Here is a 72,089-nt window from a genome sequence, read left to right on the forward strand (position 1 = left end):
TGAGGCCAGGAAAGGGGGGACTCTACCCCCGACGATGTCGGAGGCGACGATATCGTTAATTTTGAAGAGGGATAAAGATCCGTTGCAGTGCGGCTCCTATAGACTCATTTCATTGTTGAACGTGGACGCCAAATTGTTGGCAAAGGTACTGGCATCGAGGATAGAGGACTGTGTCCCGGGGGTGGTGCACGAAGACCAGACAGGGTTCGTAAAAGGGAGACAACTGAATGTTAACGTGCGACGACTATTAGGGGTGATAATGATGCCCCCAGTGGAGGGGGAGGCAGAGATAGTGGCGGCAATGGACGCAGAGAAGGCATTTGATAGGGTGGAGTGGGAGTATTTATGGGAAGTGTTAAGGAGGTTTGGGTTTGGGAACGGGTTTATTAGCTGGGTTAGACTTCTTTATGGGGCTCCAACGGCAAGCGTAGTTACAGGTCGACATAGATCGGAGTATTTCCGACTATATAGGGGAACAAGACAGGGATGCCCGCTGTCTCCATTGTTGTTCGCGTTGGCAATTGAACCTCTGGCCATGGCGTTGAGAGACTCCAGGAAATGGAGAGGGGTGATTAGAGGGGGAGAAGAACACCGAGTCTCGTTATATGCGGATGACCTATTGTTATACGTGTCGGACCCAGCGGGGGGAATGATAGAGGTTATGCGAATTTTGAGGGGGTTCGGGGATTTCTCGGGGTATAGGCTAAACATGGGGAAGAGTGAATTATTTGTGATACATCCAGGGGACCAGAGTAGAGAGATAGAAGGCTTGCCTCTAAGGAAAGTGGAAAGAAACTTCCGATACCTGGGGATTCAGATCGCTAGGAGCTGGGGAACATTGCACAGACTTAATCTGACACGGTTGGTAGAACAAATGGAGGAGGACTTCAAGAGGTGGGACATGCAGCCTCTATCGCTGGCGGGCAGGGTGCAAGCAATTAAGATGATGGTCCTCCCGAGGTTCTTATTTGTATTTCAATGTCTCCCTATACTAATCACTAAGACCTTTTTTAATAAAATAGACAGGAGCATCACGAGCTTCGTGTGGGCAGGGAAAGTTCCGAGAGTAAGGAGGGGGTTCCTTCAGCGTAGTAGGGACAGAGGAGGATTGGCACTACCGAACTTGGGCGATTACTATTGGGCCGCCAATGTGGCAATGATACGTAAATGGATGATGGAGGGTGAGGGAGCGGCGTGGGAAAGACTGGAGAGAAAGTCCTGTAAAGGGACGAGTCTAGAGGCGCTGGTGACGGCGCCGCTACCGATCTCACCTAAAAAGTTTACCACGAACCCGGTGGTGGCGGCAACATTGAATATCTGGGGACAGTGGAGGCGACAGAGAGGGGTGCGGGGAGCCCTGGTGGGGTCCCCAATCAGGAACAACCATAGGTTCGCCCCAGGAAGAATGGATGGAGGATTTCAGAGCTGGTTCCAGTTGGGAATTAGGAGGGTGGGAGATTTATTTATAGATGGGACTTTTGCGAGCTTGGGAGCATTGGAGGAAAAGTATAAGTTGCCCCGGGGAAATTTCTTGAGATATATGCAGGTGAGGGCATTTACTAGACAACAGGTGAGGGAATTTCCGTTGCTCCCGACACAGGGGATACAGGACAGGGTGCTTTCAGGGATGTGGGTCGGAGAGGGCAAGGTGTCAGAGATTTACCGAGAGATGAGGGAAGAGGGGGAGGAGTCGGTGGGCGAACTAAAAGGAAAGTGGGAAGAAGAACTAGGGGAGGAGATAGAGGAGGGTATGTGGGCTGATGCCCTAAGCAGGGTAAATTCCTCTTCCTCATGCGCCAGGCTTAGCCTGATTCAATTTAAGGTGCTACATAGAGCACACATAACGGGAGCAAGATTGAGCAGGTTCTTTGGAGTGGAGGACAGATGTGGGAGGTGTGGCGGGAGCCCGGCAAACCACGCACATATGTTTTGGGCATGCCCGGCACTGGAAGGGTATTGGAAGGGAGTGACGGGAGTGATTTCGCAGGTGGTGAAGGCCCGGGTCAAACCAGGCTGGGGGTTAGCTCTATTTGGAGTTGCGGAAGAGCCGGGAGTGCAGGAGGCGAAAGAGGCCGACGTTGTGGCCTTTGCGTCCCTAGTAGCCCGGCGCAGGATCCTACTCATGTGGAAGGAGGCGAAACCCCCCGGACTGGAGGCCTGGGTAAATGATATGGCGGGGTTCATTAAACTGGAGCAGATAAAGTTTGCCCTGAGAGGATCAGCTCAAGGGTTCACCAGGCGGTGGCAGCCATTTCTCGACTACCTAGGGGAACGTTAGAGGGAAGACAGATGACCAGCAGCAGCAACCCAGGGGGAGGGGGGGGGGGGGGGGGAAGGGGGGGGGTTTAGTTTAGGTCAAAGATAAAGGGGTTTTGTTACTTGCGTATTGTTTAAAATTTCTGTATTGTTATTGTTGCGTTTGCTTTGTAAGAGGGGAAAAATTGTTGTTTGGGAAAAAATTTTCAATAAAACATTTATAAAAAAAAAAATAAACAATTATTGTACTGAACAACTTGTGTGATCATTTGTCCACCATATCTGAGTTAAACACACACTGTGGTTTAGAAACGCACAACAACAGCATAGTATGGGTCACATGTCCAGTGTGACCAAATGGCACTCTGAATCTGGAATTAAAAGTCTAATGATGACCATGAAACCATTGTCGATTGCCGTAAAAACCCAACTGGTTTACCTTTTAAAGTGGTGGGGGAGAGCTTCAGGTATCTGGGGATTCAGGTGGCTAAGGATTGGGGGCAGCTCCATCAGTTAAATTTGGGTAAAGCGGTCGATCAGATGAAAAGGGATTTCCGCAGGTGGGACATGCTCACGCTGACAATGGCGGGGAGGGTGCAGACGGTGAAGATTTTTCTTTTTTAAATTTAGAGTATCCAATTCATTTTTCCAATTAAAGGGCAATTTAGCGTGGCCAATCCACCTAGCCTGCACATCTTTGTGTTGTGGGGGCGAAACCCACGCAAACACGGGGAGAATGCGCAAACTTCACACGGACAGTGACCCAGAGCCAGGACCGAACCTGGCACCTCGGCGCCGTGAGACTGCAGTGCTGCCACTGCGCCACCGTGCTGCCCTCAGACGGTGAAGATGACAGTCCTCCCGAGGCTGCTGTTCTTTTTTCAATGTCTCCCGATTTTTGTCCTAAAGGCCTTTTTTAGGAAAATGAATGCGGCAATCTCGGGTTTTGTGTGGGCTGGTAAAACCCCGAGGCTGAAGAAGGCACTCCGTGAACAGGGTCGCGCAAAGTATTTCTGGGTGGCCAACATATCGATGGCCAGGAAGTGGGTAGTGGGGGAGGGGTCGGTTTGGGAGCGAGTAGAGGCGGAATCTTGTTAGGGTACGAGTTTGGAGGCCTTATTAACGGCACCCCTGCCGTTCTCGCCGGCTCGGTACTCCACAAGCCCAGTGGTGGTGGCAGCCCTGAGGGTGTGGGGACAAGGGAGCCAGCACATGAGATTGGAGTGTGTGGTCACCGATCTGTGACAATCCCCTTACCGTTTTGTTCCCGGGAGGCTGGACGGGGGCTTTAGGAGGTGGCAGTGGACAGGGATTGAGAGATTTGGGGATCTCTTCATTCAGGAGGGTTTTCCGAGCCTGGAGGCATTAGAGGAGGAGTTTGAATTGCCGGGTGGGAACGGGTTTCGGTACCTACAGGTATGGGACTTTGTCTGGAGACAGGTTCCAAGCTTTCCTCGCCTCCCCTGAGGTGACTACAGGATAAGGTGATGTCAAAAACGGGGGTTGGGGAGGGGAGGGTTTCGGAGATAAACAAGGAACTGATGGAGTGGGAAGGGGTCCCAATCGGGGAGGTGAAGAGGTAGTGGGAGGAAGAGTTGGGAGGGGAGTTGGAAGTTGGACTATGGGAAAATGCCTTGAGGAGAGTCAATTCGGGCAGCACGGTAGCATTGTGGGTAGCACAATTGCTTCACAGCTCCAGGGTCCCAGGTTCGATTCCGGCTTGGGTCACTGTCTGTGCGGAGTCTGCACATCCTCCCTGTGTGTGCGTGGGTTTCCTCCGGGTGCTCCGGTTTCCTCCCACAATCCAAAGATGTGCAGGTTAGGTGGATTGGCCATGATAAATTGCCCTTAGTGTCCAAAATTGCCCTTAGTGTTGGGTGGGGTTACTGGGTTATGGGGATAGGGTGGAGGTGTTGACCTTGGGTAGGGTGCTCTTTCCAAGAGCCGGTGCAGACTCGATGGGCCGAATGGCCTCCTTCTGCACTGTATATTCTATGAAATTCATCCTCGTTGTGTGCCAGGCTTAGCCTGTTCAAGGTGGTCCATAGGGCTCATATGCCTGTGGACCGGATGATAGGTTTTTTGAGGAAGTGGAGGATAGGTGCGGACGCTGTGGGAGAAGCCCAGCGAATCATGTACATATGTTCTGGGCGTGTCGGAAGTTGAGGGGATTCTGGCAGGGATTTGCGGACGTCATGTCAGAGGTCCTGGAAGGGAGGGCGGCTCCGAGTCCAGAATTGGCAATACTTGGGGTATCGGAAGATCCGGGGGTCCTGGCGGGGAGAGAGGCCGATGTTTTGGCCTTTGTCTCCCTGGTGGCCCAGAGACACATTTTGCTGGGATGGAGGGACTCGGATCCTCCAAGGTCAGGAGTGTGGGTCAGCGATGTCATGATATGCAGACATGCACATAATGAGGTACAGACAGTCAGCTAATGAACACAGGGAACAGGACATGACCAATCAGCAGGCAGAACACTTAGGGGTGGTTTCCCACTATAAAAGGCACGAGGCACTCATACTCCGCGTCTTTCCACTGGGGACATCTACAGAGTGAGTCAGGTGTATATATCACATAACACCTACAGCACGTAGCTAAGAGCTCGTCTGGTTCAGTCAGACAGAATAATCACACTTAGGTTAGCAGAGAGTCGAACTCACAGAGAACTGAGCTAACTGTGTGACAGGTTCAATAAATCAAATTGAACTAACTTCAAGGTCTGGAGTATCTTTCAGTTAAAGCTGCATCCAGTTGCAGCCCGTGTTATCGTGCTTAACACGACAGGCGACATGGCAGGGTTTCTCAGACTGGAAAAGATGAAGTTCGTCTTGAGAGGTTCAATTCAGGGTTCGCCCGGAGGCGGCAGCCGTTCATCGACTTCTTCAAGGAAATTTGAACGTCAGCAGCAAGGGAAGGAGGAGGGGAAAAGCGGGGGGTGGGGGGATGGGAGGCAAGGTAGTGTAAGACAAGGACAGGGAACTACTTGATCGACCTGTTATCAACATAAGGGTCTAGAGGCGTTTCACAGTAACTTCATTGCAGTGTTAATGTAAGCCTACTTGTGACAATATACATTATTTAAATGATGTCTACATGGAAGCAAATAGTGATGAATCGCCTGTGCCAGAAGAAGTACCAGTTATTGCAGTTCTTGTGAATGGAAGCATCCTGGCAACAGAATTAATAATAATAATTTCTTATTGTTATAAGTAGGCTTCAATGAAGCTACTGTGAAAAGGTACTGTGAAATTACTCCACTCCACAAGGAACAGAAAACCCCCTCAAAGATTTGATTTATAATTATCCTAATCATGTACCTGGAGCTGGATTCTCCGAGCTGACGCCAAAATCTAACCTGATGCCCGTTTCACGCCAAATCAAGATTCTCCGGCCCCCCCAAAACGATGAAATCGCAGAGCCCGCCGCGCGGCCTGAAAGTACAGTCGGCATATCATTATCGGGCCTGACGACCGATTCTCCGGGTCCTCAGCGATTCAACGCCTTGGATGGGCTGATTTCTCAACAGCGTGTTTCTAATGTGCTACAGAAATTTGTGAATCTGGCATGCTGAGTGAGAGAGAGGAGGTAGGAAGTGGCGTGAGGTGACTGCGGGCTTCTGGCTCGGACACCAGCCATGCTGGCTGCGACGGGGGGGAGCCATCTTGCTGGCCACCAACCCTGGCCCCTGGGTGCACGCAGTGACAACGGCCATATGGATTGGCCCCCCCGACCACCCTACCCAACTGGCAGACATCCACCGGGGGACCACCTAGACCCACACCGATGGCAGCTCCCATTGAGGTCAATGCCATCCAATGGTGCCCCTGGCAGCAGGGACGGGAGCCAGGACCGGGGGCACTGATGAGGCCAGGGTGCGGGTGTGGGGCACATGCGTAATTGGGGCCCGTAGTGCCAACCATGGCCACCGTGTAGCCCATGGTACGTGGTTGCGCACGGGTGTATGCGCCACGCTAACATGTTTGTCTTTCCCCACTGCAGGAAGTTATGGCTTTCGGACATCAACCTGCGATGCTGGCTCCCATGGCGATGGCCGCTGCCCTGCATGAGGCCCTGTGGCAGCATGAGTGGGGTCCGCTCAGAGAGGAGGCGGAGACTGCAGCAGAAGGGTGGGCTACAGAGGGGCAGGTGGCAGCCGCTCAGGCTGGAGGGCTGACCACCCAACAGGACAAGGAGGAGGAGGCGGAGGGGGAGGAGGTGTCAAGGAGGCACCGGATGAGGCCACGCGTGTACCGCAACCGCATGTCATTTGAGGACCTTCGGACCGGGCATGCAGAAGGAGACTGCAGTTGTGAGGAGACAGTGTGACACATCTGCCAGATGATGGCACACCTGACATCGCATGGTTACTCCAGACCTTGACTCTCAGTGGCCGTCAAGGTGACAGTTGCACTGAACTTTTACGCAACGGGGTCATTCCAGTCGCCGAGTGGGGACCTGTCCGGCATCTCCCAGGCATCGGCACACAGGTGCATCCGTGCAGTCACTGACACCCAGGTGCAGCAGTACACCGACTACCCTGTGGATCGCACCCACCAGGATGCATGTCCCCTACGGCTGCCAGCGGATAACCGGCCGCTGTTCACAAACAGGAAGGGGTACTGTCATGTGAGAGTACCTTTAAGAAATGGATGTTTAAGCAATGTACCTTTAAGAAATGGAGCTCATCATATTACTGAAGTGATGTCAGAGGGTGGGGGATGCTGAGCTCACTTCTGCTTTTTGAGTTTCAGTTTGAGAGCGCAGCTGGGAGTGTGTGTGTGTTTTTCTGTGAGCTGCAGGAAGAAATACAGAGCTGGTCTGTTGATTTCTGCAATCCAAAGACTATAAATATATTGAATGTAACCTAATGTGCTCCTATTTCTGAAGGTTTGACGTTTTTTGGATGTTTAAAGGAACAGTTTGAAGGATTATTTAATGTTGTAGTCTTTTGGGGTTATCTTTGATGTAATGGGTGTTAAGATATTCAATGTTTGTTTTCAAAAGATTAACTTAGAATAAACATTGTTTTGATTTAAAAACCACTTGTCCATTTCTCCTGGATCACGCCTTGAGAGTACGCCGTGTGCTTCCTATTCCACAATCTATTAAAAGTTGAGGGTCGGTTGAACACCATGAAACACTTTGGGGTTCTGTAAACCCAGAACCATAACAATTGGGGGCTCGAGGGGGATAAAAGTCTATCGATTGGATTGGCTTAACAAACTTAAAGACAGTGAGGGGTGAGCATATTGTGGTTGCTTTTCAGGTGTGGTATTTTAGTTTAAGTGGGGAATGTGTTGTTGTCAATGGCTCTTTCAGAGGCTCAGGAGTTTTTGGGGGTGGACATGGTAACACGCAATACCTTACGGACAGAGACTAAAAGCAGACTGTTAGATTTGGCAAAAGCATTGCAGTTAACATTGCCTGGCAAAATGCGAAAAGATGAGGTACTTACCGCGGTAGCTGAGCATTTAAATTTGCCTGAGATACATTATGACTCATTAGAAATGACAAAGCTCCAGTTGCAGATTAAGCAAATTGAACATGAAAAAGAATTAAAGCAGCTTGAATATGCAATGAGAGAAAAAGAAAAGGAGAGAGAAGAAAGAAACAAAGAAAGAGATAGAGAGGAAAAAGAAAAGGAGAGAGAAGAAAGAAACAAAGAAAGAGATAGAGAGGAAAGGGAAAAAGAGAGAGAGTTTGAACGTCATAAAATGGCTATGAAACATGAAAATCAGTTTAAATTGGCAGACGCAAAGGGGAACATACAGTCGGATGAGATTGATGAGGATAGTGAGACAGAGCGTCATAGTCAAAGACGTCGTGGGGATCTATTTAAATATGTCCAAGCATTGCCAAGGTTTGACGAGAAGGAGGTAGAAGCCTTTTCCATTTCATTTGAGAAGGTAGCTAAACAAATGAAATGGCCACAGGACATGTGGGTATTACTGATTCAAACAAAGCTGGTAGGTAGAGCTAGTGAAGTCACTACCGGAGGAGGTATCTGGAACGTATGAGGAGGTGAAAAAATCCATCTTAGGTGCATATGAGCTAGTGCCTGAAGCTTACAGACAAAAGGTTTAGAAATTTAAGGAAAGAATTTGGTCAAATATACATGGAGTTTGAAAGGCTCAAACAGAGTAATTTTGATAGGTGGATAAGGGCTTTGAAAATAGACCAAAAGTATGAAGCTCTCAGAGAAATTATACTTTTGGAGGAGTTTAAAAATTCAATTCCTGATGTAGTGAGAACTCATGTGGAAGTGCAGAGGGTTAAAACTGCGAGATTAGCAGCAGAAATGGCAGATGATTATGAATTAGTTCATAAATCAAGGCTTGGTTTCCAACATCAGTTTCAGCCGGCGAAGGATAGAAACTGGGGACATGAGAAATACTCAAGTGGTAAAGGTAAAGGTGATCTGATGGGAGATAATAAAGAGTGTGTACCTCAGATTTAAAAAGAAATCCAGGAGGGTGGAAGAGAAATGAAAAGTTTCAAATGTTTTCACTGTAATAAACTAGGCCATGTAAAGTCACAGTGTTGGTGGTTGAAGAAAAGCACTGGGAAGACTGATGTGATAAAACAGAATAAGACAGTGGGGTTTGTTAGAGTGGTAAAGGAAAGGCCAAGGGAAGTGAAGGAGGTGCAAATGATTGTACAGCCTGTTCAAGAAGTAATTGATAAGAAGGTGCCAGAATTTACTGATGTGGGTAAAGTTTTCTCATGTGTATCAGGAGGAGCAGGTAAAGAAGTCACAATTTTAAGAGATACAGGAGCTAGTCAATCTTTAATGGTAAGAGATGAGGAATTATGTAGTTTGGGAAGAATGTTGCCAGAAAAGGTGGAATTCAGGGTGAGAGGTGTAGCGTTCCATTATATAAGGTAAGGTTGGAAAGTCCAGTGAAGAGTGGTGAAGTAGTAGTAGTAGGAGTAATAGAGAAACTATCTTGTCCAGGAATACAGTTTATCTTGGGTAATTATATAGCTGGATCACAGATGGGAGTGATGCCTACTGTGGTTGATAAGCCAGTGCAAAATCAGACAACTGAAGTGTTGAAGGACGAATATCCTGGGATTTTTCCGGATTGTGTAGTAACAACGTCGCAAAGTCACAGGTTAAGACAAGAGGAGAAATCAAAGAGTGAAGATGAAGTTGAAGTGCAATTATCAGAAACGATTTTTGATCAAATAGTTGAAAAAGAACAAGAACAGGTGGAGGATGAGGCGATATCTTTAGTTCAGGAAAATTGGTGGAGTTTCATCAACAGAAAGATGTAGAAATAAAACGGACATATCAGAAAGCATATACGGAAGAGGAATCTGAGAGTATACCAGAGTGTTATTAACGTAAAAGTGATGTCTTGATGAGAAAATGGAGACCTGTACATATGCAGGCGGATGAAAAGTGGGCAGAAGTTCATCAAGTAGTATTGCCGGTAGGGTGTAGAAAGGAGGTGTTGTGAGTGGCACATGAGGTACCAGTGGGAGGTCATTTGAGGATAAGGAAAACTCAAGCCAAAATCCAGAAACATTTTTATTGGCCTGTACTACATAAAGTTAAATTTTGTCAATCATGTCACACATGTCAAGTGATAGGGAAACCTCAAGCAGTGATAAAACCAGCGCTCTTAATACCCATTCCAGCATTTGAGGAACCTTTTACAAGGGTCCTAATTGATTGTGTAGGACCGCTTCCTAAAACAAAAAGTGGGAAGCAATATCTTTTGATTATAATGCATGAGTCTACTAGGTTTCCAGAGGCCATTCCAGTGCGTAATATTACAGCTAAAAATATTGTGGAGGAGTTACTTAAATTCTTTATTAGATATGGACTACCCACAGAAATACAATCGGATCAAGGATCAAATTTTACCTCAAAGTTATTCAAAGAAGTTATGGATAGCTTAGAAATAAAACAATTTAAATCAACTGCGTACCATCCAGAATCACAGGGAGCGTTAGAAAGGTGGCATCAGACATTAAAGACAATGTTGAGGGCTTATTGTCAAGATTATCCTGAAGATTGGGATAAAGGAATTCCATTCGTACTGTTTGCAATTCGGGATGCACCTAATGAGTCAACCAAATTTAGTCCTTTTGAACTAATTTTTGGTCATGAGGATAGAGGACCATTTAAATTGATTAAGGAAAAATTGGTGAGTGAGAAATTGGAAATTACATTATTGAATTACGTGTCAAATTTTAGGGAACAATTAAATAGTGCAGGTGAATTGGCTAGACAACATTTGAAAGTTGCACAAAATGTGACGAAACGGGTAGCGGATAATAAATCCAACGTTCGTAGTTTTACCAGTGGAAATAAAGTTTTAGTGTTGTTACCAGTGGTAGGTGAGCCTTTAAAAGCTAAGTTTTGTGGACCGTATCAGACTGAAAGGAAATTCAGTGAGGTGAATTATGTGGTAAAAACACCAGATAGAAGGAAGACTCACCGAGTGTGCCATGTGAATATGCTTAAAAGGTACTTTTAAAGGGAAGGAGAGAAAAAGGAGGTTTTAATGATTCTAACTCAAAGTGACGAACCAAATCCAGATGACTGTGAATTTGATATACCTCAAATTAAATTGGAAAATGAGGATGTTCTTAAAAATTGGGATGAATTGTTAAGTTACCTTCCAGAGGAAAAACAAACTGACCTGAAAGAGTTGTTGATATCACATGGACAAGTTTGTAGAGATAAATTGGGAAGTACTAAAATGGCTGTACATGATGAAGATGTGGGAAATGCTGTTCCTATCAAACAACATCAATATAGACTTAATCCTTTAAAATTGGCACAGGTTAACAAAGAGATTGAGAGTATGCTTAAAAATGGCATAATTGAAGTGGGTTGCGGCCAATGGAGCTCACCCATAGTGATGGTACCCAACGGTTGTGTGTGGACTATAGAAAGGTGAATGCAGTTACAAGAACGGACTCTTATCCTATCCCACGTTTGGAGGATTGCATTGAGAAAGTGGGACAATCCGCTTTTATTTCCAAATTGGATTTACTTAAAGGTTACTGGCAGGTACCTTTATCCGAAAGGGCAAAGGAGATTTCAGCTTTTGTGACTCCAGATGGCATATACCAATTCAAAGTTATGCCACTTGGCATGAAAAATGCCCCGCCACATTTCAACAGTTAACTAATACAGTCATTTCAGGATTACCCAATTGTGCGGTATACATTGACGATCTGGTAATCTTCAGCCAGACATGGAAAGAACATTTACATAATCTGATGGAGTTATTCGATTGACTTCAGGTGACGGGTTTGGTGATAAACCTAGTCAGAAGTGAATTTGGAAAAGCCCAAATCACTTTCCTTGAGGAGTTTCCGATACCCTCAAGACGAAGGGAAATAATGCGATTTCTTGGCATGAGTGGATTTGGTTAAACATTTGTGCAAGAGTTTTGAAGCGTGATTGCTCCACTGACGGACTTTGCTGCAGAAACGTAAAGAAATTTCAGTGGACAGCGGAGTTTCAGCATGCATTTGACTGCCTGAAAGCTGTGGTAACCGATGCTCCTGTATTGGAGAATTGCAAGGGACTCTGTGATCAGATTGAACTGAAGTATCTAACTTTAAAGAGAAATGCTGAGGCGTAGAGGAATGGATGGATCGTGCAGAGACTTTCTTGTTCAAAGAGACTGTAAATCGAGAAGGATTTTGGTTGGAGGAAGAAGAACGAAGAAAAAAAAAAGGACTATATTATTATACCTGTTTGCGTGTGTTGTTTTTTTTTAACCGGTAAAGTGTTTTACTGTGTGCATTTCTTAATTGATGGTGCAAAGGTGAAAAATGAAACCATCTTGAAGTTGATGGGGGGTTTTTTTCTTGGGGGGAGGTGTCATGTGAGAGCACCTTTAACAAATGGATGTGTAAGCAATGTACCTTTAAGAAATGGAGCTTATCATATCACTGAAGTGATGTCAGCGGGTGGGGGGAGCTGAGCTCACTTCTGCTTTTTGAGTTTCAGTTTGAGAACGCAGCTGGGAGTGTCTGTGTGTTTTGCTGTGAGCTGCATGAAGAAACACAGAGCTGGTCTATTGATTTCTGCAATCCAAAGACTATAAATATATTGAATGTAACCTAATGTGCTCCTATTTTTGAAGGTTTGAAGTCTTTTGGATGTTTAAAGGAACAGTTTGAAGGATTATTTAGTGTTGTAGTCTTTTGGGGTTATCTTTGAAGTAATGGATGTTATGATATTCAATATTTGTTTCTAAAAGGTTAACTTGAGTTCATAGAATAAACATTGTTTTGTTTTAAAAAAACACTTGTCCATTTCTGCTGTATCACACCTGGAGAGTAGGCCATGTGCTTCCCACACCACAATCTATTAAAAGTTGTGGGTCAGTTGAACTCCATGAAACACTTTGGGGTTCTGTAAACCCGGATCCATAACAGTACCATTCAATGAACATCCAGGTGGTCGGCGATCATCAGATGCGCATTATGCATGTCTGTGCCCGATACCTGGGCAGCATGCAGGACCGTTCATCTTGGCGCACTCGGTGACCCCTGACATGTTCGAGGGACACCCCCCCCCCACACACACACACACACTCCCCCACCCCCACCCCTGGTCTGCTGGCCTGGCTGCTGGGCGACAGGGGTTTCCCGTTGCGGTCGTGGCTGATGACGCCTATACGGAGGCCATAGACTGAATCGGAGACCCGTTACAATGTCACCCGTAAAGCAACCAGGGGTGTGGTCGAGAGGTGCTTCGGGGTCCTGAAGATGCACTTAAGGTGCCTGGACCGCTCTGGAGGGGCCCTCCACTACGAGGCCAGGAGGGTCGTGGTGGTCTGCTGCATTCTCCACAATACAGCTCAGCAGAGGGGCGATGGGTTGGAGGAGGATGAGGAGGAAGGGCAGGCCTCGTCAGATGATGAGAATGAGAGGGAGGGGGACAATGAGCGGGACATGGGGCCTGGCATGGCAGGCCGCACAACGGTACCGCCAGGGCCAGTGCGCGCGGGACACACTCGTCGCGGCACGGTTCACCGACCAGGGAGGAGGGGCTTGCTGGCCAGGGGCACAGACACCATTATAACACACACCCTCACCTCCCACACCACTGAACACCCTCACCTCCCACATCACCAAACCACCCGCATGCACACCCCCTCCGTAATACATACCTGTGGCCCTACGATCTGGGGGCACTGGGTTGGCAGTAACAGCGCGTCTGGTCCATTCAATGGAGGTAGATGCCAACCCGCTCTGCAATCAGCTCTCGTGCTCCACATCGATTGACAACGTCTGACTCCTGCCCACGGTATCACTTTCCACCGTCCACCTGAGTGATCCCTGCATGTGAGCTGGCCATTCCATTGCGCGGTCCCATTGATTCCCTGGGGTGACGGTGGTGGGTACGGTCAGGGGAAGGGAGGGGTGCAGTTTTGGAGCCCCAACCACCCACAACACCCACCCATTTACCACCCCCTCCTCTGGCCAGCCCAGACCAGCCCACCCCTCACACTCAGCTGCAGAACACAAGGCAGGTTGTAACAGTGGTGTTTGATGTGAACAAATATTTACAGGTTTGTGCCCTAGCTCCTATAACGAAACTGTGCCCTGCACCCGTGCCAAGGTACTTGGTGTCTAACTTTCTGGCCTTAGGAGCCCTAATGCTATGTATCGGTGGTTCCCCAGATGGTACATCAGGAGTGAAGGTGATCTGCTGTGATTCCTGCCCTGTGACCTGGGTTCCCGTGGACGGGTGTCTTCTGGGGCGACCAGGCCTGTATGGGCCCTGCTGCTGCTCCGGTGTCCCAGGTGGCGTGATGCCGCCCTGTTCCATCCACTGCCCGCCTGATGCACCAGTGAAAGGTGGATTCCGAGGAGCTGCTGTTTTCCGGCACCTTCCCTGCGGGAGTCACTGGCACGGACCCCATCGCCTCCTCCGCCCTCGAGGTGCCGATGGCCCCCGGGGAACTCCATGGGACGGGAGTACGAGTGGAGCTAACCCCTGAGGCTCCCCCACCACCTGCCGCTGCAGTCCTGGAGGCCAGCTCTGGTGTTGACCAGGGTCCACACGCGCACAGCCATGGACCATCTCCTTCTGGGACTGCACCACATCACGCTGTGACTGTGCCACAACCCTGTGAGTTTATGTCACATTAGGCAGTGACTGCGCCACCTCCCTCTGTGTCTGCGCCATGTCGGCCAGCGCCTGGGAAATGCCGCCGATGTTCCCAGACATGGCCTGCTGTGACTGGGCCACGCTCAGGAACGCCGCTGCGATGTCCGGGTCGCTTTGCACATGGCTGCCTATGAGACGGTAACCCTGTCCTGGGCCTCGACCAGCACCTGCACAGAATGCCCCAGGCCTTGGACACGCTGATCCATAGCCGAAACCGTCGCTCCCAATGTCTCCACCATGGACACCACCCGTGCGGTGTTGGCCTGGGTGGCACGCATGGTTGGCACCATCTTCTGTTCCTGCACATGTTTGGACTCCTCCAGCTGCACCTTCCGGTGCTGGATTCTTGCCGACAACCCCTCATGTAGTCCCTGGCTCTGCGACTGCATCTCCTCTATAGATGGGACTGTCCATTCCAGAAATCCATCTGGACGGCAGCTAGTCTATCGGGTCGGCCTACCCTCCAACTGTCCGCCCCCTCTGGGGCGCCTACCTCCACCTGCTGTACCAGATCAGCTTGTGGTGCGCACCAGAGAATGTCCCAGGAGCCTCTTCATTAAAGCACCCAACCGAGGTGAGTGTCTCTGGGATGGTGGAGGGTGTTGAGATGGCTGGGTCGGAACGTTCGTGTCACCCTCTGACTCGAGCTCCGGGGTCTCCTGAGTCTCGGGCGGAGGGCTGGTGTCCGAGCTGCTCTCATCGCTGCTCGGCTCACAGTGGGGGGCTCCGGCTCTGGCACAGGCTGGGGGTCGCGGACGCCAGATGGACCCTCCCCATCACTAGCAGGTCCTGCAAGACACAAGACAGGTTGTATGATTAGACCGCCCGCGACCTCCCTTTCCTCCGGGCTGCCGACCACGTTCAGGGCCCTCTGCTCAGCCACAGTGAGGGGTTGCAGGTGCGCCGGTCCCCCTCCTGTCTTCTCCCACTCCCAGCAGTTGTGTGCGGCCTTCTCCTGGAGGTTGCGGGGGTGGGGGGGGGGGAGAAAACAACACCTTTACACAGTCCGACGACGCATGCAGCCCAGCGGGTGGGTAGCTGATGGCCTCAGTGGCCAGGGTACCCGGCCATGGCGGTCGGTATGGGTGCCGGCATGTGGTGCAGAGTCGGGGTTCAGCTGCCCTCCTGGTACAGGGGAATAGGGTTACGGATGTGTGGGACTGGGATTGGTGCCAGGGGTACAGTGCTGCCTACTCACCCTGGCCGCCCCCAGGAGGTCATGCATTTTTTCTCGGCACTGCTGGCCAGTCCGGAAGATGTTGCCCACAGCTCTGACCGCCTCTGCTACCACCTGTGCCCAGGCACAGCAAACAGCGGCGGCTGGCAGTCTCCTTTATGGGCCGGGGTACAGGGTCATCCTCCTCTCCTCCACTGTGTCCAGAAGGGTCTCCAGCTCGGTACCCGTGAACTTTGGGGGCGCTCTCCTCGCTGCCACTGGTGGCTGGAATGGTGTGTGTGGGGAGTAAGTGTGTATGTGCGGCTGCAGCTTGTCAGCCTCCTGAGTGTCAATCACAAATCTGGTTTCTCAATAGAATCGATTGTGTTCCACGTGGTGCCCCTTGACAGTAACGGAATCGATCCAGGTGTGACGCCAGTTTTGCTGTTGTGAAAGTCCACAAATTCTGCGTCGGCATCAACACTTAGTCCCAGAAATGGAGAATCCCGCACCAGATATCTAGGCCTCAAGCTTGATAAATTCCAGTAACTTCCCACAACTAATATTAAACCTGGGACGGAGTTAGCTACTTTCAAACTTCCTTTAATTGAGTGACATTTGCAATTTTCCAATTCAAAGATGCAATTCCCGAATCTAAAGAGAGAACTGAAACTCTGACCAGTACATTATCTGTGGGAGTACAGAGGCCGCACTGGTTAAGATGAGGGGTGACAGTCAATATGGATAGCAGACTTTATTTGGAAGGACAGAGTGAAGAGATTGCAGGGTTGTGAATTCAGAGGGGAGACAACATCGCGAGTTATGATTGGGCCGAGGCAGAGTGCTCTTTCGGAGGATCAGTGCAGATTTGATGGGCTGAATGGCCTCGTTCTGCACTTTAGGGATTCTACAGAAGATGGCAATTGAAATTATCAAGGGTGAGGAGCTGTTCAAGGACTGGCAGAGTAAGTGATGATATTTTGTTGAGAAAATCAGAATGGATCTGGGGACTGATAGAGAATGAGGATTTTAAAGAAGAGGCTAAGGGGCTTGATTAAGGTGCAGGGTTTTGGAGACGGTCTGGAGAACAGATAGGTATGGAGAGAGACCAAGATATGATACGGCGATAAAAGTCGCTTGGTGGTTAGGGTGGTACAGCTGGTAGAACATAAAGTTAGAGCAACAAAGCTTCCTTGTTAGGCCACTAACTCAGAGTGCCAAGAAATGCTGTACTTTTTCTGATTATCTGTTTACCGAGATAAGGGTATTCAGATTAAAAATGCACTCATCTCTTTAAGTAGAATATACACAAATGGTTTGTTCTGTGAATCAATTTTTCTGCCTTTCTAGGATGCTCCAGCTATCCCCCTCAATCTGAGGCCTTACTATAGAAGTGTGGCATTTTCCACACCAGTTGCCATTGGAGATTGTCTAAATGAGTGCCTATTTGGTACCAAAGAGGCATGCCTGTGTGGTTGTTTTATGTTCAGTAGTAACTGGGTTGAGACTGAACAGATATATACAGTCAGGAACTCAGCAACCAGCAGGAGAAGCCACTGGCACCCATCAATTCGGTTTAAACTCAAAGTCAAACCCTCGGGATTAATGGACTGTGCACCAACTAATTGCAGCATTTACATCCCTGGAAGGGATCATTTTGACAAGGAAATGTTACTGCTGGACCATTTTGATACGATGCGTGCAACTGATTTACAGCGATAGTATACATTCAGTGGTTAGTTGGTCTTCTGTTCAAATGAAAGACAGTTCTGCTCATTAGATGTATTGGAGCTGAATTTACTGTTCCTGCACTTGGGGCTATTAAAGGAGCTAGGTACGGCAAACACAGGGGAATTAAATGGGGAGAAAGAATGAATGTCTTTAACAGAGCCCAGCCGTTAACTTAAAATGGATGGAAAATCCCATGGATTCTGGGACTGTGGTAATCGTTGCCTCCTTCAGGAAATTTACAAGGCCCTGGTGATGTAACCTAACATGTTACAAAGTTAATATAGAATCTACAGTGCAGAAGGAGGCCATTCGGCCCATTGAGGATGCACTGGCCCTTGGAAACAGCACCCTAATTAAATTTACAAGGCCCTGGTGATGTAACCTAACATGTTACAAAGTTAATATAGAATCTACAGTGCAGAAGGAGGCCATTCGGCCCATTGAGGATGCACTGGCCCTTGGAAACAGCACCCTAATTAAGCCCATGCCTCACCCTATCCCCTTAACCCCACCTAATCACTTTTTGGACACTTTGGCAATTTATCATGGCCAATCCACCTAACCTGCACATCTTTGAACTGTGGGAGGAAACCGGAGCACCCGGAGGAAACCCACGCAGACACGGGGAGAAAGTGCAAACTCCACACAGTCACCCGAGGCTGGAATTGAACCCGGGACCCTGCAGCTGTGAGGCAGCAGTGCTAACCATTTCATTCAGAACCCAGTTCCACCCATAGCCTTTTAAAAAAGTAAAGGCTTACAAACTTCTCAAACAGTTGAAGTCTTATCTTCCATGGGGTAAAACTCCACCTGGTTCTAACTTATTGCTCTGGCTGCTTGTCTGAGCGTACTCAATCACTGCAAGAAGGCGGGGGGGAGATTTTCCATGTGCCTTTTGCCAGATGCAGCAAATAGCAAAAGGGTTGGGCTGGTCTCAGTGTACACAAGTAAAGGAGCCTATATTATTTTCTTTTCATCTAAGTTAAGGAAGGAAAATCAAGCTGATTCCTTTCTAGGTGTGTATATTGGCTCTCCCCACTTTCTGCAGTACAGTGCTTCCAGCTAATCCATCCAACCAGAGGCCGACCCAGGAAGATCTCATTGAAAATTGAAATGAGTAGTGACTGATTGCACCAGTCTGAAATGTACATAGAGCCTAGCCAAGTGTGCAACTGGACAGAAACTTGGCCAGGATTTAGGACTGGACCTTGGTTAGGAATGCAACACAATGATTACATCATGGCCTGATCTCTTTATTTGCTTCGCAGCTGATTCCACATCAAGAGACACAGATGGAAGAATTCAATTTCCATTTTTTTAAAAACAGCAGCCTTTTGAAAGATAGAAAATTATAGAAACTCTTTTAAGAGGATTCCACCCCCTCACCCACTCCCCACCCCCCCCCCCACCCCCACAACCCCCACCAAAAAGGCTGCAGCCTTTTATGCATATGCATGTTAGTTCGATTTAGTCAGATGAAAAAAGTCAAAGCTCCTGCTCCTAATTTCTAACTAATGTTTTCAGTTGGAAATGTGTATTTGTTAACATTATGTGAAGCCAGGTTTACACTCCTGCTTATGACAGCATTAAGCCCAATCAAATAACCTGCGGATTGCTTCCTACTTGGCTACACATGAGGATAATGGCCAACTCGGCACAACAACATATATAAAATCGTATGGAATCCCTACATGGAAGCATCCCCAGCAATGAGCCCATCCTTGAAGAAAGAAAAGAGAAAAATCGGCAAGGAAAAGTAAGAGAAGCAGAAGTAGACAGAAGAAATCGCCAAGAAATAGATGCTGGACAAGTCTTCCCTGTATTGTGATAACTGTTTGAGAGACTTGATGTCCTTTAAATCCAGACGTATCTTGTTTCCCATGTACTACATTTCACCGCTTGCTGCAGTCAATCAGTGTTATTTGTCCTGAAATGTCCTCCAGCTATAAGCCTGATTGTTATCTTGCATTTATCACTTTGATTCTGTGTGGTTGTTTGGAAATTCATCTTTTTTGCACTTTAAGAATAAGTTGGATAAAAAAAATGTCTGTCAGTCAACCAGCAAGATATGTTCAGGACTCTAGCTAGAGATTTGGTTGCACACTGCTGCTGGAGCTGGCACCACAGGACGTCAGAGGCCCTTAGAATGACGGGTGGCACTCGTGCTGCCTCTTCTGGCATGCCCCAAGCTGAATAGAGCCCTAGTGCCAATGTGCTTGTGCCAGAAGTGATCAAACTGGCAACAAAAGCTGTTCCAGCAGATTTGATGAAGGTTTCTGAAGCTTGGACTTAACAGGTCCCCCAAACACATGACCTAACTAAAGAGCATGTGAGAGGGGACATCCCTACCAGCATAATTTAAAGGGTCAGCCATCAACCTGGCAGTTCGGGGGAGTTAGGTTAACGTCTGTGGTGATATGCATATGCACAGTAATGCATATAGCTATCTATGAATGTATGTAGTGATCTATATAACCTCCAACCAGCAGGTGGCGATAGAGATCCGCCATGTGACTCCACAGATCAGCAGTTGGTAGTAAGTTGTACTGGAGGACAGTCGCATTAGAAGTAGTTCCAGAATTCACTTATTCACTACCGTTCGTATTATAGTTCGTTAGTTATCTTTCCACTTGTTCATTTTGTCAAAAAACTATCTTACTAGTAAAGAACTAGATATTCCATGTGCATCTTTACAATGGCCACAACACAGAACATAACAACGTCTGTTAGTGCAAAGTCTGTGCAAGCCTTTGGAGGTGTTGTGGCGAGTTCCTGGAGTTTATAAAAAGTGTTGTCGGATCCTGAAATGGGAAGGAAGAGTATTTGGTGACCTGTCCGCACACAGGATGCAACAGGTTTGGGCTTCAGGTCTCTGCGACTGCAACAAGGAGATAGAGCAAAGGCGGTGGAGAGAGATTTAGATTTATTGTCACGTGTACCGAGGTACAGTGAAAAGTATTGTTCTGCATACAGTCCAGGCAGATCATTCCATACATGAAACAACATAGGACACATGATAGATACACAATGTAAATGCATAGACATGGACATTGGGTGAAGCGTACGGAGTGTAGTGCTACAACAGTAGAGAAGATCTGTGGAGATATCAGTTCAAGAGATCATAATATGGATGTTCAGGAGTATGGTAACAGCGGGGAAGAAGCTGTTTTTGAATCTGTTAGTGCGTGTTCTCAGACTTTTGTATCTTCTGCCCGATGGAAGAGGTTGGAAGAGAGAATAACCCAGGTGGGAGGGGTCTTTGATTACGCTGCCTGCTTTCCCAAGGCAGTGGGAGGTATAGACAGAGTCAATGGATGGAATGTGGGTTTGCATGATGGACTGGGCTGTGTTCACGACTCTGTAGTTTCTTACGGTCTTGGGCCGAGCAGTTGCCAAACCAAGCTGTGATGCAGCCAGATAGGATGCTTTCTATGGTGCATCTGTAAAAGTTGGTAAGAGTCAATGTGGACATACCGAATTCCAAGACGAGGCTTGCACTGAGCTGAAGGAGAAGGAGAAAGAGGCGGATGCAACCTTGGACATCTTCACCCAATCAGTGTCTCTGTTCAGACTCCAGTTCCCATAAGATGGTATATCCGTCACTACTGTCACTCCACTATTCCTCAGCTTCCTACACGTCATTGATGTCCCATTAAGTTCTCTTGGATAGAATCCTGCATTGAAAGAAACCAATAAACCATATAATAATAATTTTATCATAATAACCTTATCATGACTTTTTCAAACAACACATCCAATTACACAAGAATAATCTATTAATCATTGTGTTGCCTCAGTGCCTGTCTTGTGGGTGCTTTGCCTGACCTAGTGCTCTTACGCAGTGCTCCCCCAGTAGTTACACAATGCCTGCTCTCTTTTTGTTGGAGGACCTTGAGGGATAACCTCAAGCATCTCTGGGCCTTGAAGGCTGGCTTGAGGCTGCACCATCTCATCATAGACGAGACTAGTCTAGGCTGGCTTAAGAGGCAGCAACAAGGGCACGGGTGGAGTGATAGTGGTGGGAACAAATGCTCTCATCCTGAGGGAGGATGGAAGGAAACCCTGCCACTTCCCTGAGGTAGCACCACAGCAACCCTTGCAATCCACTGGGTGACTGACTGTCAGACTGCTCCTTTCAGCACTGAGAACCGCAGCCATGGTGGCAACAGTCTGAAGCAGCATGGGGCACATTACATCAGTCTAGGCTTCCACTGCGCCACTGAGTCAGATGTTGTTGCAGCAGAAATGGAGGCTTTGGCCAGCGGACACTGCATCACAGGCAGGTCTGGGAGTGCTGTCGTTGAGCTGGCCGTTGTTTCCACACCGGGAAGGAAGTGCTACAAGCTCTGTGAAGTCCTGTGTTAGGTTAGGGTTGGATTCTCTATGCTCCTTGTCAGTGTTAACAGGCTGTTTGACAGGCCTACCAATGCACCAAACAAGTAATCAAGGGATCAAGCAACAGTCCTCATCATCAATGATTTTGTCCTTCCTTCTGAGGCTGCTGCAACTGGGCAGTTGGCTGTTCTTGGGTGTCTGGGAACAGGAAACCAGAAGGGAAAGATTAGGTAAGAGAAAGGGTGGTGAGGTGGAAAGCAGGCGTCGACCGTCACATAATCAGCAGCTTGTACATCACGTCATGAAGCAGAATGAGGATGAAGTGCAAATCAAGCAGCAGCGTAAGACAGGAATGTACCATCATCGTCAAAGTTCTCAGCAATGCCAGGTGCAACTAGCTCTTTCATAGCCAGTCCCAAGATGCAAACAACCATCTCCTCCATACGGTTCAGGGGATGCAAGAGTGCCTGCCCCCAGCAGTGCTGTCGGTTCCTGGTGGGTATAGGCCATCTTGTTCTGCAAGCGTCAGGGCAGAATGTCAGTGATTGTGCTGACTGTGGTTGGGTAATGTACCGGTCACAACTGAGTAGCAGGAGGAATGTGGAAGTAGCAGGAGTTTGGGGTTGAGGCTTGTAGAATTGGAAGGTTGAAGGGAGGTGAAATATCTGGATGTTTGGCCTGGGACGCGACTGCTAAAGACTGCTGATGGCTGAGTAATTGGGGTTAGAACAAAGAAAATTACAGCACAGGAACAGCCTTTCAGCCCTCCAAGCCTGCACCGACCATGCTGCCCGTCTGAACTAAAAAACCCTACCCTTCCGGGGACCAGATTCCTCTATTCCCATCCTATCCATGAATTTGTCAAGACGCCCCTTAAAAGTCACTATCGTATCTACTTCCACCACTTCCCCCGGCAGCGAGTTCCAGGCTGCCACCACCCTCTGTGTAAAAAACTTCCCTCGTACATCTCCATTAAACCTTGCCCCTCGCATCTTAAACTTAAGCTCCCTAGTAATTGACTCTGCCACCCTGGGAAAAAGCTTCTGACTATCCACTCTGTCCATGCCCCTCATAATCTTGTAGACTTCTTTCAGGTCACCCCTCAACCTCCATCATCCCAGTGAGAACACACCAAGTTTCTCCAACCTCTCCTCATACCTAATGCCCTCCATACCTGGCGACATCCTAGTAAACCTTTTCTGTACCCTCTCCAAAGCACCCACATCCTTCTGTTAGTGTGGAGACCAGGGGCGAGATTCTCCCCCAATGGCGCGATGTCCGCTGACTGGCGCCAAAAACGGCGCCAATCAGACGGGCATCGCGCCGGCCCAAAGGTGCGGAATGCTCCGCATCGTTGGGGGCCGAGCCCCAACATTGAGGGGCTAGGCCGGCGCCGGAGGGATTTCCGCCCCGCCAGCTGGCGGAAATGGCGTTTGTTGCCCCGCCAGCTGGCGCGGAAATGCGGCACATGCGCGGGAGCGTCAGCGGCCGCCGACAATTTCCCGCGCATGCGCAGTGGGGAGAGTCTCTTCCGCCTCCGCCATGGTGGAGGCCGTGGCGGAGGCGGAAGGGAAAGAGTGCCCCCACGGCACAGGCCCGTCCGCGGATCGGTGGGCCCCGATCGCGGGCCAGGCCACCGTGGGGGCACCCCCTGGGGTCAGATCGCCCCGCGCCCCCCCCCCAGGACCCCGGAGCCTGCCCACGCCGCCTGGTCCCGCCGGTAAATACCAGCTTTGATTTACGCCAGCGGTGTCATGATATTCAAACACACACATCATGATGGACACACTCACAGGCAAATCAGAGTACACAACACCACAACCAATCACAGACAAGAACACCAACCATATAAAAAGCACGAGCACGACACCTGGTGGTCAGTAGGTCTGGGGAGAAGGGAACAAGAAAGAGCTGTTAAAACACCACAAGCAGGGAACCCCCCACGTGCAGAGTGCAAAGACCAAACTGTAAATAGTAAGTTTAAATAAAGAAGCGTTGTACCATATGCAACTGTGTTGGCTCATCTGTGTGTCAGAACACCCAACACCACATGGTACAGGAGTGGATCGATACCTGCCTACTAACCTGCCATTCTGGACATGGACCACACTGGCAAACCGCAGCCGATGCAAGTCACGGGGAACCTAGGTACCAACTGGAAGCTCTACAGGCAGCGATTTGACCTGTACATCCGTGCCACCGAAAAACAGAATGTCTCGGATGACTCGAAGATTGCAATGCTCCTCTTCTACGCAGGTCCGCACGCAACCGACGTCTTCAACTCACTGGTGTTCGAAGAAGGCGAAAGCCAAGCCAAATATGACACGGTCATCCTCAAGCTGGACCAGCACTTTCAAGTTGAAGTAAATGAAAGTTTTGAAAGATACCTCTTTCAGCAACGCCTGCAAGGTAAGGAGGAGCTTTTTCAACCCTTTTTGACGCACCTCCGGATTCTAGCGCAGTCCTGCGGTTACGGCACCACCACAGAGTCCATGATCAGGGACCAGATTGTTTTTGGCGTTGCCTCTAGTGGCCTACGCCAGCGGCTTCTAAAAATGAAAAGCCTTACCTTAGCGTCTGCTGTGGAAGCCTGTGTCCTCCACGAAAATGCTACCTGCCGTTTTGCCCGATTTCAGGCGTCCGAGTTGGCACGGAGGGGGTCCCCAGCCGTCGAATCGGCAAGCCAGGCCGCCCACGACGTCGAACGCATCCAGGCCGTCGATTACTTCCCGACCCACGGCCCGGACGACAGCGGCCGCTTCCCGCGCTTTTCGCGGTCTCCCGCGCAGGTGCGCGCCAAAAATAACGGCCACAACGAGGGACGCACTGCGCAGGCGCGCCCACCGCAAGATCGCACTGCGCATGCGCAGTGGCGCAACGAACGCCGTGACGTCATGACGTGCGGCAAGTGTGGAGCTCTACATTTAAAAGGGCAATGTCCAGCAAAAAACCGACAGTGCCACAGATGTGGCACGATGGGCCACTACGCAGCCCACTGTCGTTCGGCTCAACCCATGGATCCGGCGCATCCTCGACAACCTCGCAGACGAGTCAGGACCGTCCAGCCCACGCATCAAGACTTCCAGTTAAGTGATGCAGATGACCAGGATGCCTTCCGAGTTTCCGTCATAGATGTCAACAAGGTCAATGCCATCAATCCAGCCGATGAGTGGTGTGCCACCCTGACGGTCAACCGATCTCGCGTCGCCTTCCGTCTGGACACCGGCGCATCCGCCAACCTGATTGCTTACTCTGCAGTCCAGGCCATGAAGGTCAAACCACCCATCACGCCATCCCGGCTCAAGATGGTTGACTATAACGGGAACGTCATCCCGTCCATAGGATCTTGCCAGCTACAGGTGACTCACAAGAGGTACACGGCCACACTCCCCTTCGAAGTTGTCGGCTCATCAAAGGACTCGTTACTGGGCGCACAGGCGTGTAAGGTCCTTCACCTGGTACAGCGCATTATGTCTCTCTCTCCAGATGAGACATCCGACTTCCCGGATGCTGAGTTCCACGCAAATCTCCATTCCCTCCTTGCTCACAACCAGGAGGTTTTTGAAGGCATGGGGACATTGCCATACACGTACAAGATTCGACTCAGACCGGACGCCATCCCTGTCGTTCACGCACCTCGCAGGGTTCCTGCGCCACTCAAAGACCGCCTCAAGGCACAACTGCAGATTCTTCAGGACCAAGGGGTCCTATCCAGGGTCACGGAGCCCACGCCATGGGTCAGCTCCATGGTCTGTGTAAAGAAGCCCTCTGGCGAGCTCCGTATATGTATAGATCCAAAAGATCTGAATAACAACATCATGCGGGAACACTATCCCATCCCGAAACGAGAAGACCTCACCAGCGAGATGGCGCGAGCCAAAATATTCACTAAATTGGATGCGTCCAAAGGATTCTGGCAGATCCAACTGGACCCGGCCAGCCGAAGACTATGCACATTCAACACCCCTTTTGGCAGATTCTGCTACAACCGGATGCCATTCGGCATCATTTCGGCATCTGAAGTATTCCACCGCATTATGGAGCAGATGATGGAAGGCATCGAAGGGGTACGTGTATATGTGGACGATATCATCATTTGGTCCACCACTCCGCAGGAACACATGCATCGTCTACGACGTGTCTTTACCCGCATACGACAAAATGGCCTGCGTCTCAACCGTGCGAAGTGTGCCTTCGGCCAGACGGAGCTGAAATTCCTCGGGGACCACATCTCAAGGTCAGGGGTCCGTCCCGATGCAGACAAGGTTAGCGCCATCACAGCCATGCCACGACCGGCTGACAAGAAGGCTGTCTTAAGATTCCTGGGCATGGTCAACTTCCTTGGGAAGTTCATTCCCAACCTGGCTTCTCATACAACAAATATGCGCCATCTCGTAAAAAAATCGACAGAATTCAACTGGCACCAATCGCATCAGCGGGAATGGGAGGAGCTCAAGCACAAACTGGTCACGGCACCAGTGCTGGCCTTCTTTGACACGACTCGCCCTACAAAGATCTCAACAGACGCCAGCCAATCTGGTATTGGAGCGGTACTCCTGCAAAAAGACAGCACGTCATCATGGGCCCCGGTTGCGTATGCCTCACGAGCCATGACCCCTACCGAACAGCGCTACGCGCAAATCGAAAAAGAATGCCTGGGCTTGTTAACTGGACTGGACAAGTTCCATGACTATGTGTATGGCCTGCCACGATTTACGGTCGAAACTGACCACCGCCCCCTGGTCAACATCATTAACAAAGACCTGAACGACATGACTCCTCGCCTCCAGCGCATCTTACTTAAACTCAGGAGGTACGATTTTGAACTGATCTACACTCCGGGGAAGGAACTCATCGTGGCGGACACTCTTTCCCGAGCAGTGAGCACACCACCAGATGCGGAGGGGTTCGTGCGTCAAATTGAGGCACACGTAACTCTGACAGCAGCAAATCTGCCAGCTGATGATCCTAGTCTGGCCCACATACGCGCAGAGACGGCGACTGACCCCCTTCTGCAGCGAGTGATGCGCCACATGACGGAAGGGTGGCTAAAAGGGCAGTGCCCCCAGTTTTATAATGTGCGAGATGATCTCACCAACATAGACGGGGTCCTTATGAAATCACACAGGATCGTTATTCCGCACAGCGTGCGCCAGATGATTCTTCATCAACTACACGAAGGCCACTTGGGCGTCGAAAAATGCAGACGAAGGGCCCGGGAGGCGGTATATTGGCCGGGTATTAATGAAGACATAGCCAACATGGTGCTCAACTGCACAACCTGTCAGAGGTTTCAGCCGGCGCAACCTCCGGAAACACTTCTACCACACGAGATGGTGACGTCCCCCTGGGCTAAGGTGGGTGTTGACCTATTTCACGCGCTCGGCAGAGATTACATTGTTATTATAGACTACTTCTCAAACTACCCGGAAGTCATGCCTCTCCATGATCTGACGTCGTCCGCAGTCATTGGGGCCTGCAAGGAAACATTTGCTCGCTATGGCATTCCAAGGACTGTCATGTCAGACAATGGACCTTGTTTTGCCAGCCGTGAATGGTCGTCCTTTGCCGCAGCATATGGTTTCACTCATGTGACATCCAGCCCTCTGCATCCACAATCGAACGGGAAGGCTGAAAAGGGTGTCCACATCGCCAAGCGGCTCCTGTGCAAGGCGGCTGCTGCCGGATCGGACTTTAACCTTGCCTTGCTGGCCTATCGATCGGCCCCGTTATCCACGGGTCTCTCGCCAGCGCAGCTACTAGTGGGTCGCTCCCTCAGGACGACGGTACCGTCCATCCTGGCACCAACGACAGACCATGAGGCGGTTCTTCGGAACATGCAACTGCAGCGTGATCGCCAGAAAAGTCGGTACGACACACGAGCGACGGACCTGCCCCCCCAGTCCTCCGGAGACAAAGTACGCGTCCATCAACCGTATGGTGGCTGGTCAGCACCGGCCGAAGTCCTCCGACAAGTGGCTCCCCGCTCGTTCCTGGTTCGCATGCAGGATGGTTCCGTGCGTCGCCGCAATCGGCGCGCCCTTCGCCGACTTCCACGCTCACAGCCACACAGCACACACATGCCAGATCCTCAACAGGCTTCCGAGGATGACTTTGTGGAGCTGCCGCACATCACGCCCTTTCCATCGCCACCCATGGCCATGCCTGCACAGCAGCCGGTGGTTCTTGATCCACCCTTGAGGCGGTCAACCCGAACTCGTCGCAAGCCCATTAGACTGGACTTATAATACCGTTCATATGTTTAACAAGTTGCACAATTTTACATGATAACCTGTTGTTGTTTATCGTTCCAGAGGTCGTCTGACTGGACAACTGTTCAAGTTTTTTTTTCTTCTTCTCTCGTTCGCATTTATGTTATGTTATGGTACAACTTGGCTCATGTGACGCACCCGACATCGCCCCATGTACATAGTTCCGTCATATGCACATGCTGCACACGACACACACACACTCCTAGATGCACTCACGACACGATCATATTTATCACCACGTAGGCACATATCTTTGTAAAAAGGGGGGATGTCATGATATTCAAACACACACATCATGATGGACACACTCACAGGCAAATCAGAGTACACAACACCACAACCAATCACAGACAAGAACACCAACCATATAAAAAGCACGAGCACGACACCTGGTGGTCAGTAGGTCTGGGGAGAAGGGAACAAGAAAGAGCTGTTAAAACACCACAAGCAGGGAACCCCCCACGTGCAGAGTGCAAAGACCAAACTGTAAATAGTAAGTTTAAATAAAGAAGCGTTGTACCATATGCAACTGTGTTGGCTCATCTGTGTGTCAGAACACCCAACACCACAAGCGGGACAGGCAATTTCTGGGCGGGACTTCGGCCCATCCGGGCCAGAGAATTGAGCGGGGGGTCCCGCCAACCGGCGCGGCCCGATTACCGCCCCCGCCCAATCTCCGGTACCGGAGACTTCGGCGGGGGCGGGGGCGGGATTCACGGCGGCCAACGGCCATTCTCCGACCCGGCGGGGGGTCGTAGAATGACGCCCCAGAATTGAACACTATGGGCGTCATTCTCCGACCCCCCGCCGGGTCGGAGAATGGCCGTAGGCCGCCGTGAATCCCGCCCCCGCCGAAGTCTCCGGTACCGGAGATTGGGCAGGGGCGGGAATCGGGCCGCGCCGGTTGGCGGGACCCCCCGCTGGATTCTCCGGCCCAGATGGGCCGAAGTCCCGCCCAGAAATTGCTTGTCCCGCCGGCGTAAATCAAACCTGGTATTTACCGGCGGGACCAGGTGGCGTGGGCGGGCTCCGGGGTCCTGGGGGTGGCGCGGGGCGATCTGGCCCCAGGGGGTGCCCCCACGGTGGCCTGGCCCGCGATCGGGGCCCACCGATCCGCGGGCGGGCCTGTGCCGTGGGGGCACTCTTTCCCTTCCGCCTCTGCCACGGCCTCCACCATGGCGGAGGCGGAAGTGACTCTCCCCACTGCGCATGCGTGGGAAACTGACAGCGGCCGCTGACGCTCCCGCGCATGCGCCGGGAAACTGTCAGCAGCCGCTGACGCTCCCGCGCTTGCGCCGCATTTCAGCGCCAGCTGGCGGGGCAACAAACGCCATTTCCGCCAGCTGGCAGGGCGGAAATCCCTCCGGCGCCGGCCTAGCCCCTCAATGTTGGGGCTAGGCCGCCAAAGATGCAGAGCATTCCGCACCTTTGGGCCGGCGCGATGCCCGTCTGATTGGCGCCGTGTTTGGCACCAGTCGGCGGACATCGCGCCGCTGGGGGAGAATTTCGCCCTATATTCCAAGTCTGGCCTAACTAAGGTGCTATAAAGCTGCAACATGACTTGACAATTTTTAAACTCAATGCCCCGGCCGATGAAGGCAAGCATGCCGTATGCCTTCTTGACTACCTTCTCCACCTGCATTGCCAATTTCAGTGACCTGTGCACCTGTACACCCAGATCCCTCTGCATAGCAATACTCTTAAGGGTTCTGCCATTTAATGTATATTTCCCATCTGTATTAGACCTTCCAAAATGCATTACCTCACATTTGTCCTGATTAAACTCCGTATGGCATCTCTCCGCCCAAGTCTCCAACTGATCTATATCCTGCTGTATCCTGACAGTCCTCATTGCTACCTGCAATTCCAGCAACCTTTGTGTCATCCACAAACTTACTAATCAAACCAGTGCTGCATTGAACAGTGTGAGAGGCTGTGGTGGGTTGGAGATATCATGTGAAGATCCATTCACTGACCTTGACCATGAGCGTAACGTGATTGAAATTTCTGTGGCACTAACACATCTTGGGATCAGACTGCAGGCATTGACCTCTCTAGTCACTCGCACCCATTCCTTTCCAAGATTAATTTTTGAAGATTTACTGACCCCCCCCCATAGGAATATGACCTCTCTCTTCCTGTCCTTTTCCACATGTAAGGCCTCCAATGCTGCATTCAAGATCCCAAGATCCAGGTGCTCCATTTCTACGGAACTCTCTTTCACCAGTATCAGTCAGCAGCATCTCCTGCTGAATACAACTCCCCTTAAAGACCATAAGACATAGGAGCGGAAGTAAGGCCATTCGGCCCATCGAGTCCACTCCACCATTCAATCATGGCTGATTTCAACTCCATTTACCCGCTCTCTCCATAGCCCTTAATTCCTCGAGAAATCAAGAATTTATCAACTTCTGTCTTAAAGACACTCAACGTCCCGGCCTCCACCGCCCTCTGTGGCAATGAATTCCACAGACCCACCACTCTCTGGCTGAAGAAATTTCTCCTCATCTCTGTTCTAAAGTGACTCCCTTTTATTCTAAGGCTGTGCCCCCGGGTCCTAGTCTCCCCTGCTAATGGAAACAACTTCCCTACGTCCACCCTATCTAAGCCATTAAAGGGAGACAAGTTGCCTTTAAAAGGGGTTAACTTTGCCTTGAATTATCAAGGCAGTACGCAGAACAATACTTCTCACCGTACCTTGGTAATTTGACAATAAATCAAATCCAATCCAGTCATCAGTGTGGGTACTGCTTAGTCCAACGCTACAATCATTTAAAAGGGAGATTTGGCTGTTAGCCCATAATCTCATCAGGGCTATTTAGAGAACATGATGGAAATGAAATAAATAAGCAATTGTTTTGAAGCATTAATATGCTGAGGCTAAGACAAGAGCTTTTTAAAAACTTTTTTATGGAGAAACTCAGTGTTGCAAACTGTTGCAATTCTCAAGAAATTCTTAAAAGAAACCTCAAAATATCATCGAATCACACAGAAAGGTTACAGCACAGAAGGAGGGCATTTGACCCATCTTGTCCATGCCAGCTGGAGGCCATGCCGGGTGCCCTTTCTAATCCCAGCTTCCTGCACCCGGTCCATAGCCCTGTAGCTTGGAGCACTTAAGGTGCAGACCAGGTACTTTTTAAAAGAGTTTCTGCCTCAACCACCAACTCAGGCAGCAAATTCCAGACACCCACTACCCTCCATGTAAAAATGTTCTTCCTCATGTCCCCTCTACACCTTCTGTCACTTATCTTGAATCTATGTCCCCTGGTTCTAGAATTTGTCCCCTGGTTCTAGAATTCTCCACCAGGGGAAACAATTTTATCCTATTCACCCTGTCTTCCCCTCGTAATTTTGTACATCTCAATTAAGACATGCCTCAGCCTTCTTTGTTCCAAGGAAAATAACACCAATTTATCCAATCTCTCCTCGTAGCCACACTTTTCTAGCCCTGGCAACATTCTTGTAAACCTCCTCTGCACTCTCTCCAGAGCAATAATGTCCTTCCTGTAATGTGGCACCAGAACTGCACACAATATCCCAGTTGTGGCCTCACCAGTGTTTTATACAATTCCAATATTATAACCTTATTTTTATATTCTATACCTCTGTCAATGAAGCATTCCATATACTTTCTTAACAACCTTGTCTACTTGAACAGCTGCCTTTCAGGACCTGTGTACCTGTAAAACAAGATCTCTTGCTTCATCTACCCCTCTAAGTAGAATCACATTTATTGTGTACTCCCGATAACTATTTGACCTCCCTAAATGCATGACCTCACTTTATCGCCCACTCTATCAATCCATCTATATAATTTTGGAGATTATCGCTATCCTCTACACTGTCCACCACTCGGCCAATCTGTGTCTTCTGCAAATTTACCAATCATGCTCCCCCTGTTCACGTCCAAATCGTTAAAATATAACACAAACAGTAAGTGTCCCAACACCGAGCACTTTCCAATTGCACGGCCAACCATCGACCATTATCCCTTGTTTCCTGTTACAAGGCCAACTTTTTATCCAGTTTGCCACATTGCCCTGTATCCCATATGCTTTCACTTTCTTGACCAATCTGCCATGTGGGACTTTGTCAAACACCTTGCTAAAATCCATGGACACAACATCCACTGCACGACCTTCATCAACCCTTCTTGTCACTTCCTCAAAGAATTCAATCAAATTTGTGAGGCAAGACCTTCCTTTAACAAATCCATGCTGACTATCTCTGACCAGTCCATGCCTTTCTATGTGACAGTTAAACCTATCTCTCAGGATTGATTCTAGTAATTTTCCCACTGATGTAAAACTAACTGGCCTATAATTGTTTAGCATTTCCTTTGATCCTTTTTAAACAATGGTACTACGTTTGCATTTCTCCAGTCCTCCGGTACCTCCCCTGTATCTAGTGAGCATTGGAAAATCATCCTCAGAGCGTCTGCTATCTCCTCCCTGACCTCCTACAGTAGCCTAAGAAACAATCCATCTGACCCTGGCAACTTATCAACTTTCAAGGATTTCAAGCTTTCGAGTACTTCTTCTCTCTTTATGATTATCCCATCCAGTATCTCACAGTGTTTCTCCTGGACTACTAGATCTGCAGCATTTCCTTTGTAAACACAGAGCAAAATATTAATTTAAAACCCTTCCCACAGCTTCTGCATCTACACGCAAGTTCCCTTCTTCATCTCTGATAGGTCCCACTTTTTCCTTAACTAACCTTTTACCATTAATATATTGGTAAAACATCTTTGTGTTTTCTTTAACTTTACTCACTAATCTTTTTTCATGCCCTCTCTTTGATTTTCTTATTTCCTTTTCTACTTTGTCCTTGCTCTTTCTATATTTGTCTAGGCTATCTGCAGAGCTTGGTTCTTTATGCCTATTGTATGCTTTCATTTTCTGTTTGATCTTCCCCTGTATTCATCTCCACAACCAGCAGGGTCTAGATTTAACACTACGACTCTTATTTTTGGAGGGGACATGTCTACTTTGTACATTTAGGATCTCTCCTTTTAGTGCTTCCCATTGTTTTTCCACTGATTTATCCTCTAACAATGCGGGCCACTCCACCTCAGCCAAGTCCCTTCTCAGTTCTACAAAATTTGTCTCCCCCAGTTCAAAATTTTTACTCCTGTTTCATCTCTGTCCTTTCCCATGGTAATACTGAATCTAACTAAATTGTGATCACTATCCCCGAGATGGTCGCCAACTGTCACTTCGCCCCTTCTTCATTTCCCAAGACTAGGTCTAGAAGTGCATTCCTCTTGTTGGGTTTGTCACTAATTGATTGAAAATGTTTCCTGGAGACATTGAATTAATTTTTCTCCCTCAGTTCTCCTAATATTCTTTGAATCCCAGTATATATTGGGATAGTTAAAGTCTCCTACTGTTATTGCCCTCTTGTCCTTACGGGCAGAAATCTGCCTACATATTTGATCTTCTATCTCCCTTTCACAATTTGGGGATCTATAGTATATTCCCAGTAGTGTGACTGCCCCTTTTCTATTTCTAAGTTCAACCCATAAAGTCTCCTTTGTTGACCCGTTTAGTATATCATCCCTTCTCACAACTGGAATTGATTCTTTAACCATTAGTGCTACTTCCACTCCTTTTTTATCCCCCACTCTATCCTGCCTGAAAACCCTGCATTCAGGGATATTGAGCTGCTAATTGTACCCCTCCTTTAGCCAGGTTTCCGTTATAGCAATGACATCCTGCTGCCATGTGTCTACCTGTGCCCTTAACCCACCTAACTTGTTTGTAATGCTCCTTTCTTTCATTGAAGTATAAACGGTTTAACCCCGCCATTTTGCATTGCTGGAGACTTTTAAAACTTTGTTTCTCCTGTAATTCCAAGTCTATCGCTACATCTTCTACATCACTAGCTAATGTTCTACCTCAATTGTCTTGATCTTAATTTGACCTATCTGATCCTACCCCTGGGATCCCAATCCCCTGCCACATCTAAGAGTCTTGAGCAGGTGCCACAGGAAACATCTCAAACTCTCACAGGTCCACATCAGTGTCACATTGGAATTTCTGGTGAAGGAATAGGAAGGTACAGAGTCCTTGGATTTTATGGTATCCCAAAACCCATCATAGTATTCAACTGGCTAATTTGAAAAAAAAGCTTTCTTTATTAAAAGAGATAGTTCCATTGCTGATAGGTGTGTGACACAACCTAAAGATTCAATCACTCCAATTTTCAAAATTAATGGGATGATATGGTAACAAATGCTTTAAAACTCAAAAATCATATTACACTAAAAACATTGCTTAGGTAATATTACAAGAAGCAAGACAGGTTTTGGATTAGAGTTGCCGGAAACATTGTTTCGGAGAAACCTTGGAAACAATTAAATGTTTTTGAATGCTAAAGTTTCAGGGTGAGATCTACAGACTTCATTGCACCCAAAAAGCTACGCGGCTTGGTTCCATTTCCCAGATCTAATGTGATCTTGCGAGACGATGCAATGTAAATCCTGCCCATTGTGGCAAATCGGCACCTTAGAGTGAGACAGCTGGTCTTACTCTAATATGCGTTCCTGAGATCTAACCAAAGCGTGGGACCTAACCCGCTTGCCTTGGCGAACGCGGGTGAGCGCCATTCAGTGCTGCTCTCCACAAATGGGGACCGGACGGAACAGCACTTGTGGGGGTCTCCCAAGGGATCTGAGGCCCCCAGGTACCACCCTGGCACTCCAAGGTGCCCAGGTGGCACTGCCATCTTGCAGGGGCACTGCTAGGCTGGCATTTTTGTGTGAAGGTGATTGGGCCTGGGGGTGCCTGGTGGGGAATGGGGGGCAAGGACCCCCGTATAGGTGAGTTGGGGCTTGGGGAGTAGGGTTTGGGGGTCATGTCAGGGGCCTGCAAACTCCTCCGTGCAGGGAGATATTTAAAAATGGCATCCCAATCTCTCCCTGCACTGAGGAGTTCCGGCATGAGCGCTCCTCGGAGCAGAAAATAGGACTAAGTGCTCCTTGTCCGCGCTGAGGCACCTGAGGTTCCTGAATGGCCGCTCAATAGTTTCTCGGCACTCCAAGTGCCGGGAACCACCCGGCTAATCGCGCTCTGCGGCTCTGTTCCCATTCGGGTAGATCACGCCCTCAGTGTGAAGGTTTGAGAGAAGTAATAGCTCTGATGATAATGGCGTGTCATGCAATCTTTTACCTCTTTCCCCATCACTAACAATGTATTTTAGCTTAATTGTAATTAGTACGTAGACCGAGCGGTCACGTGGACGGAGTGATGACACGGCTACTAAAGGCGCGGGAATTCTCAGCGGAGCGCGGGCAGAGTCACAGCATGTAAGAGCTGTCAAAGTCCTTCAATAAAATGTTGTTGTTATAAGTTGTTGTTGGTTGCCTGTCATTGGAACCAAACACTTCGACAACATGAAGCAAAGAGGTTTTCCTATTACGGCCAAGTGGCCCAATCCAATACTTACTGAGCAAACCTGAAATGACCCAAATTGGACCAGTTTAGTTTGTGGTGAATGAACTTATAAGAACCTCTTTGCAGGAAACATGGGATGTGAGCATAATGAAAGGTTATCTCTTGCTTCAGGAAGGGGAGAAGGAAGGACAAGAAACAGAAAAAAGATCTGGGATAATTACTGACAATTGGCTGAAAGTCTCAGTCTGCGTGAGTAAGTAATCAGCAGGGCTAACTTCGCCTGATCCATCTCAAGGGCATTTGATTATTAGTCATAAGAAATTACATTAACCCCACATAATTGGCTTTCAAGACCACATTTTGCATATTGTGTGGAATTCAATATTCCACGTTTTTCGGTTCTTTGGCGGGGGTGGGGATCACGCCGCGCGGTTGGGGGCCGTTGGCAGTGCCCCCCCCCCCCAGGCGATTCTCCGCTCCCTGATGGGCTAAGCGGCCGCCCGTTTTCGGCCAGTCCCACCGGCGTGGATTAGACCAGGTCCATACAGACGGGTCCTGGCTCTGAGGGCGGCCTGCGGAGTCCTCAGGGGGGCACGGGGGAATCCCCTGTGGCGTGACCCGCGATCGGGGCCCACCGATCTGCGGGCGAGGCCAGTGCCGTGAGGGCACTCTTTCCCTCCGCGCCGGCCTGTGTAAAGCTCCGCCATGGCCGGCGCGGAGAATAAACCCCCTGTGCTTGTGCAGGAAACACACCGGCGGTTCCGGGAACACGCTGGCGCACCTGCACATGCGGCAACTCGCGCCGGCCGGCGGAGGCCTTTCGCCGCCTAACGCCCGAGGATTCCGCACCTTCCGTGCGGCCTGAAGCCGGAGTGGTTCATGCCACACCTTGGCGCTGGTACGGCCCGCCCGCTGGTTAGCGGATAATCCCGGCCGATGTATTTTTATTTTTTTAAACTTTGGTTTGTCACGAGACTGTTAATTCCATTAAAAGGGTACTTTACTGTAGAAAGTGAGTTTGAAGTCACAGAAGGTGAATGATTTGTTTTTGAAACTATGGTTTGTCATGAGGATGCTAATTCCATTAAAGTAATTATAATGGATAGAATGGGATGATCACTCACGAAGAGCTATGATTGTCCACCTAAAACATGCAGTGTTACTAACCATGGGTTCTGTGGGTCCTTGCGTGGCTGACTGAGTCCAATTCTAGAGCCGCATCTTCAATCACTCACTTGGAAGAATTTTCCAAAAGGTGGGATCGATCCTTGGATGTTAAGTTTTTCAGGCTCCTTTTCCAGGCTTCCTCTTGCCGTTGGGTGTTTTCAAAGAATTGTGACCAATCAATCAGGAGGTTGCTCCAAGTCGGTCTCTTCTGAGCAAAGGACTCCCAGGCATTGACGTCTATGTTCCATTTCTTTTTTAAAAAATTTAGAGTACCCAATTCATTTTTTCCAATTAAGGGGCAATTTAGCGCGGCCACTCCACCTAGCGGGCACATTTTTGGGTTGTGGGGGCGAAACCCACGTAAACATGGGGAGAATGTGCAAACTCCACACGGACAGTGAGCCAGAGCCGGGATCGAACCTGGGACCTCGGCACCGTGAGACCGCAGTGCTAACCCACTGCGCCACCGTGCTGCCCAATGTTCCATTTCTTGAGGTAAGCCTACAAGGTGTCCTCAAAGAGCTTCCTTTGTCCTCCTCTTGTTTGGGTCCTTCTTTGAGCTGGGTGAAGAAGATTCTGACACCCTAACTAAGCATATGGGCGGCCCAGCGGAGCTGGTTTCGGATGATCACGGCGTACTGGTGCGATTTACTCCTTCAAGGACACTAATGTTAGCATGCCTGTCCTCCCAGCTGATTCAGAGATTCAAAGTACATTTGGATTTTGCAATGTATTTTAAACTGAGTTGTTTATGAGTCTCCCTGATGTAATGTTCATCCATAGAAGCCTTAGTGATTACTTCAATTGGTTTAACAAAGTTTAATGCCTTAGTTAATATATGCAAGCCTCCTGTAGGCTAATGTGAACTATCTGTCTGACAGGTATTACAGTGAATCAATAGCCCACCCTTATGAGTGTACTGTAAAAGGACATCCTGAAATTTTGTCAGAGGAGATGTATGCCAGGACACCGCTTCAGAAGCGGCTGCTTTTGGACGTTGAGCTTGACAATTAACAACTGTCAAAACCCTCCCCTTCCCCCCCCCCCATTCCCTCTCTCCTCCCTTCCCTCCCTCCCCTTTACACATAGATGAGAATGGTGTGTTTAAGTGAGAAAGTACATTTTATTGCAAGAAATTTGTAAACGTTGAGGCAGTTTTATGTAATTGTTCAGCTGATAAAGTTAAACATTGAGTTAAATGTTAACTGGTTTCAAAGTTTTCTATTTATAAAATTATTTTTGTTAATAAATGTTTTACATTAAACTTTACAAGCCTCTACAAATGTCTTACTGAAACATCAGAACACAACACTTAATTGAGATCATTATAAATGAATAAGAATATTGAAGTAAACAACGCAGAAACATATTTAACATGATGCACTCTAGTTAGCACTACTGTCTCACAACACCAGGGACCAATGTTCAATTCAGACCTTGGGTGACTGTGTGGTGTTTGTACACTCTCCGCGTGTCTGCATGGGTTTCCTTGAACCATGACGTAGAGCCAAAGAATTTCTAGAGCTCAGAAGAAGGCCAATCAGGTCTGCACCGACCCTCTACCTGGGTCCACCCCCCGCCATTTCCTCCGAGTGCTTCAGTTTCCTCCCAAAGAAGTGCGGGCTAGGTGGATTAGCCATGCTAAATTGTCCCTTAGTGTCCAAAGGTTTGGTAGGGCTTTGGGGGTAGATGGGGGCATGGGCCTAGGTAGGGTACTCTTTTGGAGTGTTGGTGCAGACTCGATTGCCCGAATGGCTTTCTTCTGCACTGCAGTGATTCCATAAACATTAATTTTTTTAAATCAGTTGTTACAAGGACAGTGACAGTAAAAAGCCCTGGGGCACTTTTAAAATCTTATGACCATAATCTAAATTAAAACATACAAATATTTTAAAGCATGCCACATGTAAAATGATATAGTAATATAGTGCAGATTTAAATAGTTTCACAGATTTAAAACAAATAACCAAACCGATGTTCACTTATAAATAATCACCTTTAGTTATAATAAAATAAAATTAAAAATTACTTTTAAAAGAATCAACAGTAATAGTAATGCCTGTTTAAAAGAAAGAACAAAAAAAACTTTTTAAAAGAGTCTACATACCTTTAAAACACTTGTTAAAATAGTTGCCAGTTGTTTTCAATCTAAATCTGCTGTTTAAATGCCTGCCCTTAATGGGCGTTCCCAATCTGGCCGTGTCATAAGGTTGCCAGGCTGCACTTCTCCTGTGTCGCGCTAGAGCCTGCGAAGTCCAGGGCGCAGGAAGCCCCAGGCTGCAGAAGATAAAGGAAGGTTCCTTGCAACATTGGAGTGCAGGTAAGTGTGCAGATTTCACTGTTAAAATCGCCGGCCCGCGGCTTCCCGCCACTAGCAGGAAGTTACGGGCTAACATAAGAAATAGGGCTTGGTTAGTTCATAAACAAACCTTATTACAACATAACAAAAACAATATTTAAACTTTTACTTCAGCTATAACACTAACAGATTACATTCAGTTTCTTAACCTGAACACACTAGTTCCCATTAGACAAAAAACACTGTAACAGAACATACAGCCCTCATGCCACTTTCACAGGCAGTCAAAGGCATTTACGAAGCAACTTTCCTTCTGGTAGAGACAATCATCCTAAACGCTTTTCTAAAGCCTGCCTCAGTGGCAATGTTCATGACTTCTCTGGCCGGTTTCCACAGCTTTCTCCTGTAACTGTTCAAAACAGCATTTCTCTCTTTTTCTCTATCTCTCTAAGCTCCATCCGTGCCCTCAAACAAAGGTTCTCCCCTGAGGTGACGTGACTTGAATCCCTTATTGTTATCTTGGCTGATTGCCCACTCCCATTTGTACAAAAAAACAGAGCTATGCCATTCATATGGAACTAACCTTCCCTGGATGGACAAATAAGTAATCAGACTCTGTGATAGGATAATGGCAGGTCAAACAAGGAATGTCCGGAATGACAATGCATCTTGAGTGGATCACCCTGGCTGAACCGGGGCATCCTGTGTATTCCCACTAATGAGGTTAAGTCAGAATGGAACAAGGTAACTCGGGCTGTGGGTGTATCCTGCTGACTCTGCTGCTAGCAATCTTTTTAACCCCTAAATTGCCTGATAGATCTACATTTCTGGATCCAAGTTCCTAATATCTCCCTACCATGACAAGTGACACTATAACCCTTAACTGCTATCTTTATTCCCACTCAAACAACAAAACCATCTCAGGTCCCAATCCACTTCTAAATACAGTTAGAACTCAAGAAAACATTCTGTACAGAGATGTCTTGAATACGCCGCTTTGAGAAAGGGAAATAATTGGGAACTGTTTTAAAGAAAGCGGCCCAACACCCTGTCAGAATAATGCAGAATCTCTGGCTGTATTTCTTCAGAAACTGATTCTCAGCTTGCCTTCCGCCCAGCCTAACTCTGAACCTCAACACCGGACTGCTTCAGCCCTTGGCTCCTCCTATTAACTACATCATCTAACTGAACTGAACACAATGGGCGGAATCTCCGAGCCCGCGCCGGGTCAGAGAATTGCCGGGGGTGCACGAGAATCCTGCCACGTTGCACCGATGCCGGGCTGCCAGAGCAACAGCCGCAGCGTCGGTCGGGGGCCGTTGAAAGTGGCCCCAGCGGCGATTCTCCGCGCTCGACGGGCCAAGTGCCCGTCGACTTCTGCCAAGTCACGCCGGCGTGGTTTACATGTGGTCCCACTCGGTGGGACCTCGGCGTTCTGGCTGCGGGGGCCATCCTGGTGGGGGGGGGCGGGGAATCCAACTCCAGGGGGGGGGGGGGGGGGGCCTCCACGCTGACCAGGCCCGCGATCGGTGAGCGCGCTCATTCTGGGGGGGGGTCTATGTTCCTCCACGCTAGGCCCCTGTAGGGCTCCGCCATGTTGCGTGTGGGCCAGCGCAGAGACAGCAACCATGCGCATGTACCGGCGCAGATACGCCGGCGCGCACATGCGTGGACCTGCGCCGACCGCGCAGGGCCGGCTTTCTGCGCCGGAGCAGTGCACAGCACTCCGTGGATGATCTGCTAATCTATGGATACGAAGATACGACGGAAGGAGCCAGCACAGCCGTGGTCAGACACTAGTAAGGCTGCTCAAGAGAGCATCAGATGAGATAAACCTGCAGATGAACAAGAAAATATGGTAACTGAAGATCTTTGAAGTCAATCACCTAGGTCATGTATTGACCACGACTGATTTATTTTCTCTTTATTCTTTCATGGCATGTGGGCACCACTGTTAAGGCCAGTATTAGCTGCCTATTCTTAATTCTGTTTGAACTTGCTAGGTCCTTTCAGAGAGAAATTAAGAGTCAACCACATTGCTGTGGGCCTGGAGTCACATGTAGGCCAGACCAGGGATAATGGTAGATTTCCTTCCCGAAGGACGTCTGTGAATCAGATGGGATTTTATGATAATCTATAACAGCTTCATAGTCACAACTACTGAGACCAGCTTTTAATTCCAGATTTATTAACCAAATTCAGATTCCACCAGCTGCCATGGTGGGGCTTGAAACCATGTCCCCAAAGGATTATTAGTCCAGTGACATTATCACTAATAATAATAATCATCATCTTTATTAGTGTCACAAGTAGGCTTACATTAACATGCAATGCAGTTACTGTGAAAAGCCCCCAGTCTCCACACTCCGGCGCCTGTTCGGATACACTGAGGGAGAACTCAGAATGTCCAATTCACCTAACAGCATGTTTTGCGGGACTTGTGGGAGGAAACCGGATCACCCGGAGGAAACCCACGCAGACACTGGGAGAGCGTGCAGTCTCCGCACAGACAGTGACCCAAGCCGGGAATCGAACCCAGGTTGCTGCCGCTGTGAAACAACAGCTCTAACCACTGTGCTACCATGCTGCCCCTATCTATGCCACAGTCTGCCCATGTGCCACTTCAAAGCATCTTTCTCAAACTGCTTCTATCTGCTCCAAAGTGCCTTTAAAAGATGTTACTTCATTTGCAGGGTGACCATTTGGAAGTGAGGTACATGCAAGGGAAGCAGCTGTACATCACTGAAATGCCATCGAGCGTCACACTCCCTTTGAAGAAAATTGATGATGCAAGTACAGAGTCTGAAATCCTCCAGCTTCACAAGAAGCAACAGCATAACATCCTCTGGAAAGTCATCAACCCAGCTGGGACATTGAATCTGACAGACAAGCACCTTGCTCAGATCAAACAAACTGCACAACGAGATGCAACTCTCCAAGTGCTACAGGAAGCAGCAATGAAAGAATCACTTAAAACCATCAAGGGCATGCCTATTGCTATAGCGAGTATTGAGCGTACAGAGCTGAAGTGATTGGCCAAGACAGCATCTTGTACAAAGGAACTAGAGTCATTATCCAGAAGGAGGTGTGAAAAGACATGCTGGAGCACATCAAAGTACGCTGCCTACTCAAGGACGGTCACCTCAGCACTTTGCTTTACCGCAAACCCACGGATAACCTCACGATGCTTCACTTCTCCAGCTTCCACCCTAAACACATTAAAGATGCTATCCCCTATGGACAAGCTCTCCGTATACACAGGATCTGCTCAGACGAGGAGGAGCGTAACAGACATCTACAGACGTTGAAAGATGCCCTCGTATGAACGGGATATGGCGCTTGACTCATCGATCGACAGTTCCAACGCGCCACAGCAAAAAACCGCACCGACCTCCTCAGAAGACAAACATGGGACACAACCGACAGAATACCCTTCGTCGTCCAGTACTTTCCCGGAGCGGAGAAACTACGACATCTTCTTCACAGCCTTCAACATGTCATCGATGAAGATAAAGATGAACATCTTGCCAAGGTCATCCCCACACCCCCAAACAAACGCCTTCAAATAACCGCGCAAACTCAAACAAACCATTGTTTGCAGCAAACTACACATCCTTCAGAACAGTGACCACAACACCACACAACCCTGCCATGGCAATCTCTGCAAGACGTGCCAGATCGTCGACATGGATACCACCATTACACGTGAGAACACCACCCACCAGGTACGTGGTACATACTCGTGCGACTCGGTCAAAGTTGTCTACCTCATACGCTGCAGGAAAGGATGTCCCGAAGCATGGTACATTGGCGAGACCATGCAGACGCTGCGACAACGAATGAACGGACATCGCGCGACAATCACCAGGCAGGAATGTTCCCTTCCAGTCGGGGAACACTTCAGCAGTCAAGGGCATTCAGCCTCTGATCTCCGGGTAAGCGCTCTCCAAGGCGGCCTTCAGGACGCGCGACAACGCAGAATCGCCGAGCAGAAGCTTGTAGCCAAGTTCCGCACACATGAGTGCGGCCTCAACCGGGACCTGGGATTCATGTCGCATTACATTCATCCCCCACCATCTGGCCTGCGAAATCCTACCAACTGTCCTGGCTTGATACAATTCACACCTCTTTAACCTGGGGTTACCCCATCTCTGGATCTGTAAAGATTTAATCACCTGCTAATGCTCGCATTCCAAGTATTGTCTGGCATCTTTGAATCTGTCTCTATATATGTTTCTGGAACATACCTCTTCATTCACCTGAGGAAGGAGCAGCGCTCCGAAAGCTAGTGACATCGAAACAAACCTGTTGGACTTTAACCTGGTGTTGTAAAACTTCTTACTGTGCTCACCCCAGTCCAACGCCGGCATCTCCACATCATACTCTGAGGAAGGTCAGGGAATTGCTCTGCTGGCCAAACAAGAGAAATGAGATTAAGGACTGCATCAACCAGCGCACTGCTTGTAATAAACATCAAGCTAAGAAAGCTAAACAGCCGCCCATGACATCCCAGGCAGAGCATGGATGAAGTCTGAGTTGACCCAGGGTGGATATAGATCGGCTAGGAGATTGGGCCAAAATTTGGAAGATGGAGTTTAATGTAGATAAGTGTGACATTATCCATTTTGGCCAAAAAAAATAGAAAGACAAATTATTATCTAAATGGAAAGCAGATTCAAAATGCGTCTGGGCAGAGGGATCTGGGTGTCTTTGTCCGTGAATCGCAGAAAGTCGGTATGCAGGTACAGCACGTAATTAAATAGGCAAATGGAATGTTAGCAAAAGATTTGGAGTATAAAAGTAGAGAAGTGTTGTTGCAATTGTATAGGGTGTTGGTGAGACCACATCTGGAGTATTGTGTCCAGTTTCGGTCTCCTTATTTGAGGAAGGATGTGGTGACATTGGAGGCAGTTCATAGGGGGTTCACAGATTGATTCCAGGGATGAAAGCATTGATGTATGAGGCGGGATTAAACTGTTTGGGCTTATCCTCGCTGGAGTTTAGAAGGATGAGAGGGGAACTGATTGAGGTATATAAAATACTAAAAGGGATTGATAAAGTAAATGAAGACCAAGGGCGCGATTCTCCGACCCGCCACCGGGTCGGAGAATCACCGGGGGCTGGCGTGAATCCCGCCCCCGTCGTGTCCCGAATTCTCCGCCACCAGAGATTCGGTGGGGGCGGGAATCGCGCCGCGCCGGTCGGCGGGAATCGTGCCGGTCGGCGTGCCCACCCCCGGCGATTCTCCGGCCCGCGATGGGCCGAAGTCCCGCCGCTGTCAACCCTCGCCAGCCGGCGTGGATTAAACCACCTACCTTACCGGCGGGACAAGGCGGTGCGGGCAGGCTCCGGGGTCCTGGGGGGGGGGGGCGCGGGGCGATCTGGCCCCGGGGGGAGCCCCCACGGTGGCCTGGCCCGCAATAGGGGCCCACCGATCCATGGGCGGGCCTGTGCTTTGGGGGCACTCTTTTTCTTCCGCCTTCGCCATGGTCTCCACTATGGCGGAAGCGGAAGAGACCCCCTCCACTGCGCAAGCGCGGGGATGCCGTGAGATCCCGCGCACGCGTCGCCCGGCAAAGTCCTTTCGGCGCCAACTGGCGTGGCGCCAAAGGCCTTTCCCGCCAGCCGGCGCGGCGGAAATCACTCCGGCGCGGGCCTAGCCCCTCAAGGTGAGGGCTTGGCCCCTAAAGGTGCGGAGACTTCCGCACCATTGGGGCAGCCCGACGGCGGAGTGGTTCCCGCCACTCCATTACGCCGGATTCCCCCGCCTTGCTGGGTAGGGGAGAATCCCGACCCAAATATCCCCCCCTTAAGGGGCAATCTAAAATGAGAGGTCACAGATATAGATTGAGAGGCGATAGATTTAGAACTGAGATGAGGAGGAACTCCATCTCGCAGAGAGTGGTAAATTTATGGAACTCACTGCCCCATAGTACGGTGGAATCTGAGTCATTAAATTGTTTCAAGAAGGAGATAAATATATTTCTGATTAAAAATGGGTTAAAGAGATATGGGGAACAGCCATTTGAGCTGGATTTGAGCCAGGAAGAAATCAGCCATGATCTAATTGAATGACGGAGCAGGCTCGAAGGGCTGAATTGCCTACTTCTGCTCCTAATTCCTATGTTCATTTGACCTCTTCACTCTCTTAAGAACAGACTACCACTTCACCATTGACTACGATTCAGACTACTGGATGTTGAACTCGCTGGCATCAATGACTACCAGTGAGATCGTGGAATGCCTGAAAGTACACTTCAGCCATCATGGTATTTCTGATCTTGTGATGTGTAGCAATGGCTCTCAGTTCATGAGTGAAGAATTCAGGCACTTCAAGGATGATTGGGAAATACAGAACGGCACTTCATCTCCACACTATCCCCAGTTCAATGGAAATGCTAAGGCAGATGTGAAAATTTACAAAGGGATCATTAAAAATGGACTAGATCACGAATTGATGTGTAAAATGTGATCCTCAAGTGGAGAAACACACATACTGAAGGCATGAGTTGTCCAGTCAAACGTCATGCCGCATCCAGACTACTCCTCCAATAGCTAAAAAAACCTACTGAAGTGAGTGAGAAAATCAAAGTGAAACTGCTAAATTATTGCCAGAGTCGTAGATCCGGTCAGAGTGCAAACATTCAACGCACTCAATGAAAATCAACTGCAAATAGCACCTTGGAACATGCATCGAGAAGTTATCACCGCGATTGCACTCAGTGAAAGTGAATGACAAGCTGTATCAGTGCAAAGGCAGACACATAACATGCTACCGGAGAAGCTGGTCAGTCACAACAGACAACTGATGACGAGGAAGAGGTGATTTTTGCCAACTGGAGAAGGAACCATCAGAGGTCAACTGCTCCCCAACAAATGACAATGGATCAGCAGAAACGGTGGCAAGGAAATGGCATTTCCCAAAGAGATAAGGTCACCCCAGAAGCCAGCACACATCAGACAAACAACCAACAACAACCCTTGTGTGTACCATTAGAAGACCTGAATGCTTTAACGATTTGTGTACAAACAGACAAAAGATGACAGACTACAGCAGGTGTGTCCAAAGTTAGGCCGAGGGTCACATATGGCCCATCAATGGGAGATTCTTCTGGAGCTACTCCCCAATCAGGAGCTCATTCTCTCCCACTCCTGTTTTTTATAGGCCGACCAGTGAGCCGAAAAGAAGAAAATGAGGGAGAGAACAAGTGTCTGTTGGAGGAACAGTTAACACAAGCTTAGGGAGCATGCAGGACCGAAGATAGCGAAGCAATGGTGAGACTGCAGCTCGGGAACCAGGGACATCCGACCCCCAAGCTCAGAGAGTCAGGTACGTCTGACCGCAAGCCCAGAGAGCCCGATAATCTGACCCCAAGCCCAGAGAGCCGGTACATCTGACCCCAAGCTCAGAGAGCCGGTACATCTGACCCCAAGCTCAGAGAGCCCGGTACATCTGACTCCAAGCTCAGAGAGCCCGGTACATCTGACCCCAAGCTCAGAGAGCCCGATAATCTGACCCCAAGCTCAGAGAGCCGGTACATCTGACCCCAAGCTCAGAGAGCCCGATAATCTGACCCCAAGGTCAGTGAGCCGGTACATCTGACCGCAAGCCCAGAGAGCCCGGTACATCTGACCCCAAGCTCAGAGAGCCCGATAATCTGACCCCAAACTCAGAGAGACGGTACATCTGACCCCAAGCTCAGAGAGCCCGATAATCTGACCCCAAGCTCAGAGAGCCGGTACATCTGACCCCAAGCTCAGAGAGCCCGATAATCTGACCCCAAACTCAGAGAGACGGTACATCTGACCCCAAGCTCAGAGAGCCCGATAATCTGACCCCAAGCTCAGAGAGCCGGTACATCTGACCCCAAGCTCAGAGAGCCCGATAATCTGACCTCAAGCTCAGAGAGCCGGGTACATCTGACCGCAAGCCCAGAGAGCCGGTACATCTGACCCCAAGCTCAGAGAGCCCGGTACATCTGACCGCAAGCCCAGAGAGCCCGGTACATCTGACCCCAAGCTCAGAGAGCCCGATAATCTGACCCCAAGCTCAGAGAGCCGGTACATCTGACCCCCAAGCTCAGAGAGCCCGATATTCTGACCCAAAGCTCAGAGAGCTGGTACATCTGACCCCAAGCTCAGAGAGCCCGGTACATCTGACCGCAAGCCCAGAGAGCCGGTACATCTGACCCCAAGCTCAGAGAGCCGGGTACATCTGACCGCAAGCTCAGAGAGCCCGGTACATCTGACCGCAAGCTCAGAGAGCCGGTACATCTGACCCCAAGCTCAGAGAGCCCGGTACATCTGACTGCAAGCCCAGAGAGCCGGTACATCTGACCCCAAGCTCAGAGAGCCGGTACATCTGACCCCAAGCTCAGAGAGCCGGGTACATCTGACCCCAAGCTCAGAGAGCCCGATAATCTGACCCCAAGCTCAGAGAGCCCGGTACATCTGACCCCAAGCTCAGAGAGCCCGATAATCTGACCCCAAGCTCAGAGAGCCGGTACATCTGACCCCAAGCTCAGAGAGCCGGTACATCTGACCGCAAGCCCAGAGAGCCCGGTACATCTGACCCCAAGCTCAGAGAGCCCGATAATCTGACCCCAAGCTCAGAGAGCCCGGTACATCTGACCCCAAGCCCAGAGAGCCCGGTACATCTGACCCCAAGCTCAGAGAGCCCGATAATCTGACCCCAAGCTCAGAGAGCCGGTACATCTGACCCCAAGCTCAGAGAGCCGGTACATCTGACCGCAAGCCCAGAGAGCCCGGTACATCTGACCCCAAGCTCCGAGAGCCCGATAATCTGACCCCAAGCTCAGAGAGCCGGGTACATCTGACCCCAAGCTCAGAGAGCCCGATAATCTGACCCCAAGCTCAGAGAGCCGGGTACATCTGACCCCAAGCTCAGAGAGCCCGATAATCTGACCCCAAGCTCAGAGAGCCCGGTACATCTGACCCCAAGCTCAGAGAGCCCGATAATCTGACCCCAAGCTCAGAGAGCCGGTACATCTGACCCCAAGATCAGAGAGCCGGTACATCTGACCGCAAGCCCAGAGAGCCGGTACATCTGACCCCAAGCCCAGAGAGCCCGGTACATCTGACCCCAAGCTCAGAGAGCCGGTACATCTGACCCCAAGCTCAGAGAGCCGGTACATCTGACCCCAAGCTCAGAGACCCCGGTACATCTGACCCCAAGCTCAGAGAGCCCGATAATCTGACCCCAAGCTCAGAGAGCCGGTACATCTGACCCCAAGCTCAGAGACCCCGGTACATCTGACCCCAAGCTCAGAGAGCCGGTACATCTGACCCCAAGCTCAGAGAGCCCGATAATCTGACCCCAAGCTCAGAGAGCCGGGTACATCTGACCGCAAGCTCAGAGAGCCCGGTACATCTGACCGCAAGCTCAGAGAGCCCGGTACATCTGACCGCAAGCTCAGAGAGCCGGTACATCTGACCCCAAGCTCAGAGAGCCGGTACATCTGACCCCAAGCTCAGAGAGCCGGTACATCTGACCCCAAGCTCAGAGAGCCCGGTACATCTGACCGCAAGCTCAGAGAGCCGGTACATCTGACCGCAAGCTCAGAGAGCCGGTACATCTGACCCCAAGCTCAGAGAGCCGGTACATCTGACCGTAAGCCCAGAGAGCCGGTACATCTGACCCCAAGCCCAGAGAGCCCGGTACATCTGACCCCAAGCTCAGAGAGCCCGATACATCTGACCCCAAGCTCAGAGAGCCCGATAATCTGACCCCAAGCTCCGAGAGCCGGCTACATCTGACCTCAGGGTCAGAGAGCCCGATAATCTGACCCCAAGCTCAGAGAGCCGGTACATCTGACCCCAAGCTCAGAGAGCCCGATAATCTGACCCAAAGCTCAGAGAGCCGGTACATCTGACCCCAAGCCCAGAGAGCCCGATAATCTGACCCAAAGCTCAGAGAGCCGGTACATCTGACCCCAAGTTCAGAGACCCCGGTACATCTGACCGCAAGCTCAGAGAGCCGGTACATCTGACCCCAAGCTCAGAGAGCCCGATAATCTGACCCAAAGCTCAGAGAGCCGGTACATCTGACCCCAAGCTCAGAGACCCCGGTACATCTGACCGCATGCTCAGAGTGCCGGTACATCTGACCCCAAGCTCAGAGAGCCGGTACATCTGACCCAAAGCTCAGAGAGCCGGTACATCTGACCCCAAGCTCAGAGAGCCGGGTACATCTGACCGCAAGCCCAGAGAGCCGGTACATCTGACCCCAAGCTCAGAGACCCCGGTACATCTGACCCCAAGCCCAGAGAGCCGGTACATCTGACCCCAAGCTCAGAGAGCCGGGTACATCTGACCGCAAGCCCAGAGAGCCCGGTACATCTGACCGCAAGCTCAGAGAGCCCGGTACATCTGACCCCAAGCTCAGAGAGCCGGTACATCTGACCCCAAGCCCAGAGAGCCCGATAATCTGACCCCAAGCTCAGAGAGCCGGGTACATCTGACCCCAAGCTCAGAGAGCCCGATAATCTGACCCCAAGCTCAGAGAGCCGGTACATCTGACCCCAAGCTCAGAGAGCCGGTACATCTGACCGCAAGCCCAGAGAGCCCGGTACATCTGACCCCAAGCTCAGAGAGCCCGATAATCTGACCCCAAGCTCAGAGAGCCGGGTACATCTGACCCCAAGCTCAGAGAGCCGGTACATCTGACCCCAAGCTCAGAGACCCCGATAATCTGACCCCAAGCTCAGAGAGCCGGTACATCTGACCCCAAGCTCAGAGACCCCGGTACATCTGACCCCAAGCTCAGAGAGCCCGATAATCTGACCCCAAGCTCAGAGAGCCCGATAATCTGACCCCAAGCTCAGAGAGCCGGGTACATCTGACCGCAAGCCCAGAGAGCCCGGTACATCTGACCCCAAGCTCAGAGAGCCCGATAATCTGACCCCAAGCTCAGAGAGACGGTACATCTGACCCCAAGCTCAGAGAGCCGGGTACATCTGACCGCAAGCCCAGAGAGCCGGTACATCTGACCAAAAGCTCAGAGACCCCGGTACATCTGACCCCAAGCCCAGAGAGCCGGTACATCTGACCCCAAGCTCAGAGAGCCGGGTACATCTGACCGCAAGCCCAGAGAGCCCGGTACATCTGACCGCAAGCTCAGAGAGCCCGGTACATCTGACCCCAAGCTCAGAGAGCCGGTACATCTGACCCCAAGCCCAGAGAGCCCGATAATCTGACCCCAAGCTCAGAGAGCCGGGTACATCTGACCCCAAGCTCAGAGAGCCCGATAATCTGACCCCAAGCTCAGAGAGCCGGTACATCTGACCCCAAGCTCAGAGAGCCGGTACATCTGACCGCAAGCCCAGAGAGCCCGGTACATCTGACCCCAAGCTCAGAGAGCCCGATAATCTGACCCCAAGCTCAGAGAGCCGGGTACATCTGACCCCAAGCTCAGAGAGCCGGTACATCTGACCCCAAGCTCAGAGACCCCGATAATCTGACCCCAAGCTCAGAGAGCCGGTACATCTGACCCCAAGCTCAGAGACCCCGGTACATCTGACCCCAAGCTCAGAGAGCCCGATAATCTGACCCCAAGCTCAGAGAGCCCGATAATCTGACCCCAAGCTCAGAGAGCCGGGTACATCTGACCGCAAGCCCAGAGAGCCCGGTACATCTGACCCCAAGCTCAGAGAGCCCGATAATCTGACCCCAAGCTCAGAGAGACGGTACATCTGACCCCAAGCTCAGAGAGCCCGATAATCTGACCGCAAACTCAGAGAGCCGGTACATCTGACCCCAAGCCCAGAGAGCCCGATAATCTGACCCCAAGCTCAGAGAGCCGGGTACATCTGACCCCAAGCTCAGAGAGCCCGATAATCTGACCCCAAGCTCAGAGAGCCGGTACATCTGACCCCAAGCTCAGAGAGCCGGTACATCTGACCGCAAGCCCAGAGAGCCCGATAATCTGACCCCAAGCTCAGAGAGCCCGGTACATCTGACCCCAAGCTCAGAGAGCCCGGTACATCTGACCCCAAGCCCAGAGAGCCCGGTACATCTGACCCCAAGCTCAAACAGCCCGTTAATCTGACCCCAAGCTCAGAGAGCCGGTACATCTGATCCCAAGCTCAGAGAGCCCGATAATCTGACCCCAAGCTCAGAGAGCCGGTACATCTGACCCCAAGCTCAGAGAGCCCGGTACATCTGACCCCAAGCTCAGAGAGCCCGATAATCTGACCCCAAGCTCAGAGAGCCGGGTACATCTGACCCCAAGCTCAGAGAGCCCGATAATCTGACCCCAAGCTCAGAGAGCCCGGTACATCTGACCGCAAGCCCAGAGAGCCCGGTACATCTGACCCCAAGCTCAGAGAGCCGGTACATCTGACCGCAAGCCCAGAGAGCCCGATAATCTGACCCCAAGCTCAGAGAGCCGGTAGATCTGACCCCAAGCTCAGAGAGCCCGGTACATCTGACCCCAAGCTCAGAGAGCCCGGTACATCTGACCCCAAGCTCAGAGAGCCCGATAATCTGACCCCAAGCTCAGAGAGCCGGTACATCTGACCCCAAGCTCAGAGAGCAGGTACATCTGACCCCAAGCCCAGAGAGCCCGGTACATCTGACCCCAAGCTCAGAGAGCCCGGTACATCTGACCCCAAGCCCAGAGAGCCGGTACATCTGACCGCAAGCACAGAGAGCCAGGTACATCTGACCCCAAGCTCAGAGAGCCGGAACATCTGACCGCAAGAGTGTGTGTGGATAGGGGTGAGTAAGCGAGTGTGTGTGGGTGTTATTGAAAATATGGAAAGATGTGTCATTTGAAACATGGAAGTCTGGCAATACCTAGTGTGTTTTCTTGATTTAACTGCATAGAATATCACAAATAATATTGATGTTGTTAACACGCCATATTCAGTATGTAATGACTATGGGTCCCAAAGCCACGACGGGATGTGTCAATATTGTACTTTATTTTTAGTATTGAAATTGTGATAACAGTTGCAAATATGTAAAGTTGTAACACAGCCTATTTGTGTGGTTAGGTAATGAGTAATGTGTTAAGATAAGACTTAATTTTTTTTTTACTGTGCATTTAACAATAAGGAGAATTTATTTGGAAAAAACGACAGTTCGATGTGGTTTTGCGAATACTGTTGGCATATTGTATTGCAAATGTTGTAAGGGAAATTATAACAGACGAAAGGGATTTGAAGGAAGTTTGTCAGAAAGATATTCTCTCATGTACACCAGGGGTTGGCAGATATACATGGTTCAGGACAATGTTAGACATTAAAGTGGGGAAGTCAGGGATAGAAGCAGGATCGATTGAACCTTTTAAATTAATGAAGCAAGGGAATCAAGAGGTGGTACATGATATCATAATTTACCATTCCGATGAGAAACGGTAAGCAATTTGGATGACAGAAAAATGGGGCACTTAACAGCCAGTGATGGACAGAAGACCTTTTTGGTTACTGATGGACTGAGTTGTGTGCTGTTTCTAAGGGACATGAGGAAGCTTCTACGGTGCTGCTACCCCAAGGAAGTAAAATGCTTTGGAGGTAGTGGAACACGGATATAGCTATTGTGTTACCTTCCTGAGCAACTGCGGCTATGGTTCACGGTAATTGGACTTGCGGAAAGAACGAAAAAAGACACTGGTCTGTGATATGGATACATTTACAAATTGATTTTGGTGCACAATTTAAAATCACAAAACATACATATAAATTAGAAAGATTGGGGATAAATGTTAGTCAGTACAATTAGATTGGGGGATAATTGACCAAATGATATGGTAATGTTTCAAATGTCAAGACGGGGTGTCATTGAAAATATGGAAAGATGTGTCATTTGAAACATGGAAGTCTGGCAATATCTGGTCTGAGAGAAACATGAGAGAATACAGGGAAAGATCCCACAAAGGGTTAACAGCAGCTGTCAGGGAAGGATTGTAAAATGCAGATATCCTTGGTCAAGCAGACTTAGCAAACAAGACAAACAGGATTTTGAATGAAGCCAAAAACAATGGCTCACACCTTCATTGAAAGTAACTATCTTAGTAAGGATCTGGAAAAGAATGGATGAGGTTCAGTTGAATTTGGTGATAATTCTAGGTGTGGAAATTTGCTAATACCAGGTAAATTAGAGAAAACTGGAGACTATCAGTCTACGAGAAACATAATTTAAAGCCAAAATCAAAGTCAAAATTATGAGCTGAGGACACAATTGGAAAATAAAACTATAGAAATGACAGGAACTAAAAGTAACACCTCTTGAAACCAAAGCATTTTGAACATCACAAAGGAAACAATGTAATCAGATCTATGAGATGAAGTCATGTCAAAATGAATACTTAGTTGGATTAGAAAGTTTAGATCAAAGATACTTTTTACAATCAAAGAAAATAAGAGTTACTTTACAATAACGTCATAAAAGTCTAACTGTTAGAAAGAGAATATAAACCCGAAGAAAGGGGATAGCAGGCAGAACCAGAACCAGAACCAGATCTCAGAGAGGGAGAGAGAGAGAGAGGGGAGAAGCAGAGACAGATTACAGTCAGCTCGGCCATGGGAAAGAGACAGGGCATTGCAGCCGAGCTAAAATAGCTAATACATCTAAGGAAGACTAGAGTTTAAAGAGTAGCCAGATTCAGCTCAGAGTCAGCTCAGAGATAGCCAGCAGAGCTAGCTCTCACAGCTCGGTACATGGGAAAGATAGGACACAGCAACTGAGCTAACCAGCAAATACATCTAAAGAAGACCAGACTTTAAAGACGATTGATTGTCAAGTTGGGCCTGAAGGTCCCTTCAACCAACCAGAAGGATCCAGAAGCAAGATCTTTTTACTTTTCTGTAATAACAGTGATTGCATCTTTTAAAAAGAGAAAGAAATATATAATAATAAAATAACTTTAAAGTTTTAACCTGAAACAGTGGTTATTAGTCTACTTTACTTACTTAGCAATGCGGGACCCAGGATCGATGCTGCTAAGTGGTAAGTAGATAAAATCTTCGGTGAAGGTATGGGTTATACCGGGGGATAACCTGAAAACATTGTTTGACCTGAATAGCACCCACTGAAGCCTGTATCAGAGTCAGGGAGTGAGAATTCCTGTTCACCATTTAGAATGTCGGTCCTTTTTGGTATAGGGGGACTTCTAAGAATAGTGGTGAGTTTTCAAAAACAGGGTGTGTGGATAGGAGTGAGTGAGCGAGTGTGGGTGTGTGTGGATAGGAGTGAGTGAGCAAGTGTGGGTGTGTGTGGATAGGAGTGAGTGAGCGAGTGTGGGTGTGTCTGGGTAGGAGTGAGTGAGAAAATGTGTGTGTGTGTGGATAGGAGTATGTGAGCGAGTGTGGGTGGGTCTGGGTAGGAGTGAGTGAGCGAGTGTGGGTGTGTCTGGGTAGGAGTGAGTGAGCGAGTGTGGGTGTGTCTGTGTAGGAGTGAGTGAGAGAGTGTGGGTGTGTCTATAGGAGTGAGTGAGCGAGTGTGGGTGTGTCTGTGTAGGAGTGAGTGAGCGAGTGTGGGTGTGTCTATAGGAGTGAGTGAGCGAGTGTGGGTGTGTGTTGATAGGAGTGAGTGAGCGACTATGGGTGTGTGTGGATAGGATTGAGTGAGCGAGTGTGGGTGGGCGTGAGTGAATGAGTGTGGGTGTGTGACTAGGAGTGAGTGAGCAAGTGTGCGTGTGTGTGGATATGAGTGAGTGAGCGAGTGTGGTCGTGTGTGGGTAGGAGTGAGTGAGTGAGTGACTGAGTGTGAATGGGAGTGAGTGTGGGTGCGAATGAGTGAATGTGGATGGGAGTGAGTGAGCGTGTGTGGGTGCGAGTGAGTGGGCATGTGTGGGTGCAAGTGAGTGAGTGTGGGTGGAAATGAGTGAGCGTGTGTGGGTGCGAGTGAGTGAGTGTGGATGGGAGTGAGTGAGCATGTGGGTGTGAGTGAGTGAGTGTGGATGGGAGTGAGTGAGAGAGTGTGGGTGTGAGCGAGTGAGAGAGTGTGGGTGTGAGCGAGTGAGTGAGTGTGGGTGGGAGTGAGTGGGTGTGGGTGCGAGTGAGTGAGTGTGGATGGGAGTGAGTGAGCGAGTGTCGGTGCGAGTGAGTGAGCGAGTGTGGGTGTGAGCGAGTGAGAGAGTGTGGGTGTGAGCGAGTGAGAGAGTGTGGGTGCGAGTGGATGGGAGTGAGTGAGCGGGTGTGGGTGCGAGTGAGTGAGTGTGGATGGGTGTGAGTGAGCGAGTGTGGGTGCAGGTGAGTGAGTGTGGATGGGAGTGAGTGAGCGAGTGTGGGTGCGAGTGAGTGAGTGTGGATGGGAGTGAGTGAGCGAGTGTAGGTGCAAGTGAGTGAGTGTGGATGGGAATGAGTGAGTGTGTGTGGATGGGAGTGAGTGAGCGAGTGTGGGTGCGAGTGAGTGAGTGTGGATGGGAGTGAGTGAGCGAGTGTAGGTGAGAGTGAGTGAGTGTGGATGGGAGTGAGTGAGTGAGTGTGGATGGTAGTGAGTGAGCGTGTGTGGGTGCGAGTGAGTGAGTGTGGATGGGAGTGAGTGAGCGTGTGTGGATGGGAGTGAGTGAGCGAGTGTGGGTACGAGTGAGTGAGTGTGGATGGGAGTGAGTGAACGAGAGTGGGTGCGAGTGAGTGAGTGTAGGTGCGAGTGAGTGAGTGTGGATGGGAGTGAGTGAGTGAGTGTGGATGGGAGTGAGTGAGTGAGTGTGGATGGGAGTGAGTGAGCGAGTGTAGGTGCGAGTGAGTGAGTTTGGAAAGGAGTGAGTGAGTGAGTGTGGATGGGAGTGAGTGAGTGAGTGTGGATGGGAGTGAGTGAGCGAGTGTAGGTGCGAGTGAGTGAGTGTGGATGGGAGTGAGTGAGTGAGTGTGGATGGTAGTGAGTGAGCGTGTTTGGGTGCGAGTGAGTGAGTGTGGATCGAGTGAGTGTGGGTGCGAGTGAGTGACTGTGGATGGGAGTGAGTGAGCATGTGTGGATGGGAGTGAGTGTGGATGGGAGTGAGTGAGTGAGTGTGGATGGGAGTGAGTGAGCGTGTGTGGGTGCGATGAGTGAGTGTGGATCGAGTGAGTGAGCGAATATGGGTGCGAATGTGAGTGTGGATGGGAGTGAGTGAGCGAGTGTGGGTGCGAGTGAGTGAGTGTGGATGGGAGTGAGTGAGCGAGTGTGGGTGCGAAGGTGAGTGTGGATGGGAGTGAGTGAGCGAGTGTGGATGCGAATGTGAGTGCGGATGGGAGTGAGTGAGCGAGTGGGTGCGAATGTGAGTGTGGGTGGGAGTGAGTGAGCGGGTGTGGGTGCGAGTGAGTGAGTGTGGATGGGAGTGAGTGAGCGAGTGTGGGTGAGAGTGAGTGAGCGAGTGGGTGCGATTGAGTGAGCGAGTGTGGGTGCGAGTGAGTGAGTGTGGATGGGAATGAGTGAGCGAGTGTGGGTGAGAGTGAGTGAGCGAGTGTGGGTGCGAGTGAGTGAGCGAGTATGGGTGCGAGTGAGTGCGTGTGGATGGGAGTGAGTGAGCGAGTGTGGGTGCGAGTGAGTTAGTGTGGATGGGAGTGAGTGAGCGAGTGTGGGTGCGAGTGAGTGAGTGTGGATGGGAGTGTGTGAGGGAGAGTGGGTGTGAGTGAGCGAGTGTGGGTGCGAGTGAGTGAGCGAGTGTGGGTGCGAGTGAGTGAGTGTGGATGGGAGTGAGTGAGGGAGTGTGGGTGCAAGTGAGTGAGTGTGGATGGGAGTGAGTGAGCGAATGTGGATGGGAGTGAGTGAGCGAGTGTGGGTGTGAGTGAGTGAGCGAGTGTGGGTGCGAGTGAGTGAGCGAGTATGGGTGCGAGTGAGTGAATGTGGATGGGAGTGAGTGAGGGAGTGTGGGTGCGAGTGAGTGAGCGAGTGTGGGTGCGAGTTAGTGAGTGTGGATGGGAGTGAGTGAGCGAGTGTAGGTGCGAGTGAGCGAGTGTGGGTGCGAGTGAGTGTGGGTGCGAGTGAGTGAGTGTGGGTGGGAGTGAGTGTGGATGTGAGTGAGTGAGCGAGTGTGGGTGCGAGTGAGTGAGTGAGTGTAGGTGCGAGTGAGTGAGTGTGGATGGGAGTGAGTGAGCATGTGTGGATGGGAGTGAGTGAGCGAGTGTGGGTACGAGTGAGTGATTGTGGATGGGAGTGAGTGAACGAGTGTGGGTGTGAGTGAGTGAGTGTAGGTGCGAGTGAGTGAGTGTGGATGGGAGTGAGTGAGTGAGTGTGGATGGTAGTGAGTGAGCGGGTGTGGGTGCGAGTGAGTGAGTGTGGATGGGAGTGACTGAGCGTGTGTGGGTTCAAGTGAGTGACCGTGTGGGTGTGAGTGAGTGAGTGTGGATGGGAGTGAGTGAGCGAGTGTGGGTGCGAATGTGAGTGTGGATGGGAGTGAGTGAGCATGTGTGTCTGTGTGAGTGAGGGAGCCGGGGGGATTTCCTGTGGTGGCCATGGAGTGAGTGGTCGCACAATTGGTGGCCCCCGCTCAAGGTGCATTTTTCCAGTCTTTTCCCTGCCTGATGGGTGATGTATTTGAGAGCAAGAGGTGCAGGAGTGCCTGGGGAAGGTGTTACTCCTCTGGTGTGGCTGGTGGGTGGATCCACGGACCAGGGGTAGTGCAAGAAGGAAAGTGCTGCTGGAGCAGGAGTGTCTTTGTGGTGCGCCACAGGATAAGATGGAGTAGGGCAAGGGGGCCGCTCTGCCTGCCCAGCAGTGGACAGAGCAGTCGATAAGAGTTCCTCAATGATACGTTTTGCCAGCAGGGAAAAGCAGCCCTGGAAGACCTAGCCAAGGTGGCGGAACCGCTTAAGTCGGGAATTGAGGGAGTGGAGCAGAGGTTGGAGTCCCACGGCCTGGATAACCAGAAAGTGGAGCAGGAGGTGGGGGAGTACGAGGAGCAGTTGGCCTCGTTGGTGGCTGAGATGAGAGTGCTATGGGAGAGCCAGAAGAGGCTGAATGAGAAGGTGGAGGATCTGGAGAATCGCTCCGAAAGGCATTGACGGTCCAGAGGGCATAGGTGGCTAGGAGGCTGTAGGAATTGATGGAGGAGGAGCCTTTGACCTTTGATGAGGAGGTCGACCGAGCGCACAGGGCACTGATGATGAGGCCGCAGGCGGGCAAGCCACCGAGGGCAATGATGGTGCACCTCTTTCTGAACAAGGAGAGGATTCTTCAATGGGCGAGGCAGACCAGGAAACCTGGGAAAGGAAACAGCTGCAGGTGGAATTGGGAGAAGAGCTGGCGAAGAGGAGGGCCGGGTTTAACCATGTCAAGACTGCCCTCTTTATAAAGGGGGCGAAGTTTGGAGTATTGTACCCGGCCCGCCTGTGGGTGACTTTCCAGAAGCGAGAGTATCATTTGGCATGCCAGAGGAGGCGATGGAGTTTGTGAGGAACAATGGACTGGGAGGAGAGTGAGGACATTGAACTTTGGAGGAGTTTGTGTGTTTTTAAAGTTTTTGATAGTGGGTTTTGTTTTGGAGGGCAGGTTGTTTTGTGGGGGAGTATCGAGGATGAGTTCACCTTTTGTTACTTTTTCGGGGTCTATAGTTAGGGGGGAAGGGGAGCAGAGTGTGGTAGGGAGGTCGGAGGCCTTGACCGGAAGCCACCATGCTCGCTGTGCGGGCAAGTTAATGGGAGTGAAGTGGGGGGTGGCCAGTCGTAGGGGAGGGGGAGGGATTGTGGCTGCTTCTTTGGTTGAGGGCGGGGCGGGTGGGTTGCTGACAAGGTTGTGGTTGGTGTGGCACAGTTGGAAAAGGATTGATGACGGTGGGAATTCGTGGGTGGGCCTGGAAGGTCGCGTGACGCGGGCCGGGGGCTGGCCCAAGAAAGGATATGGCTGATCGGCCGGGGAGGGGGGTGGGGCTGGTCACGTGGAATGTGAGGGGCTGAATGACCTGATCAAACAGTCATGTGTTCGAGCACTTGAGTATGAAGACGGACATGCCCTTTTTGCAGGAGATACACTTGAAGATAGGGGACCAGACGAGGTTGAGGAAAGGATGGGCGGGGCAGGTGTTTGATTCGGGACTGGATATGAAGATAAGGGGGTTGGCGGTGTTTGTGAATGAGCAGGTGGCGTTTAAGGTGGGGAACACTGTGGCAGATTTGGTGGGGGAAGGTTTGTGATGGTTACTGGAAAGCTGGAGAGAATGCCAGTGGTCCTGGTGAACATTTATGCTCCAAGTTGGGATGATGTGGAGTTTATGAGGCAGTGATTCCTGACTTGAACTCGCACCGGTTCATTTATTTATTTGTTCTTGGAATATTGCTGTCTTTGGCTGGGCCAGCATTCGTTGCCTATCCCGAACTGTCCATGAACAGAGTGGCTCGCTAGACCATTTCAGTGGGGTGGGGGGGTACTTTAAAGTCAACCGCACCGCTATGTGGGTCTGGAGTCACATGTAGGCCAGGCCAGGTAATGATGGCAAATTTCCTTCCCTGAGGGACATTAGTGAACCAGATGGGTTTTTACAACAAGCGACAATGGTTTCATGGTCATCATTAGACCCCAAACTGTTATTGAATTCAAATTTCACCATCTGCCGTGGTGGGATTTAAGAAGGAACATATTTTCGAAGCACCATTTTGGAAAGTGGTGAGTGTAGATTATATGTTTGTTATCAGCTGTGAATTATATAGGAGTAAGTGTCAAATCCAAATAAGTAGTGTTAATAAAAAAATTGTGTAGCTTTATTTAATTTAAAGCTATTTGTGGTCTTTGTAAATACTATGCCAACCATCTTTAAATTAGCAACACAAGGAACACGACAAAGGTGTTGGCAGTGGCGAAGGAACTGAAGGGGTTTATGGAACACCAGGTGGGGGGTGGGGGAGCGGACCCATGGAGGTCGAGGACGAAGGAATTTTCGTACTTCTCCCACGTGCACTCGTGGTACTCCCTGAAGTGTTGGGTACTCTGATACACAGACGAACCGACACGGTTGCGAATGGTACAACGCAGTTTTATTTCAATCAACTATTAACATAGTAAACTCTGGTACTCAGCACATGGTGGATGTCTGAGTGGCTGGCAATGAGCTCTGTGCCCTGAGCCATCTCCTGCTCGAGTGCCCAGGAAGTGTTGTGTTCCCTGTTTTGTACTGTTAATGCTCTTGTCTGTGATTGGCTGTCGTGTTGTGTGTGTTGATTGGTCTGTTGATCTGTCCATCATTATGTATGTATGTATGTGCTATGATGTTCATCTGAATATCATGACATTCCCCCCCTTTTTACAAGATTATGTGCCTACGTGGTTATAAGTAGAGATGTGTACTGAGTGTAGCTAAATGTGTGTGTGTAATATTTACAGCATGTACATGGGGCTTAACTATATACAAGGGGCGATGCTGGGTGTGACATAATAACGAGGTTGTACCATAAAGAACGGGGAAATGTTGAACGATAAAACAAATTCCTGTAACGATAAGAACATAAACATATTAACACAGTGGTTGCATGAGTCCAATGTATAAACAGTCTCATAAGCCCAGTCTAGTAGGTGGGCGACAAATTCGGGTTGACCGCCTCAAGGGTGGGTCGAGAACCACCGGCTGAGGAACGGGCCTGGCCACGGGCGGCGATGGAAGGGGCATGATAGCAGGCAGCTCCACGAAGTCGATATCAGGAACAAGAGGAGGGCGCGGTGTCAGTGTAAGGTCTCGTAGTGAGCGTGGAAGTAGGCGAAGAGCCCGGCGATTGCGCCTACGAACGGATCCATCAGGCATGCGAACCAGGAACGAGCGGGGAGCCATGCGTCGGAGAACTTCGGCAGGTGCTCATCAGCCACCTTCTGGTAGGTGGATGCGGACTTCGTCTCCAGGGGCCAGGGCGGGAAGATCAGTTGCCTGTGTGTCATATGACCTCTTCTGGCGACCGCGCTGCAGTTGCATCCTATGCAGTACCGGAGCATGGTCGATTGTGGGTGCCAGAATGGAAGGCACAGTTGTCCTGAGGGCGCGACCCATCAACAGTTGGGCTGGCGAGAGACCAGTGGCTAGTGGGGCCGAGGGATAGGCCAGCAGGGCGAGGCAGAAATCTGATCCGGCAGCAGCAGCCTTGCAGGGGAGCCGCTTGACAATGTGAATGCCCTTCTCCGCCTTTCCATTTGACTGGGGGTACAGAGGGCTGGACGTCACGTGTGTGAAGCCATACGAGGCAGCAAATGATAACCATTCCTGGCTGGCGAAACAGGGCCCATTGTCCGACATGACAGTCATTGGAATGCCGTGGCGAGCGAAGGTGTCTTTGCAGGCCCTAATGACAGCGGACGACGTCAAATCGTGCAGGCGTATGACCTCTAGGTAGTTGGAGAAGTAGTCAACGACGATGACATAGTCCCTGCCGAGCACGTGAAAGAGGTCCACACCCACCTTCGCCCATGGGGACGTCACCAGCTCATGGGGCAGACGCGTTTCAAGAAGTTGCGCCGGCTAAAACCTTTGGCAGGTGGGGCAGTTGAGCACCATGTTGGCAATATCGTCACTGATGCCCGGCCAGTATACCGCCTCTCGGGCCCTCCATCTGCACTTCTCGATCCCCAGGTGGCCGTTGTGTAGTTGGTCGAGAACCAGCTTGTGCATGCTGTGCGGAATCACAATCCGGTCCAGCTTCAGAAGGACACCATCAAGGATGGCTAGGTCGTCTCGGACATTGTAGAACTGCGCGCACTGCTCTTTGAGCCACCCTCCCGTCATGTGGCGCATCACATGTTGTAGAAGGGGGTCGGCCGCAGTCTCTCGGCGAATACGGGCCAGACTGGAGTCGTCAGCTGGCAGATTTGCCGATGTGAAAGCCACCTGCGCCTCGACCTGACATATGAACCCCTCCGAATCTGGCGGGGTGTTCACTGCTCTGGATAGGGCATCCGCAACGATGAGTTCCTTCCCTGGTGTGTAGACCAGTTGGAAGTCGTACCTCCTGAGTTTAAGTAGGATGCGCTGGAGGCGAGGGGTCATCTCGTTCAGGTCCTTGTTTATTATGCTGACCAGGGGGCGGTGGTCAGTTTCAACAGTGAACCGGGGAAGACCATATACATAATCATGGAACTTGTCTAAACCGGTTAGCAAGCCCAGGCACTCCTTTTCGATCTGCGCGTAGCGCTGCTGTGGGGGTCATGGCTCGCGATGCATAGGCAACTGGGGCCCTTGACGCAGGGTCATCCCGCTGCGGTCCCAATGCCGGACTTGCTGGCATCAGTCGAGATTTTAGTGGCACGAGGCGTGTCAAAAAACGTCAATACCGGTGCTGTGATGAGCTTGAGTTTGAGCTCCTCCCATTCCAGCTGGTGTGTGTGTTGCCATTGGAAATCTGTGGATTTTCTGACGAGGTGGCGCAGAGTCGTCGTGTGGGAGGCAAGGTTGGGAATGAACTTCCCCAGGAAGTTGACCATGCCTAGGAAGCGTGGCACTGCTTTCTTGTCTTCCGGCTGCGGCATGGCTGTGATGGCGCTCACCTTGTCTGCATCCGGACGGACCCCTGACCGGGAAATGTGGTCCCCCAGGTGCTTCAGCTCGGTTTGGCCAAAAAAACACTTGGCTCGGTTGAGGCGCAGGCCGTTTCCACGTATGCGTGCAAAGACGCGCTGGAGACGATAGATGTGCTCCTGTGGTGTGGTGGACCAGATGATGACGTCGTCCACGTACACGCGCACCCCTTCGATGCCTTCCATCATCTGCTCCATGATCCTATGAAAGACCTCGGATGCCGAGATGATGCCAAATGGCATCCGGTTGTAGCAGAACCTGCCGAAAGGGGTGTTGAAAGTGCACAGCTTTCGGCTGGACGGATCGAGTTGGATCTGCCAAAAACCCTTAGAGGCATCCAGTTTGGTAAATATTTTCGCCTGGGCCATTTCGCTCGTGATCTCTTCCCGTTTGGGTATGGGGTAATGTTCCCTCATAATATTGTTATTGAGGTCTTTTGGGTCAATACAGATACGGAGCTCGCCGGAGGGCTTCTTGACACACACCATGGAGCAGACCCATGGCGTGGGCTCCGTGACCCTGGTCCTGGAGATTCTGCAGCTGCTGCTTGAGGCGGTCTTTGAGTGGCGCATGGACTCTGCGAGGTGCGTGAATGACCGGGATGGCGTCCGGTTTGAGCCGAATTCGGTAGGTGTATGGCAGTGTTCCCATGCCCTCGAATGCCTCCTTGTTGTGGGCGAGGAGCGATTGGAGCTCTGCGTTGAACTCTGCGTCCGGGAAGTCAGACGTGCCGTCTGGAGAGAGAGAGCGGACTCGTTGCACGAGGTGGAGAGCCTTGCATGCCTGTGCGCCCAGCAGGGAGTCCTTCGATGAGCCGACTATCTCGAACGAGAGTGTAGCCATGTGTGTGTTGTGTGTCACCTGGAGCTGGCAGGATCCCATAGCCGGGATAACGTTCCCGTTGTAGTCGACCATCCTGCACCGGGACGGCCGAATTGGCGGTCTTACCTTCATGGCGTAGAAGGCTGACCATGCTATGAGGTTGGCGGAGGCGCCAGTGACCAGGCGGAAAGTTATCGCCGATCAGTTGACCATCAGGGTGGCACACCATTCATCACCCGGATTGATCGTGTTAACTCGGTTCCCATCAATGACCGCAACACGGAAGGCGTCTCGGTCATCTGTGTCACCGGTCTGGAAGTCGTCTGGGCACGATTCGTAATGGGGCGACTGAATGGTCCGCACGTCCCTGCGAGGTTGTCGGAGATGTGGAAGATTGACAGGTTGAGCTGCTCGACAGTAAGCAGTGTAGTGGCCCACCTTGCCACAGCGTAGGCATTGTCGGGTTCTTGCGGGACATTGCCGCTTTAAATGTGCAGCTCCACAGTTGCCGCACGTCGTGATGTCATGGTGTTCGTTGCGCCACTGCGCATGCGCAGTTCGGTCTTGCGTTGAGCGCGCCTGCGCATCACGTCCCTCAGTGTTGCCGTAGGTTTTGGCGCGCACAAGCGCGGGAGGCCTCAAAAAGCGCGCGAAATGGCCGCCCTTGTCCGGGCCGCGGGCCGGGAGGAACTCGATCGCCTGAACCCTTTCGGCCTCGTGGGACACCTGGCTCGCCGATCCGGCCGCGTAGGACCCCCGCCGCGCCAATTCGGTCGCCTGAAATTGGGCATAGCGGCTAGTCGCGTTTCCGTGCAGGACACAGGCTTCGATACCGGGCAGCACGGTAGCATTGCGGATAGCACAATTGCTTCACAGCTCCAGGGTCCCAGGTTCGATTCTGGCTTGGGTCACTGTCTGTGCGGAGTCTGCACATCCTCCCCATGTGTGCGTGGGTTTCCTCCGGGTGCTCCGGTTTCCTCCCACAGTCCAAAGATGTGCAGGTTAGGTGGATTGGCCATGATAAATTGCCCTTAGTGTCCAAAATTGCCCTTAGTGTTGGGTGGGGTTACTGGGTTATGGAGATAGGGTGGAGGTGTTGACCTTGGGTAGGGTGCTCTTTCCAAGGGCCGGTGCAGACTCGATGGGCCGAATGGCCTCCTTCTGCACTGTAAATTCTATGATTCTATGATTCTATGTTTGCGGAGGCTAAGGTGAGGCCTTTTATTTTTAAGAGCAGCTGGCGTAGGGTGCCCGATGTGACCCCAAAAACGATCTGGCCCCGAATCATGGAATCTGAGGTGGTGTCGTAACCGCAGGATTGCGCGAGGATGCGGACACGCGTAAGGAATGACTGAAAGAGCTCATCCTTACCTTGCAGGCGCTGCTGGAAGACATACCTCTTGAAGCTCTCGTTGACCTCGACGTTGAAGTGTTGGCCGTGCTTGAGAAGGACCGTCTTGTATTTGGTCTTGTCCTCACCTTCCGCGAACACCAGGGAGTTGTAGACATGGATGGCGTGTTGACCTGCCGTGGTGAGGAGGATGGCGATCTTTCTGGCATCCGAGGCGCTCTCCTTTTCGTTGGCTTCCAGAAAGAGCTGGAAGCGCTGTTTGAACAGCTTCCAATTGACGCCGAGGTTCCCAGCGACTTGCAGCGGCTGCGGTGCGTTGACGGTGTTCATGGCGCAGGATGGCAGATTTGTGGGTAGGTATCAAATCACACCTGGTACCATGAAGTGTTGGGTACTTTGAGCCACAGAAGAACCAACACGGTTGCGAATGGTACAACGCAGTTTTATTTCAATCAACTATTAACATAGTAAACTCTGGTACTCAGCACATGGTGAATGTCTGAGTGGCTGGCAATGAGGTCTGTGCCCTGAGCCATCTCCTGATGGACTGCCCAGGAAGTGTTGTGTTCCCTGTTTTGTACTGTGTATGCTCTTGTCTGTGATTGGCTGTCGTGTTGTGTGTGTTGATTGGTCCGTTGATCTGTCCATCATTATGTATGTATGTATGTGCTATGATGTTCACCTGAATATCATGACACTCCTGGATTGATTTTGTCGTGTTAGACAAGGCGTTGCTGATGGGGGTGGTTGACTCAGAGTACTCGGCGATTGTGGTTTCTGACCACGTGCCGCACATGGAGCTATACGATACGGGGGAGCTCACGGTTGCCATGCTGTGGGCGGCACTCAAGGCGGCAGTCACGGGGGAGTTTATCTCAATTCGGGCACACAGGGAGAAAGCAGAGCAGGTGGAGATGGCAATGCTGGTAGATGAGATTTTGGGGGTAGACAGGAAGTATTCGGAGGACCCGGAGGCAGGGCTGTTGAAGGAAAGGCAGAGGCTCCTGATGGAGTTTGGGCTAGTGTCTACAGGGAAGGCGGTGGGGCTGTTACGGTGGGTCAGAGGAGCAGTATATGAGTACGCGGAGAAGGCGAGCAGGATGTTGGCCCACTAGTTGAGGAAGCAAGAGGTGGCGAGGGAGTTTGGCAGAGTAAGGGATGATAAGGGTAAGGTGGTGATGGACCTGGAAGGGGTGAATAGCATGTTCAAGGTGTTCTACAGAAAGTTATACGAGTCTAAGCCCCCAGTCCGGGGGGGGGGGGGGGGGATGTTGGACAGGTTGGAGTTTCCCAGGCTAGAGGAAGAGCTGGTTCAGGGATGGGGGCCCCAATTGGGTTGAGGGAGGTGATGGACAGTAATCAGGCAGGTAAGGTGCCGGGAGTTCTATAAAACGGAGTTTCCCAGTGGAGTTTTATAAAACGTTTGGGGGGTACTTGGGGCCACTGTTGGTGAGGGCGTATAATGAAGCAAGGGAAAGGCGGGAATTCCCCCCCACCCCCTCCACATTGTTGCAGGCTTCCATCTCCCTGATATTAAAAAAGGACAAGGATCCGGAGTAGTGTGGATTAAGACCATAAGACTTAGGAGCTGAATTAGGCCACTCGGCCCATCGAGTCTGCTCCGCCAATCAATCATGGCTGATATTTTCTCATCCCCATTCTCCTGCCTTCTCCCCATAACCCCTGATCCCCATATTAATCAAGAACCTATCTATCTCTGTCTTAAAGACACTCAGTGATTTGGCCTCCGCAGCCTTCAGCGGTAAAGAATTCCACAGATTTACCACCCTCTGGCTGAAGAAATTCCTCCTCATCTCTGTTTTAAAGGATCACCCCTTTAGTCTGAGACGGTATCCTCTGGTTCTAATTTTTCCTACAAGTGGAAACATCCTCTCCACGTTCACTCTACCCAGGCCACGCAGTATCCTGTAAGTTTCAATAAGATCCCCCCTCATCCTTCTAAACTCCAACGAGTACAGACCCAGAGTCCTCAACCGTTCCTCATACGACAAGTTCTTCATTCCAGGGATCATTCTTGTGAACCTCCTCTGGACCCTTTCCAAGGCCAGCACATCCTTCCTTAGTTACGGGGCCCAAAACTGCTCACATTTGTACCACCCAATATTATTACTGAATGTCGACGGCAAGTTGTTGGCGAAGGTGTTGGCCTTGCGAATCAAGGACAGCGTCCTGGGGAGTGATAGGCGAGGACCAAACGGGGTTTGTGAAGGGGAGGCAGTTGACGGCGAACATGAGGTGGCTGCTCAGAGTAATTATGATGCCTTCGGAGGGTCAGGAAGTGGAGGTAGTGGTGGTGATGGACGTGGAGAAGAGTATCTGCTGGAGGTGTTGGGGCGGTTTGTGTTCGGGCAGGGGTTTGTGGAGTGGGTCCGGTTGCTGTACAAGGCACCGGTCACAAATGTGCGGATGAACTGAGTGAGTTCAGGATATTTTGGGCTGCATCGGTGGACAAGGTAGGGGTGCTGGCTCTCCCGTTGCTCTTTGCCTTGACAATGGCGCTTAGAGTGTCGAGGGACTGGAGAGGGATTGAGCGGGGTGGCACTGAGCACAGGGTCTTATTGTATGCGGGTGACCCATTGGGGACATTATGGGGATTTTGGAGGAATTTGGCTGGTTTTCAGGGAGCAAGTTGAATATGGGTAAGAACAAGGTGTTCCTGACTGAGACTAGAGGGCAAGAAGGGAGGTTAGGGGATTTCCCGTTTAGGGTGGTGGGGGTGAGCTTTAGATACTTAGGTATCCAGGTGACGCAGGGCTGGGCGCAGCTGCCTAAGTTGAACCTGGCTCAGCTGGTGGAGCAGCTGAAAATGGATTTCAAGAGGTGAGATGTGCTGCCATTGTCTGGGAGGGGGAAGACAGTAAAACTGACGGTGCTGCCAAGGTTTCTGTTTGTATTCCAGAATCTCCTAATCTTCGTCCCCAAGTCATTTTTCAAGAAGGTCAATGTGCTGATCTCTGAATATGTTTGGGCGGGAAGACCCCGCGAGTTCGGGTTTTTTTCCTGAAGTGGAGACGCTGCCAAACATGATGAACTATTACTGGGCAGCGAACATCGCCATGGTTAAGAAATGGATCGTGGGGGGGGGGGTCGGCGTGGGGTCGGATGGAGGCGGCATCGTGTTGGGGAACGGGTTTGAGCGCTTTGTCGTCAGCACCTCTGCTGTTCTCACCGGCCAGGTACTCTGTGAGCCCAGTGGTGGTGTTGGCCTTGAGGGTGTGGGGGCAGTGGTGGCAGCACTCGGGGCTGGAGGGTGCCTCGATGTGTGCACCGATCTGTGCCAACCATAGGTTTGTGCCAGGGGGATTGGGTGCGAGGTTGCGGGGGTGGCGACAGGCGGGGAACGAGGGATTTGATGATCTGTTCATAGGGGACAGATTTTTGAGGTTGGAGGACCTTCAGGAAGAGTATGAGTTGCCCAGGGCAAACGATTTTAGGTACCTGCAGGTCCAGGATTTTGTAAAGAGAAAGGTGCCATCCTTTCCTGGGCTGCCACCCCGGGGTTGCAGGATAAGGTACTGTCGAGGGATGAGTCAGGGGAGAGGAAGGTGTCTGAGGTCTTCAAGGGGTCGATGGACTGAGAGCGGGCCCTGGTGCGGGACATAAAGTTTAAGTGAGAGGAGGAGCTGGGAGGGGAGGTGGAGGCCGAGTCGTGGGCAGAGGCCCTGCAGAGGGTGAATGCATCCTCGTCGTGTGTGGGGTAAAGCCTCATCCAATTAAAAATAATACATAGGGCGCATATGACAGTGGCGAGGATGAGTGGGTTCTTTGAGGGGGTAGAGGTTAGGTGTGGGCAGAGTGCACAGCGGGCCCTCAACTCGCGTCCACATATTCTGGGCATGTCCAAGACTGAAGGTGTTCTGTCAAGGGTTTGCGGATATAATGTGCGAGGTGCTGGGTGTGGAGGTCATGCCGAGTCCAGGGGTGGTGACATTTGGGGTGTCAGAAGACCTGGGAGTCCAGGGGGTGAGAGGCCGATGTTTTCGCCTTTGCCTTCCTGATAGTCCGGCGGCAGATCATGCTCGGGTGGCAGACTCGGAGCCGCCAAAAGCGGGGGTGTGGGTGAGTGACCTGGCAGAACACCTGACGCCGGAGAAGGTCAAGTTAATCCTGAGAGGGTTGGTGGATGGGATCACTCGGAGGTGGAAGCCATTCATTGACATCTTTAAGGAGGTTTGAGGGGTCAGTGGGGTAAGGGGGTTAAAATGGGGAAGGCGAGGTGGGAGAAGGGGGCGGTATTAGGGTCCCGGGGCGGGGAAGGGGTGTTGGTCGGTTATTATGATATTTGGTTGTTCTTCTGCTTTAGTTTTTTACATGAAAATGTCTTGAATAAAATATTGTTTAAAAATGAGTGAGGGGGCCGGGCGACGGAGGCAACGTATGGGAGTGAGTGTGGGTGGGAGTGAGTGAGTGACTGTGGGCATGTGTGGGTGGGAATGACTGAGCGAGTGTGTGTGGGTGGAAGTGAGTGAGCAAGTGTGGGCGTGTGTGGGTGGGAGTGAGTGAGCGAGTGTGTGTGGGTGGGAGTGAGTGAGTGAGTGTGTGTGGGTGAGAGTGAGTGAGCGAGTGTGTGTGGGTGAGAGTGAGTGAGCGAGTGTGTGTGGGTGGGAGTGAGTGAGTGAGTGTGTGTGGGTGAGAGTGAGTGAGCGAGTGTGTGTGGGTGAGAGTGAGTGAGGGAGTGTGTGTGGGTGGGAGTGAGTGAGTGAATGTGTGTGGGTGACAGTGAGTGAGCGAGTGTGTGTGGGTGGGAGTGAGTGAGCGAGTGTGTGTAGGGTGGGAGTGAGTGAGTGAGTGTGTGTGGGTGGGAGTGAGTGAGCGAGTGTGTGTGGGTGGGAGTGAGTGTGGGTGAGTGTGTGTGGGTGAGAGTGAGTGAGCGAGTGTGTGTGGGTGGAAGTGAGTGAGCAAGTGTGGGCGTGTGTGGGTGGGAGTGAGTGAGCGAGTGTGTGTGGGTGGGAGTGAGTGAGTGAGTGTGTGTGGGTGAGAGTGAGTGAGCGAGTGTGTGTGGGTGAGAGTGAGTGAGCGAGTGTGTGTGGGTGGGAGTGAGTGAGTGAATGTGTGTGGGTGAGAGTGAGTGAGCGAGTGTGTGTGGGTGGGAGTGAGTGTGGGTGAGTGTGTGTGGGTGAGAGTGAGTGAGCGAGTGTGTGTGGGTGAGAGTGGGTGAGTGTGTGTGGGTGGGAGTGAGCAAGTGTGTGCAGGTGAGAGTGAGTGAGCGAGTGTGTGTGGGTGGGAGTGAGTGTGGGTGAGTGTGTGTGGGTGAGAGTGAGTGAGAGTGTGTGTGGGTGGGAGTGAGTGAGTGTGTGTGGGTGGGAGTGAGCAAGTGTGTGCAGGTGAGAGTGAGTGAGCGAGTGTGTGTGGGTGGGAGTGAGTGAGCGAGTGTGTGTGGGTGGGAATGAGTGAATGAGTGTGTGTGGGTGAGAGTGAGTGAGAGTGTGTGTGGGTGCGAGTGACTGAACGAGTGTGTGTGGGTGGGAGTGAGTGAGCGAGTGTGTGTGGGTGCTAGTGACTGAACGAGTGTGTGTCGGTGGGAGTGAGCGAGTGTGTGTGGGTGCGAGTGACTGAACGAGTGTGTGTGGGTGGGAGTGAGTGAGCGAGTGTGTGTGGGTGCTAGTGACTGATCGAGTGTGTGTGGGTGGGAGTGAGTGAGTGTGTGTGTGGGTGGGAGTGAGTGAGCGGGTGTGTGGGTGGGAGTGAGTGAGTGAGTGTGTGGGTGGGAGTGAGTGAGAGTGAGGCTGGGAGTGAGTGAGCGAGTGTGTGTGGGAGTGAGTGAGTGAGCGAGTGTGTGCGGGAGTGAGTGAGTGAGCAAGTGTGAGTGGGTGGGTGTGAGTGAGCAAGTGTGTGTGGGTGAGTGAGTGAGCGAGTATGTGTGGGTGGGAGTGAGTGAGCAAGAGTGTGTGGGTGACAATGAGTGAGTGTTGCTAACCTTTGGTTGGCTCTTAAATCGTAATTTGCTCTGTTTGTTTAACCTTTGCTCTCGAGTCGCCAGGTATCTTTATGATACCGCCACGAGGTTCAAGTTCAAGTAATGATCAATATCTCAACACACCAATTAGTAAGATTCAAATCAAAACACATTTATTATACACAGTAAATCACTACTCATGCATAAACTCTACTTTCTAGGCTATTCCTATCACTAACAGGCCTATACTTAGCTTCGGACTGGCCCACCAGGTCAGGGGAACAAATAGCCTTTTGTTCAGGTCCTGAATCTGCAGGATTCAAAAGCTGGTATGGACTGGTAGCTAGGAGCACCTATCTCGTAGCGAGCGTTGACTTGAGACTTACTTGCTTGGTGGCAGCTGAGGCAGGTCACTCTCACGGGTTGATTCAAGTTGCTGAGTGACCCTGCCAAAGAAGGACGATTTGAACTTGGGAACTTTACTTTATAGTCCCCAGGGGCTTCCCGCCTTTCGGGGCGGACCCCCATACCTGGTTCCAAGTGATTGGACTACTTTCTGATCACTTGGATCGATTTCTCCAATGCTGGAGCGGTTCCCTGATCACTGGGCGGTCCCTAAGTGTCCGTTGGCCTTCCTTTGTCTTGGCTCCTGCTGGCGCTGAGGAGTCTGGCTTGGCTTTGTTTACCTTAACTGTTGCAATTGTGCCTGGGAATCGCACATTACTATGCAGATGGCTGCTGGTTTCAGTGCTGTCTGGTTCCTTACAGGTTTCAATACACATTATTTCTGTATTTGCTAGTCTTTGCCTGTGTTGGCTGAATTTCCGTTCAGCCTTTGCGGTTCTCCATTTTAAGTCGGGAAGTGGCCAACTCAGGTGGCTACAGTGAGTGAGTGTGTGTGGGTGGGAGTGAGTAAGCAAGTGTGTGTGGGTGGGAGTGAGTGAGTGAGTGTGTGTGTGTGGGAGTGAGTGAGCGAGTGTGTGTGGGTGGGAGTGAGTGAGCAAATGTGTGTGGGTGACAGTGAGTGAGCGGGTGTGTGGGTGGTGTCGTAATATACACCAGTATATCATGGTGCAGACACACACACTGATGGACACACAGCAAGACCAATCAACACACACAACACCACAGCCAATCACCAGTTAGAGCACAGTCACTATAAAGACAGAGGGCATCAGTTTTCCTGCTCATTTGCGATGCAGCCTCCTAATAGGACAGAGCTTACAGCTTGCAGCACAGATCTGCACCATGTGCTGAGTGCATAGACTGGTTAGGACAAGGCATAGGTCTTTAGTTCAATCTAATATCGTGTTAACCCACAGTGAAAGTATGTTCAACAGTTTCTGACTTAATAAAATAGTGTTGCACTATTTTAAGTGTTGGTGGCCTGTATGTGTTCCATGGATCCCGAGCACCCAACACATCATGGTACCAGGAGTTGAGGGATGTTAGAACTTCTTAGACCTACCTGCAAGTGATCTGCCTTCCACCAGCATACCGTCATCCTGCAAAATGGACAGCGTCCGCCCGCTGCCACCGCTCCGCATCACCGGTAACCTAGGGGCCAACTGGAAGATATTCAAACAACGCTTCCAGCTCTACCTTGAAGCCACAGACCGGGAGGATGCCTCGGACACCAGGAAGATCGCTCTCTTCCTATCCATGGCCAGAGACCATGCCATCCACATTTTCAATTCTCTCACCTTTGCGGATGATGAAGATCAAACAAAGTTCAAGACGGTCCTCCTCAAGTTTGACACTCACTGCAGAGTAGAGGTGAATGAAGGTTTTGAGGGCTATG

Source organism: Scyliorhinus torazame, chromosome 1, assembly GCF_047496885.1.
Source record: "Scyliorhinus torazame isolate Kashiwa2021f chromosome 1, sScyTor2.1, whole genome shotgun sequence".
NCBI classification, from domain to species: Eukaryota; Metazoa; Chordata; class Chondrichthyes; order Carcharhiniformes; family Scyliorhinidae; genus Scyliorhinus; species Scyliorhinus torazame.